This window comes from Symsagittifera roscoffensis, chromosome 4 (genome assembly GCF_963678635.1).
Source record: "Symsagittifera roscoffensis chromosome 4, txSymRosc1.1, whole genome shotgun sequence".
Lineage (NCBI taxonomy): Eukaryota > Metazoa > Xenacoelomorpha > Acoela > Convolutidae > Symsagittifera > Symsagittifera roscoffensis.
Genome location: NC_087065.1, coordinates 39108871 through 39180959, shown reverse-complemented (window position 1 = coordinate 39180959; position 72089 = coordinate 39108871). Strand labels below are relative to the sequence as shown.

The following is a 72089-nucleotide window of genomic DNA, read 5'->3' as shown; positions in this document are numbered from 1 at the left end:
AGACATTTTTAAGCCAAAAAAAAATCAGCACGACTTCAGACTTCTGAAAAGCTAATAAGTTAACCTCACCTTCAAACCACTGAAAAATTTTCTTGTGGTCGACAAATGAAACAATATTAGGCCACTATGCCGATATAAATTAGACCGAAACCTATTAAGCTCAGAAAGAAACATTAAGAAAAAAAATAAAAATAAAGAGTTTTTTTAGTCCCCTCAACCTCAAAACATCGAATTTCACACACAAAATTTTTTATCGATCGTCAAAAGACGCAATATGAGGCAAATACGCCAATATAATATAGACCGAAACCTATCAAAACGAACAAAGAAAGAAAAAAACGGAAAAAAAATGTCTTGAAAAAATTGAACTATTTTTCAATTAAGGTTTTTGGCATCTTGTACAATCCAGAGGTGAGCATAAAATTAAATTTCCGTTGAAACAACGCAAAATTTGATCATTAAGTCGAAAAAACAGGTCGAAATCATTTGAACAAAAAAAATAAACAAAAAAATATTCGAAATCAAGTGTAGTAAAATTACAAACAGCAGAGGTAAATCAGAACACTAAAAACATCTATTTTGAATGAAAAACTTTAAGCATTTATAAATTAAAAACGAATTTGTGATGAAAAAAGTCTACAATATGGCAACTTAGCCGACAAAACGTAAGCAGACAACAATAAGCCGACAATTTTTTTTTGAAACAGACTATTTCACGTTTGAAAAAAAAACAGGTTTTGTCAGATTCAATTTAAGGACCTTTGGCGCCCCAGGCGTATTCGTTACTTCCTGAACAAATGAGCCAAAGACGCCTAGAATGTTTAATTACTTATAAACCAAGATACCAATTGACTCGATGATTCTTAGTTGTTAACCTGAACCGTTCTTAATTTTTCTAATTTAGCCAATGTTGCCTTAAGAACGAACAAAACAAGTTGATTGACCCAGTCGTTCAATTGAACATAAGACGAAACCATTTTTATCGAAAAAAACCGATTCAAAACCAACATACGGCGAACCGCTGTTGTGCCCCTGTTTAAGAACTGCATGCAATTATTTTTTGGTTATTTTTCTGGGCTGGGTAGTGTTGCTTCACCCTCAAGCAACGAGCACGGATCATGGTGGGCCTCGAACATCCGACCTTTCGATTGAGAGGCGGAGACGTAACCACTTCACCACCGCTCCCCTAACCACTTCACCGCCGCTCCCCTGTAACCACTTCACCACCGCTCCCCTGTAACCACTTCACCGCCGCTCCCCTAATCACTAATTAAAGCTTCGCAAACTTTGTAAACAGACCCATTGAGACTCAAGAGATGATCACTCTTAATTTATGGTGGCAAGACCCAAATTGGCTTGTTCGGAACGAATTCATTTTACCACGCAACCAGAATTGTTAAGACGATAAATATCTACCTGCGGTTAAAAGAAATGCGTTTTGGAAACAAAATTCAACCGCGATCAATTGACGCGCTGTTTTTAAGGGATTGGTTAAATTAAACCATCAAACGGAAAAAAATTGAGTTTTTACATTTTGTTCTGGCAAAAAAAACCAAACTGCTAGAAAGGCTTTTAAAATTCGGAATTTTTAAGTAAGCCTTGTCTGGACACAAGACTCAAAGTATCATCAAGAAGAACTACTTTAAAAAACAGAAACTCTCATAAATATTTTGGGCGATCCAAAACCAGTGATAAAAAATGCTGTAAGCCATGGATATTATATTGAGTTTATTCAAATCCTGTGATGCTATCAGGATTCTAACGGTACGTCAGATTACCACATAAATAAAGATATGAAAACGGAATGAGGGAATCATGAGCATGATGTTTTGGGTGGCAGTTATTGCACTCAAAAAACTGTCCTGCGAAAGTGCTGATGCTCACATCAAACAAAAAATTGTTGAAAAACAGAAATCTTCCAGTCAAAGAAGAACTTTCAACATAGAGGCGAAGCTGAGCTTTGCACCTTTTGCGATACAAAAAAAATACAACCAAAATAGCAAGACACTGAAGAAATATCGCAGAAGATTTCGAAAGTTGTAACCCCTGAAGAAACAACTAGAAAAGCAAAAAGGAAAACAAGGAGTTCCAAAGTATTTTGAATTTGATGGTTCGAAAATTTAAATTTAGGGCCCAAGTCTTAACGATCTCATAAATATTATCCGAAATTTGTAAGAAAAAAAATAATAGCCAAAAAATCTACAGAAATAAAGCCAATTAGCTGAAAATCGACCGCCAAAAATGATCGGAAAAATTTTATTCAAAAATATACATGTGCTATTGCAAGATTAATCAGCCACACTTTATAAATATGGCCGGAAACTACCTGAAAATAATTTTTATAAGGAACAGTGAATTAATAAGACATAAACAAGGAATATCCTGCAATTTTTTTCATTCAACGAAAACTCGGAACGCGTTAGCTCAGCAATTGTAAATATACAAGTATTTTCAAGTCTTTTGGGTAAACTTTTTGATCTAATTATTTTTGTTTTATTGCTTTGTCTAAAAAGACTGGTAATTTTAAAGACGATTTGGATGTTAATTAGGAAAAAGATATTAAAACGCTTTTCGAATTAGGGATAGATGATTTAAGTTTCTTATCCCAAGTGACAATACCAAGAGTTGTACCTACAAACAACTTCAGGGAAATGAATCTTTGATTATTTTGTCACGCTTCGAAAAAGCCTATGGCTGTGCCGTCTAATCAAGAACTGAAGAAAAATAAGTTCGCAAATTAGGTTAACCCCAAATAAAATTGTTTCAATCCTAGATTAGAGCTTTGTTCGATAGTTTGATCGATGATCCGAAATGATTCTTTTTTAAACCTCTAATATTGTTACAATTTACAAAAAAAATTATTCAAAGATTCGTCTACTTTCGTCTACAAAAAAAAATTATTCAAAGATTCGGATTTATGGTGGCGTTATTTTTGAAGCAATTTTTATTCCTAAACAATCAAAATTGCTACAACGATTAACTTCTACCTGGGGATGAATTTTATGTGACGCCACATTATGCGTTTTTGCAACAAACTTCAACAACGAACAAGTTGGGCGAAAACAACAGCCAAACCTGCTAGGAAAATTTTCAAAATTCGGGTTTTCTAAATCAGCGTTGACCGAACACGTGAAAAAATGTATCGGCAAGCAGAACTAGACGAAAAACATGGAAATTACCATCAAAAATTTTGGCATTCCAAAGCCAGTGATGGAACGAAAAAAAATGGGGTATGAAAAGAGTCAGAAATGGAGTTTCTTCAAACTCCTATCATACCTTCAGGGTTGTAAGGATAGGTCATATTGAAGCAAGCATAAAAAAGAAAGTGAGAACCTCTTTATGGGGATGAGTTTTTCATGGGTAGTGATTATTTTGAAAAAAAAACTTCTGTTAGATTTCGTTTTGGATCAAACGAAATCTTTCAATCAGCCATTCTTGCTGAATTTAGCCCTACTGCTACTGAAAAACTAACTCTAGAATTTGAAGCAATATAAATCTACAAGGAACAAAAATTGTCTACTGAACTTTGGATGTATGAATTTGGAAAATAACAAACTGAAAGCATCCGCACTTATTTGCATGCAACAAATTGGGAAGCATAAAGCCACATCACGTAAAATTAAATTTATTTGAAAAAAATGCGAGATATATTAAGTATAAAAAAGATCTAAAATCGAGCTTTAATAGAGGCGAAGCGGAGTTTTGCATCAATTGCGATACAACGAAAGCATACCATTGTTAACGAAAGCATACACAAGCTACTAAGTGGTCAGTGAGATGGAAATAACTTAGTGGTAGAAAAACTGGAAATACCACAAATCCGATCACAGAAAAACAGACGAGAAACACAACCAGTAGAAATAACTACTTTTCTAGTACTTTCCGACCACCCACAAAGCCCACAACCCTTGGTTATGCACAAAAATGGCAAGGGAAATTGTCATAAAAATCATCAATTACTTTGGAAAAACGAAAAATTCAATCTCAGAAAAACAGACCACAAACATAACCAGTAGTAATCAGCACGCTTTTGGTAATTTCCGAGCGTTCATTAAGAACACAAAACGTGGTTAGGCGCCAGTTGATCCGAAAAAAAACACCAAAGGAAGTGGTTGTCATAAATTAATTTCAACATTTTGTTGGAACTATGAAAAATTCAATCTCACAAAAAACAGACGAGAAAAACCAAGCTTTTAGCATTTTCCAAGCGCCCAATAAAACAGCAACACGTGGTTAGACGCCATTTGATTTTAAAACAAAAATGCCAAACGAAATGGTTGTCTTACAAAATTTCAAATTTTTTTTGAAATACGAAAAAATCAAGATCTGAAAAAAAGACGAGAAACACAGCCACTAGCATTAAAAAAACTTTTAGTTTTTTTCAAGCGTTCACATAACCAAAAACTCATAGTTAGACGCCAATTAATCCCAAAACAAAAAAACTGAAAGAAAATTTTTCTCATAAAAATTTTGAGCGATTTTAAAGTTTGAACTTTTAACCTTTATACTACCAGCCAAGCTGAGTTTTTTAAAATATTCAAAATCACTTTTTATTCTTATACCGATACAAAATGAGTTCATGAAATGGACAAAACAAAAGCCAATATCATTTAGGCCAAAAAAAATTTCTAAGAGGAAAATTGTACGAGTCAGGTATAGTACTTTTAAGAAAACTACAGGAGGTAATCAAAGAAACTTGAGACTATAATGAAAACTGGTTACAGCGCAAGGTAATGTGTTAGCTAAGCCGACAAACTATAACCCGACATATAAAAATTTTTTCGCGGAAATAAAGTTTCAAGTTGAGACACTGAAAAAACCTCCGACCCTGACCCTTGATTTTCAAAGCACTTGCATTGCCTTGATTGTTGGCCTTGAAATTACTAAGGTTCGATAATAAAGCAACATCAATTTCAATTTCAAGAATGTAAGAAAAAATGTTTACGGAAAAAAGTCTGGTTCCCGATTAGAAACACTTGCTCTCACGGGTGTAAAAATAACAAAGTACATCAAAGAATCACAAGGCATTTTCAGTTACAAAAAATATCTCACACAAGAAAGCTTAAAAAATTGTGGCAACTAAGCCGGCAGAACATAAGCAGACAACCCATAGGCCGATCATGTTTTGATAATATATATCTTAGCTTTAAAAAGAAACAAGTGCTGACCGGATTTGAGCGCAGTCCCTTAGCCGTCTACTAGTATCTTTCCTACCCAGCAGTTAAATTTGAATTTGGAAGAAATTGAGCATGTTTGGTTGCTGCCGAATTGAATGCTGCAGAAATGCTCCAGTGGTTTTGTTGTTGTTAACCTGAAAAAAGTCTAATCGCAAGCGTAATAACTACAGTTCTTGCCGTTAACTTTTTCTCTTCTTGTAATTATTGTCGTAACTCTCCTCATGAGTCTTGTCGTCATAGGTCTTCCAATAATTATCTTTGAAAAAGTCTATTTGTTTTTTTTTACTTTGAAAGTCTGCGACCTTTGTTTTAAAGAATTTGAGGATTGCATTTAATCCGTTCAGTTTTTAAGTAACGGTCGACAGATTATATTTAGTTTTTGCAAGAAGCTGAATTTGAAGTCCAATCCTTCTGACTTTTTTGACTGATGTAAGCGTGTGTAGTTAAATCAAACTGAAATTCATCAAACTTGTTTTAAATTTTGCATTTTGTGCTCACATCTACTAACAAAATTTGAGTTTATTGGGCGATCTCGCAATCTCCTAAAAAGTCAAAAAATTGCAGAGTTTTTCCCTCAACACAAACTAACTGAAAACTTGATGAGTTATCTTTCGTCAAAATCAACATGAGAACTCTAAATATTTCAAAAAAATACATCGGATCAATCCAGTTTCCTTTGGATCTTTTTATGTTTGCAATTAGCAAAGGTGTTGCAATCGTTTACTAGACGTTTTCCCGTAAAAATTTGTATTCTCAGAACGATCAGTTTAATTTGAATGGTTAAATGCACGTCTGAGACGCTCGCTTTTTCGAAACTTTAAACAAAAAAAAACGATTAATTAAACGTTCATGAATTTATTTTCAGATTTGTGACTCTCGTGCTAGTTTCTGTCGGTTTTATTTCAGTTTTTTTTAAAATGCCATTTACGATGCTTCGTACGGTTTGTTTATCAACCTTTTCTCCAAAAATGGGCTACTTTCTATTTGAAAAAATTTTACCTTTATCGAAAAACCAATAATTAGTAAAGTTGCCTCGTCTGATGTTGAATAAATTTGTTTTTGTTTAGTTTTTTTCGATTATTCATTTTCGGCTTATGCTAAATCCTCTTAAACGACCTAATTTTTGTGATTACGAGGGCAAAGTATATCCTTATGCGATCAAGTGTTTCAGTACGGGTGGATCATAAATTTTTAAAAACCTGTTTTCGGTTCAACAGCGGTCGACCAAAAATTCTTCGTTTTTGCTGCTGCTCAATAAATGATTCTGAATATTTTTTCATCTTGTTATGATCAAACTCAGTTACAAAGATTAATTTTTGTGGTTATAGTTTTGGCTTTTTTCAAGCTATTTTTTCAAGTAAAGTAAATTTTCAATTTAATTTTTCAGAATTTTTTTTTACTTTTGTTTTTGTCCACTCACTATCTTGTAACGCAATGTTTTTCATCACAAGTGTTGCAAAACTCCTCTTTGCTTCTGAGTTAAAATTCAATTGTGTAATTTGGCGTTCTGTTAAAAAATAAAAGTTGAAAGATCAAAAGTTTTGGACCTTTTTGAAAAAAAAAACAGCTAATAACCCATACCAGACGCGAGAAAAATTTTTGGACGACTTGAAGCAAAAACAACTCCAAAGGGTCAGACTATGAAAAATCAGTGGCATCAAACATAATCAATAAAAAACCAGGACTTTACACGCATCTGTAAAAACAATTAGAGTCAACTTCCATACTGTCATTTACGAAGATACAGCACCACCTAACAATAAAATTCGTTCACATTTATCGAGAGAGCTCAAACTCGAAAAATCCATGGCAACTTAACAGACACAATTCAGTTTATTCCACAAAATAACTTCACATCAGCAGACAAGGCACCATATTCAACAACACCCTAAGCACAAAAAGAACACAACAGATAAAGTTTCATCAATTCATTGTGTGCTGAGCCCTCTTTTACAAACATACCAGTGCTGATCAGACAAACTCACTTCCTATCTGCACCAGAAGTCAACTCAAATAATAACTTGCAATTGAACACAAAGTTGCAGTTACCTCCAGTAACAGCATATGAAACCTAAGAGAAACCTTTTTCAATTCCGCATTTTTGACTTCTTCAAATGTCAAATTCAAAAGAACCAAAAACCAGATCACTTTAAAAAGATCACTTAAAGCTACAAGGAAGAACTACCATAACAAAATGATCATTAGAAAAACAAACTCATAAAAGGAGTGGAATAACGAAAACCGAGTAAAAATACTAAGAATACAAAATGATATAATCAACGAAACCCTTCCTTTCCACATACGCAAAACAAAAGATATCAGAAAAATTATACATAAGCAAAATAACAAACCCAACCAATCCCAGAAGATGAAACACCACTCCAATTACAACCAAATGCACCAGAAAGATAGATAAGAAACTTAGAATGGAGAAATCAACGACAGAGAATAACAAGAACGCTATACAACATAGAGCCCCCCCCCCCCAGGTCCAGTCATCTTGAAAATCTAGCAAAGATCTCGAAGATTATTGAAGATTTATCAAAGATAGCCAAGAAAAGTTAAAATAATTCCGGCTTTTTCCAAGGTATTGTGGTGTGGTGTATTTGTTAGGGTTTTTCCGTCGATGGTTTTATATTTTTTGTTCAGAAGTCTTTGGGTCCTTCACCTTTGTCGCGATGCGGATTGTTTTTTTTTACCTGTTCTATTCGTTTTTTGATGTTTTCACCTACCTTATCCTGCAATCCCTCAAATCTTATGTTTCACTTATCTTTGTCTAACGCTATTGCTCGTCTGGTTTTCACACCTGATGTCTGATGTTAATGTCTTGATGAAAACGTTGAGCGCGCAGGTTGTAGAGTAGGAGGTTGTGTCGGGCGTCGTTTTATTGCGATTTCGTCTTCCGACCATTGCTGAAATTCGTGCATAATTTCAGCTGGATTGATAAACGAGAGTTCACACGTAAGCGAGATAAAACAAATGAGTTATGAAACCATTTATTGTTGTCTGAGCTTTAGCTCGGATTCTTAACACTTAGCATCTTTACAAGCTCAACCGACCACGCAGAAAGGTTCTGTTGTGATTAGCATTTTATTTTGCTTTTATTGCAAACTTTACTTAAATTAATTAGTTAACAGGTCACTTACATATGACCTTTACTTGCCATTCTCTCCGGCGGAGAGAATGATCTCTTCACTTACTTTAATGTTTTAACTTTAGACTAATTCACTTTTATCCTTTTATTCTTTTTAATTGTATTAATTAGAATTAGCTATAACAAAGTAACATTTTATCATGGCGCAGTCAAATAACGAATCTAACGTGAGTGGAATACGTTTTCTCCATTTTAGCAAAACCATATCGTAGATCCCCCAATTCCATGGGAAGATTGGAGCGATCTGTTTCTTTTAGCTATCATCGCTAAAAAAAATATAGACATTGAAAACCTACTAAATCCTTCGGAGAGACATCATCCTCAGCCTCCAAATTTTGAAAATGCGTTAGATGGCGAAACGGAAAACCAAAGAAAGTCGAGAATGTACAGAAACGTTTAAGAACAGAGACGTTACGGCGAAGAGGAATCAGCTTTCATTAAAACAGAAACCAGGAAATTCAATGGAATGCGACAAGAGGAAGCAGATAAAAAAAACTACGATCAGTCTTATACCTGGCCTTAGGAAATGAAGGAAAAAGAATCTTTGGACAAAAATTTACAAAGGTAAAAATCTTGCAAATTTCATTTAAAGAATTTTGGGATTTCCTAGCAACCGCCTTTGTCAGAAAGACAAATGTCAAATTGAACGGCAGAAATTGTTAAATCAAAAACAACATGACAGAGAATCTCTCGAACAATTTTGGGGTGCCTTAGCAGAAATGGCTATAGCCGCGGGAGAAGAAGAATGGATTAGAGATTTTTTCATAAACAACATGAAAAACTACGACATCCAAAGGAAACTTTTAACAGAAATTCTTCCACCACGAGAAGCGCTAAACGTAGAACTCATCGATGAAAATAGCCGCGGGAGAAGAAGAATGGATTAGAGATTTTTTCATAAACAACATGAAAAACTACGACATCCAAAGGAAACTTTTAACAGAAATTCTTCCACCACGAGAAGCGCTAAACGTAGAACTCATCGATGAAAAGGGATTTTTAAACCACTTAAAACTTACAAACAATTTTAAATCCAACGGGTCATCTGTACATAAACCGCACAGCCGTTTTACTGTAAAAAGAGAGCCAACTCTCAATATAGAAAAGAGCAACACATGTATGAAGTGCAGCGGAACTTTCTCAAAAGGACACCTAGCAGTTTACCCAGCAAAGGATACTACCTGTACATCCAGTAAATAAAAAGGTCATTTTACCAGACTTTGTAAATCTCGTCGTAGAAATGTAAACATTGTAAATAATCTAATTGTAGATAATACAGATCTTAATCCGTCGGATACTCCGGATGTAAATACAGACCATATGAAAAGAGAATGTTGTGGCGTCATAAACGCATGGTCGGAATCTGGACAAAGTGAAAACGACGATTACTGTATTCCACATTGGAAATTCCACATTGGGTATTCCACTAACGAACTCGAACTGCTAGGAATTGTATGGGCTGTCAAACATTATAAAAATTACCTTTACGGATCGGAGTTTGAAGTAATCACAGACCACAAAGCATTATTTTCTGCCCTCTCACCTAATCAAGGAAATAAAACATATCATAGCAGATTAACAAGATGGGTGGATAGAGTATTACCTTTTAATTTTACAATTAAACATTTTTCCGGAAAAGATATGGGATTCACCGACCTAATTTCTAGAATTATATCTCGAAAAGCCCTTCCAATATCTCATTACAATGAAGAATTTGTAGTAGCAAATATTAATAAGATTAAGAAAACAATCAATCCGTCGGAGAAACAAAGAATTACCTGCTCAATCATTGGTTCAAATTTGGAAAATTTTGATTACGCAAAGCAACGTAAATACCTTATAGCGTCAGTACTAAAACTAATTAACTCGACTCTTCCAATTTGTTCATCTAATCACAATAGAACTGAATGTTGCACTTCAAATTGTATTCCAACGGATTATTAGAACACAAACCTAATAATTATTTCGATTTCTAGTTCCGCATTTTTTTAAATTTTAAATTCTTAATTGTAGATTAAATAACTCGCCTGCAGATAAAAAAAAATTGTAGATACTGTTATTATGAATAAGAAGAATATTGTAATTAATCCCACTACTTCCGGATTTTCATTAGCATTAGATTTCCCTTTATCGCCAGATCACGCTAATCTTGTAAAAAATACCGCGAAAACTTGAAGTTGCCCGATCGTCCCTTGGATTTAAGTATTCTCTTTAAAGCCAAGCTGGTTGCTCTCTTAATTGAAGATGACCTTATGTTGAGCCCTATCGTAAAGGCACTTCAAAACAAAGTGGAGACGACTAATGCAAACTCCCCTCACTTCAAACATTTTACCAGAGATTTACATGAATCCGACGGATTATTTTACATGGACGGTAAACTTGTTATACCTTTTACCCTGAAAAATACTTTGATGAAAAAAACCCATGAAACTCATCCTGGTCAATTTGGAATGAAGTACCAAGCCCAATACGTTTGGTGGCCTCATATTAACAGGCAAATTTATTTCCATGGCATAAACTGTTCAGAATGCACATTGGCGGCTAAGAATTTGAAAACTATTATCCCAAATTCACAAACCAGTGAACTTCCCCCATTTTTAGGAGCAAACGAAGAACTTAACTTAGACTTTGCTGGACCTTTAGATTCGTATTGGGGGTCAAACTATTATATTTTACTTTGCTTCGATCGATTTTCAAAATTTCCTTCGGCAAAAATTACCTCATCTACTTCTGCAAAAACAGTTATCAAATTTCTCAAAGACTACTTATTCTTACACGGTATACCTTATTCAATAAGAATAGACCACGCAATTTGCTTTACCAGCCAAGATTTTAAATTATTCTGCGATTCTAAAAATATTAAAATAATATTATGTACAGTAGGTGACCATCGTTCCAACGGATTAGTCAAAAAACTTGTACATACTGTAAAAATTAAACTGTTAGCTATATCACAAGAACATCAAAATTGTACACTTCAAAATGCCGTTTCAAAAATTATCTGGAACCTACGATCATCTTATCAACCTAAAATTAAATGTTCTCCCTTCGAAATCATTTTAATAGAAAACCAAATACTATTTGGAAACAAGTAGCCTCCGGTAAACCATCCATTGGAGTTTCAGACAAAGGGAAATCAAAACTATCGAAGGAAAGAGAAAAGGATTGGAACATGGACGATAGATTCGAAGATGGCTACAACGACGGTTTGATTTCGAAAAAGAATCAACCACCATCAGAGAAGGGTTGTGACACAGACGAAGCCACAACTTCGAAAACCCTTACTGATAGAGTACCTCTTCAAGGTCCCTTCAAAGGTAAAATCCTTCGGAAAACAAACGGAACCATCAACCGAGACCCTTTCTATAAGGAACTTAACAAAAGAATTATAATCTCGTCTACTTCGACAGTAGAATTGTCCGACGGGAAAATAATAAAAAAATCTGACATTACTATTCCTAAGACAAACTCGACTAAGATTAGACCTTTTAAAGGAAATATTTCATTCCCTTTCTTTCTTAACTCTAATGTTGAATTAGGTCAGAAACACGAGAGTTCAAGACGTAAATCTAAGCCCCGAAAGCCACAACCAAAAACTCGCAAACAGGTCGACCTAGGATCCTCAGGCAACTTGACAAGGACACGTGTGTCGGGATCCTCCTCTAAATCAGCTCAGAGACAAACTCGTCGGTCGAAGAAGTCGACAATCCCCCCAAGTTATCTTGCTTTGGATGAATCTATGTTTGTTACTTCGGATATATCAGATACTAGCGACTGGGAATGGATAGCGGGAGGTTTTCCTTGTAAAGATGTGGCTAGAGAGCGCTTTATTTCGGACTCTTGTAAAACCCATATTCAGAATGGAATCACCCGTAACTCTAGTTTACCCAAAAATAACATTAAAACTGAGATTTTAGAGGAGAACACCATTAAAGCCAGAGACCAACTCGGGGACCAATCAGTTGAATGCCCAATAAGCATCATTCCAGCAGGTCCAAATCCTACATCACGCGACCAGAGTGTTACACCCCAAACAGCAAGACACCCCAAACAGCAAGGACAACTCATCTACTCCGGTGGACAAGGACACACTGAGAGACTTCCCGGTTTATGAAATAGTCGACTCTGCAGACGATTCCACTCTGACTACCGTCCCTTCTAACAAACCTGGTAACGATCCTCCTACCATTCGACGCTCTAGTAGGAATGTAGGACCACCAAAATGTTACGGTAAAAGATACTTCATAGATGTTGTATATTTACCCCAAGAGATCTCTGGCTCTGCATCTAATCCAATTGTAATAGAAATCGACGATATCAATCAACAGGAAGTGAACAATAGTCAAACAATTGTCTCTGATTCCCCATCTCCAGATCAAATTTCTACCTCCTCAACCGATGAATCCCTAAGAATGGCGGTTGATAACTTTGGAGACCAATCAGAACTCGATAGTGAACTATTTAAAGCAGAAATCAAAAACTTTTTAGATAGTTACCGAAATTGTAAATGATAACTTACAACTTAATTTCATCTGAGTACTTTTCAACCCTTTTCTTGTTGCTATCTCATATCATGCTCGTATTCGTAATTTCAGAATACTTAGATTGTGTAATCTTATTTTAAGCATATTAATCCTTCGGATTAGATAACCAGTATTTTCACCTCTGCCCCTTTCCAAAATCCTTCGGAGTGCAGTTAACCCAATTTAGTTCTGTCATACACCTCACTCACCAATTTATGCTAATAAACGTTCCTCAGACGTTCGGTTGCCAATTGATTCATTCTGGGAGCATATCCGTCGGATACCGGATAACCCTTTTTATAATACTTTTGCATTACCTAGTGCCATTGTTAGTACGTAGTTTAGTTATTCAGCCGCTTTACACTTTTGGTGTAGTAAAATTTTTTTCTTTTCCCCAAAGTGAAAGAAAGGATTCGGTTAGTTTGTAATTACCTATTGGTGCTAGTTACAATTTTTCCTGCTTAGAGGAATGTTGTGATTTGCATTTTATCTTGCATTTATTGCAAACTTTACCTAACTTAATTAGTTAACAGGTCACTTACATATGAACTTCACTTGCCATTCTCTCCGGCGGAGAGAATGCTCTCTTCACTTATTTTAATGTTTTAACTTTAGACTAATTCATTTTTATCTTTTTGTTCTTTTTAATTGTATTAATTAGAATTAGCTACAACAAAGTGAGCTTATGTTAAAATATGATTACGTTTGTCAATCAGTGCCGGATGAAATTCCGCCCAGGGGAAAACTAAAACAGAAGGTTTTAAGTCCTAACTGGAATAGTAAAGTTTATAAATTCCTTAGGGGACTGGTTTGATTTTATAGTCCCTAAGCGACTCTCTCTTTCTCTTCGTCCTTCTTTGTTGATGCTGTTTTTTTCTCTTGCCTGTTAAATCTTCATGCCATGCTTGTTGTTGCTGTCTTCTTCCCCTTGTTTCTCGTATTTCTCATTCTGATTCGCCGCTTTTCCTGTCGATAAATAATATTTCCGTCTTGTCCTTAACTGGGCTTTCCACCGGGGAAATCAGATCGACGATCTCTGTCTTTTTTGCAATTTTGTCTTTGATCTTGGGGCTGATTGCCTCAAGGAACTTCATAAATGCCTGATACTCTGGTGTCTTGTCGGTGAACCCCAGTTCTTGTATCAAAGAAATCAAGCTTGGCTTTGTCGATGATGTTGTCTTATCTGGTGGCGAGTCGATGCTAAATTGTATCCTTTTCTTTGGCCTAGCTTTCAGGTTTTCGATTGTGTTGATTGGTACGGCATTTCCTAGAGCGTGAGGCAATGTTGACTGACGATTGCGTACTTTTTTCTGATCGATTCGGCGGTTGCTGGTGGAGAAGTGCATTTTTGATTTAGTCGCTTCGGCGACGGTGCCAAGTTTTCTAACGTTGTCGAAGACTGTTCGTCGTAGTCATTTCCGCTGGATGAGCTTTTTGGAGGGGTTCTGGGTGGTTTTGTGGTCAATTTTTCCGTTTGCAGGCTCATTCTTCTTGTGCCTTGCACTTTTTATGAGGGACGGTCGCCCATCCTTTTGCCTGCGGGCTCTGCCTGTTTTTTCGTTGGACTGCTCTCCTGTCCTGTGGCTAGCTTCTTTTTCGTTAGACACTTAGAGAGACCTGTTGATTCATCTTTCTTAAACATCGGATGCTGTGCGGTGTTGGGCTGCTCGATCTCTAAAAGACGTAGTCAAGGTCCAGATCTCCGCGCGGATTTGTACGCAACAAAATTACTTAGTGTTGAGGGCCTGAAAGGCCCGTATATTGTTGGATTAGAAACAAATGCTAACCCAATATTTCTTAGTAGTATGAGTTGTTTACCGAACATTTGAACCGGGTTTGTGGTGGGTTTTTCCGTCGATGATTTTATATTTTTTGTTCAAAAGTCTTTGGGTCCTTCACCTTTGTCGCAATGCGGTTTGTTTTTTTTTTCGTTACCTGTTCTATTCATTTTTTTGATGTTTTTATCTACCGCAACCTGCAATCCCTCATATTTTATGTTTAGTTTATCCTTATCTTACACTAATGCTTGTCTGGTTTTCACACCTGGTGTCTGATGTTGTTGTCTTGAACAAAATGTTGAGTCCGTAGGTTGTAGAGTTGGAGGTTGTGTCGGGCGTCGTTTTATCGCAACTTCGTCCTGCGACCAATGCTGCAGTTCGTGCATAACTTGAGAGGGGAGTTTTTGGTTTTCTACCCATGCGTGCTTCAATTGGTGAAATTTTCTTACCCCGTGCGGTGTGGTTCGTAGAGTTTTTATAATTTCAGCTACGTCTGAGGCTTATGTATCCGTGCAATTTCGGCAGTTCTGTGCCATCTAAACTGAAGCGATATATGTGCGGAAACCACACATGGTGGCAGAAATCCAATATAGCTGCTGGTCCGGGTGCGATAAATGTATGCTGTCTAGCACTGTTTGTCGTAGTTGCGTCGGGATGACGATTCTTTCAACGATCAGTAAACAAACTTCTCGCGCATGTAGTCTGTTCCGGATGTTGAATCAGCATTGCACGTATGAGGTTTTGATGGCCTCCCAGTCTTATTTCCTGACGAAATTGATTAGTGGTCGCATGTCTCAATCTTTCTTGGTGGCGGCGGTAATGAATCGCAATCGAGAACTTCTGTAATTTGCTGCGAAACAGGGGCGTGTCTTCTCCCAATTCGATGTTTGTGACCTGTTTGACTGGGGTGACGATACCTTCTATGATCAGATTGTGGCTGACCTCTAATTGTGTTATTTGCGTGTTTGTCATGGTGGGAGGTTCGATATTTGGTATGAATTACTCTTGGCTGCATTGTGTTGGATCCACCCGGCTTACACAGTACTCGTACGTTTCCTGTACTTCCTGTAGTTCCTAGGGTCTTCTGTTTGGGATGATTGCGTAGTCATTTTCCCAAATGATGATATCGATTGAGCTGTGGTGTCCGGTGAATCGTTGCTGGAAACAATCTTAGGTTGAGATGTGAGTAGCTCCCGCGCATTTTTGACTTCCGCGCATCTTAGTCGGAGGCGTAGTTGCTGATTGTGCTTTCGTTGCTGTTGATTTCGTCCGGGTCTCGTATGCGGATGTTTTTTTGTGCCAACGTGGGTCGAACAAGCTCTTCTCCCGATCTGATGCGACCTGCCATTATTTTTTGCTCCTGCTTCTTATTTCGAGTGTGGCTATGTCTTTAAACGCCTTGAAATTCTTTCGGCGTCTCATTATGTTTTGATTATCTTGAAACAAGTGGATAAATTTTTAGAGTGATGTTTGCAATTTGTGTTTGACTGAGTTTGAGATGGTTCAGAGCGGAATTGATTTGATGTGATTGTTCGAGAATGACTGCTTCTGGAATGTGAGGAATGTTTGATTGTTATTTGTTATTTGAGATTTTAATTTTTCAATAGCCTCTGTTTTCTTTATGACTTTTTTAGTTATTTCACTGTTAATGTTGTAGCCTAACCTTTCGACATATTTTCATGCAAACTTACGTTTGTCCGGAGATACTGCGAGATTTTCTTCATCTTTTTTTTCTCAGAACTGTCTGTAAGTTTTCTTTATATAACTCGAGTGATCCTTTCGTTGTTATCAATTTGTCGTCCAAATAAGCGTACCTATTTGTACAGTTCAGGAGGGTGAGGTCAATTGCCTTGGGAAGTTCGGCCCTTATGTCTGTAATTGGTAATCCGGTCTGCAATTAGTAAGTCCTGGTGGCGTTGCCGCCGATGAGGCTAAAGTTGCATTTTTCTCTGGTTTGTTTTTTCCAACGGGATATGTGAATAAGCGTACCGCCGATCGAGCTTTGCAAATAGTGTTTGCTGAGTTTTATCTGGTTTTACCACTTGTGCAATATTGTCCAAAAGAAGATATATGTTTGGTATTTGGTTTTTTTTGTGGAGAGATTTTTTTGATCTTTTTAGAATCTAGTGCCAACTGTTTTATCTTTTTACGGTTATGACTATTCGGCTGATAAACTTTCGATCCAAATATTTGCTCTATTTGATTATGTGATTTTGATCAATTAGCTTGTTGAGTTCATTCTCAACCCGCTGATGCAAATTTATTGGAATTCGGCGCAGTTTTTGTGGAACCGGGGTTGCGTCTTTACTGAATTGCGTTCGCTTTTTTATGATTTTCTGTTTTCTGATTCGTTTGCACAATTGTTTGAAATTGTCTTTCAACCACTGTTTCAGCTCAGTGTGTTATTTTTCTTTCGTTTCTTGAATACTCAACGTTTGATATCGATTTGACTTTTCATGAATCAATTTGACTCCGATTTGTGGTAATAGGTTTCTACCTATTATATTTGCTTTTTGATCATCTATGATAATGAGTGGTGCGAAGTGTGTTGTCTAGCCTCCGAACTCTATTGCAATAATGAGTCTTTCTTTGGGAATGATGTTTTTACCGTTACAACATGCTAAATATCCTGCGGCGTCTTCCGGTGGAATATATTCCAATATTGTCAATTTGTCATTTTCCTGCAGTCGAAGAGCCGTTTTTTTGTTTGAAAATGACATCGGAGTTCCCGAGTCGGCGAAAGCGTACATGGCCTCGGTTCTTGTTTTCAATTTTCTGATGTGGCCGTTGAGGTCATCTTCAGTCAAATTGGCTGAGTTCTAAACTTCTGATGTTGGGATAACTGAAAGTTTATTCAATTGGAATTCTTCCCATCCATGCGTGGATGTGAACTCCGCAACCGCAACTGGGTCTTTTTTTTGTCATTTCGTTGTCATTTTCCACTTCCTCTTGCTGTTCATCGTTCCTATTCTCCAGATAGTTGACGTTCGTAGATCTGCATACTTTTTCAAAATGGCACCGTTTTAAGCAATGTTTTTCTTTTGTTTGGCGCAATTGTAAGTGGTTTGGACCGAACTGTCAGTTGCGCTTATAACATTGCTTTTGTTGCGGTTTATAGTGAGTTTGTGGTTGTTGACCTCTTGTGTTTTGTGTTCCACGTGTGCCATATGCCCTGTCACGGAATCCGCCAGGGCCTCTTTGTGGATTTTCTATGTTTATTTATCGCGGGTTGATGTAATGTATCTCTTCTTGTTTTGTTGGTGTTGTTGATTTCGGCTAATAATTCTTCCGCGAATTTGTTCTTGTACATGAGGGCAGTAAACATGTCCCTTACCAACTCGTCGTCTCGATCTCTGCAATGGGCTCGCGAAGCCAATTCGACCAGGTCCGTGTGGAACTGCTCTAATTTTTCATTTTTCTTTTGTTTTCTACAGATAAAGTTGTACCTTGGCCTCTTTTGTTGAACCTCGCGCTGTCCCACCGCGCCGAGACATAGAAATAGCTAACTCTGAACTTTTGCATCGGTCTCGCCCCAAGAAAGAGAGTTACACAGAACGCCTTTTTCTCTGGCTTTTAAAACGCGGTTTTCGCAACCGACTCGCTTCTCTTGGTTACTTACGTCGCAATTTTTCTTCTATGCCTCCGTTTCACCAGTTATTTCGGCTTCATATATAGGTTCTTTGGGTTCGATTAGTATAAGCTTAAGTCTTAGCAAGTTTCGTACCTCGATTCGTACCTCATGTATTGCTGCCCATTTAGACCACTCAAATGGTGGTTCAGCTGACGCCGTCTCGCAAAATGGATTACTATTTAACGGGTTTTTCGAATATCCTGCCGACAGCGACATGTCATACACAAACACTTAGTCACGTTTCTCCGAAACTACATTAAAATACCAAAACAAGGTAAATTTCAGAGAAAAATAATTTAGATTTAATATTAATTTTATGGTTTTTGTGGACTTTTTGCAGATCATTTTCTATAAATTTGAGCATTGTAACTTTTTGAAGGCAAATTCAAAAAAACTCTACAAAAAGTTTCCTCTATGTTGATCAAAAGAAACACTTTATGTTGATCTAAAGAAAAGGTTTTTATTTGGTTTCCAAAAAATTTAACAAAAAAACTATAGATAATCATTACAAACCTAAAACAATGATAATAAAAATACATCTGCCATAATAATTGCAAAAACAAGAACTAGGAAGAAAAAAAAACACGAATCTTACTCATCTATTTTTAGTTTCAGATCCATTGCAAATGGCAATGGACGCATAGGTAACTTGATACGAGGAACATTAACGTACGGAAAATTACTTTGAGCTTACGTTAAACTTCCCTCTGAATTCTTTTTTTTATGTGGAAAACAGTTGAATTGAGTGAATACTTTGAAACAGGATGTCAGTTTTGGCAAACAAATCTAAAATAAATTAGAACTGAATTGGGATGAAAGTTGGACTGGTGGAAAAGCTTCGATGCTTCACCACATACGCTTGGCCCTTCACGAGTTTTCTTTGAGGAACTCAAAATGCATTCAAAAAAGTATCAGGGAATAGCTCTGATTGTTCCGACTACTTTTTAAGGTCTAATAGTATCAGGGCGAAGCCTTGATTGTTCCAACTGCATTTTAAGGTCTATGGAGCAGTAGTAACATGAAAAAAATCATAATACATATTTTTTCAGTTTAAGATTTTTTGTAAAAAGCATCCTACCACACGCCATATAAATTACAACGTAGATTTAGCTCCTGGTAACATATCAGTTATGGCGAATAAGCTTCCTTCAACCATTTTGGAACAATTTCTAAGACGGAATAAATCTCTGCTTAAACGTTAATAATGCGATATGCGATATCGCGCTTTAATTGTGCCACGTTGGCCAAAATGGCAATCTTTAAACCCCCATAACATTACAAAAAATGATCACCAGTGAAATATCTTTTCAATTTTAAGCTCATAACAACGATAATTACTGAATGATATGAAAAAAAAATTCCATCAATAATGGCTAGTTAAAAAGTCGAAATTTGTCTGAAGAAAAAATACCACTCCGAGCACAAACATTCCGTTACTTTGGTTACAAAAAGAGAAACAATAACAAAAAAAATAAAAGCTAGTTTGTTTGAATTTCAAGTCATCAAATTGATCTGAGAATTAGAAAAAAGCATCATCAATTGTTTCATCGCTAAAACTTTTTTTGAAACTTCTCCCAAAATTAGGTTGAAATGAGTGCAAAGCAATTCTACTTCCACTTCGAGTTTTGTTTGATTTAGTCAATATGCATAAGAAAAAAAAACACCTTACGCCACTGTGAAGTGATCAGAACAAAACACTTTAAAAAGTATTCACGGGTAATTACAATGCAAAGTTTTTTATACGAACGTTTTTCCTCACTATCTTATTGTTGTTCTTTAGTAACATGCGATTGCATTAGATAAAAACTACATCAATAAAATGCTATTTTATCTAGCGCAAAAAAAAAGATTGAAAAATGAATAGAAAAAACCTCCAACCCTATTGTTTTTTCCCGTTTCCTGAAATGGCCAGAATAAAAAATAGTATTCATGGGTATTTACAGGGCAAACTTTTTTCCACGTGTTTGCTTAAAATCTTTTTGATTTTGAAGAAAAAAGCGGTTGAAATAGATCGAAACTGAAAGAATTAAAATTAAATTTACCTCAAATAGCGCCATAATTTGATTTAGCACAAAATTGGGCTAACATATAGTGTCAAGTGATTGGTCTGAAAATTGAAAAAGTAATCACTTTTTTTTCGCTACAAACTTTTTCATTTTTTTTGGAATCCATAATACGGATCAAAAAGCTTCTGTGGTATTCTAAACCAGACCACTCATGGATATTTTTGAAATAGTCGAAACGCTTTACAAAAAAACATCCTACGACATGTTCCCTACAACTTACTAAATTGGGTGAAACAAAAAAGTTTCGATAAGGATTTAAGGATATTTATTTTGAAAACATTTTTCGTTCACTTTTTTCTTCGAGTCCTCCTGAATTTCTTAGTAAAAGGCTGAAAAAAAAGTAATCAGCTGAAATTTGCGAGATTGCGATGAAATTTTATCTAAAATAACGCCAAAAATTAAACTAGAACTAAATTGCGCTTAAACTCAATTTCATTAACTTGGCTTAGACAATGAAAAACGCATCCCAATTTCTCTCGAAAACCAGACATTTAATTTTCTTTTGGAATCCGCAATACGGCTGAAATAGCTTGCATGCGGTTTAACACTTCAGCAGCTAGGAGCTTTCTTTGAGGTATTCAAAATGCATTTGAAAAAAATCCCTTCGCCATAGTTCCCTCTCATTTCCAGAAGTGGTCGGAACAAAAACCTCGAATAGTATTTACATTTGAGGCTATTTAAAAAACAAACATGCCTTGAAAATGTCCATTGACTAGAATCTCCTACAGAATTGATGAAAAAACTCATAGAATTTAGTAGACAAAATTTTAACCGGAGCAAAATTTATTTTAACGCTTGCGAATATTTAGTTAAATATATTGCTTTACCTAATCATAATCATTTCATACTAAGCAAATGGACAATACAATGCGCATATGAGCAAAAAAAAAAAGCATTTTCTTAAACATTTACGAGCAAATGTCAAATTGAATGCGAGGTAAGCTCAGTCCGATGCCGCCTGCAGACTAACTATATTTTACTTACATACATACTGTGTGCGAGCCTAACAAATTTTTTGTCTTAAAAAAGTTGACGAACAATGCTTGGCGTCAGTTTCAATAAATTTTGCGTATAAACACCAGGCAATTTTACTCTGACGCATTTGAGCAGAAACCTGGCGGTAGCAAATGCGTTAAGCCAGTGTACACGATTACATCTAATTCATCTAAATTTATAACAAAGACAATTTTGAATGTTCTCGCTCAATTGAACTACTAGTTCAGATTGCTAGACAAAACAAAAAACGAATATCAAATTATCTGGCTTCTTTTTTTTTCTGATCGTATGGTTGCTTAAAACTGCTATGGGTCAATCTTCAAGTTCGGAGTCACATGAAAGTGGCCTTGACCTGCTCATTCAGATAAAAGCGAAAAACTCAACTAAACTTTTAGATTTAAATTTTCAAATGACCGATAAAATTTCCTCGGGTGCTTTTGGTTCGGTTTTTATTGCCAACGACCGAGAAACGAAAAAAATATACGCCGTCAAGATATTCCACACCAGTGCGAAAGCTGCGCCAAAAGACACCAGAGCTTTCCGGAATGAAGCCACAACACTGAAAGCTACTAAACATCCTAATATAATCAAGTACTTCGCCCATGGAACTTCAAACATCCTTGGCCGCAACAGACAATATCTGTTGACTGAATTTTGCGACCTCGGCAGCTTGAACTCGTTAATCAAATCATCTCGATCGAAAAACACTGGGAAACCAACGGACATGCAGTTCATCGACACATTCTGCCAGAACATATCACAAGCTATTTTTTATATCCACGATGAGCTACAAAAATTGCACCTGGACATAAAACCTGCAAATATTTTGCTTGCAACTCGGGGTCCTAAGTCACCAGAAGTAAACACGAGTCCCGGAGATTTTTCGGCCGACCGGGTGATTTTCAAACTGGGAGATTTTGGTTGCTGTCAGCGCATAAAGAACGCGACAAGTTTCCCATTCAGCCCACCACACTCGTCTCCAGAGGTCATCAAAGGAGAAGTGGGAATGATTTCTACAACTAGTGACGTTTTTTCGTTCGGTGCGACATTATTCGAGCTTTCTACACTACAAAACCCCAGTTAGTTCAATTCAATACATTTATAATATTTTAATCACCACTCCGGAAGTAATTATGCTTGTTACTTGAACAGTCCGGAAAAATGCATTTTTTCTGTTACAAATGATTTGCATTTTTTCGACCCGTAAAACACGAACTACTGTGCTCTTCCCGTTCTATATTACGAAAATCTTGGGGAATATGAAAATTTAAAACTGCCTAAATTGCTGTTGTGAATAGAATCAAAAACGTGAATCCTGTTTCAGTTGAGCCAGTGCAAGGTCCCCAAGGACATGAGGTAATTGTGCCCCGCGAGGTGCGTTTTGCACTGCCCCCCTCTCTCAACCCCAAACTGAGACGTCTGTGCCTTCTCTGCCTCAAAGACGACCCCTCTGGAAGACTGGACACCAAAGATCTTGTCAGTCACATCTCCACAATGCATCTGATTTGACTTGAGTCTCGAACTCAATTGACCAAAACTTCCAAGACTGCAAAAGACTACGATAGAAAAACTAGTTTTTTTTTTAATGTCAACGATTGGCTCCTTTTCATTTTCTATCCGCCTTTTACAAATATCGATTTATGTTCGAACCAATGGTTTGACAAGCTAGTGCATAAAGTCCAAATATGTTTGGAATTATGTAATTTCATAACAATCAGACAAGATCAACAAAAAAATAGTTGAAAAAAATAACAGATGGGTAGAAAAAAAGCCGAACGCTTGAATAATCGTATAAAATTGCCGATTTTGTAATAATTTAACTGTAGATTTATAATCGCAAACATTTTTGCTGATTTTTTGTCCAAGTGCGCCATGCCTGGTTTGGATTTACAGCTCGTCGCCCCTTCAGCGAAAGGCTCGAGGCATGGTTTGATAACAGTTTTGAGTTAAACTGGCTATACACAGGTTATCGTCACAGATGTTCCACAACGAAAATCAATGATCAAGGATTGAAAAACGCTGAGATAAATTCGAATATATCGAGAAAACGTTGAAAAGATAAAACATAGAATAATAAGAGCCTTGAAAACAATCGCCTTGAAACGAAAAACATCTGGCAAATACTGAATTCTAATCGGGATCTCCAAATTCCTAACCAAACTGCCCCCATCAGACGCCACTAAATCAGAAACACAAAGCAACTTTAAATGCGCGTTTACTGCGCTGATTTAAATTATCCGGACAAACAGAGTTCCGGAAAACAAAAACTGCATAAAATTTCACCAGAATTAATATGTTCAACCAAAATTTATGGTCAACGTCAACAAAAATTTAACCCCAAAAGCCTCTTATACAGCCCAACAAAAAAAAACTTCCAAAATATTGCTTAAATTTGTTTTTAAAGAAAACCTTTTGATTTTTACTTAGCAAGAATAAATTTTTTGGCTATCAACAAAAATAAATTCTCTTATTCAGGTTTTTGGTAGTTGTACCCTTCTGGAACTTTGTTGGACCTTGTAAGAGACTTATTTTGATACCTCAACCTCGTCAATTAACTAAGCAGTGTCAGCGAAATTTTAAATTGTTTTAAAAAACCAAAATGACCAATTTTTGGAAAAAATTTGGGTGAGAGTTTTGAACAAAAAATGCATCATTAATTCTGCCGAAATTTTGAGTTAATTTTTTTTTTCATTTTTGTCTAATCTTAACCCAATTTGAGAAAAATGATTTTGTAGTTCCGAATGAGGTTCGCGTTGTCCGGTTAATTGAAATCAGCACTGTATTGTGAAAGTTTATACTGGGCGACATTGAAACCGTATCATGCCAAATTGAGCAAATTATTTTTTGCTTAACAAAAATGGTTGCAAAAGAAGAGCAACTTGTCATATGAATACTCTTGAAGCATATTTTCTGCACCTAACTTGCATTCGATTCCCGTCTAATTTAAGTCTGACATCACAAAGCCAATCTGTGTTTTTTTTCCGACTTTCGTAACGAAAGTAGCGGAATAGTTGAGCTCGGGGTGGTTTTTTTTTCAGACAAATTTCGACTTTTTAACTAGCCATTTTTGACGGAATTTGTTTAAATATCATTCAAAAGGTATTAATGTCTTGAGCTTAAATTTGAAAAGATTTTTCACCTGTGATCATTTTTTGTAAAGTTATGGGGGTTTAAAGAATGCAATTTTGGCCAATTTGGGACAATTAACGCGCGATATATTTCGCGTTATTAACGCGTAAGCGGAGATTTTATCCATTTTAGAAATTAATTCAAATTGGTTGAAAGAAGCTGATTTGCCATAATTGAATTGTTACTAGCAGCAAAATCTATCACTCTGTACTTTGTATGGCATGTTGGGGGATGATTTTTACAAAGTCTCAAATTTAAAAAAAAAAAAATCAATTTATTTTTTTTATATTAACTTTTTTCATGTTATTACTGCTCCATAGACCTTAAAAGGCAGTCGGAACATTCAGGGTTTCGCCCGGATACGAGCTGTCTTGTTTCGATTTGTAAACGGAGTCCTCAATAAAACTGGACAAAGCTTTGTCGTGGAATCCGGAACAGTGCTAACTTTCTTTGATTTTTTTTTGTTGCTGTGAAATCTAGAGACAAATGGCTACAACATAGAAAATCTCCAAACCGCTTGCTCAAGCAGAAAATTTGGCGGAATCTAAATTAAACTGAACGATATCCATAAAAAAGTTAGACGTGTAGTCGCAGAAACTGCTTTTTGTATGTGGAATCCGCATTTTGTAAGCGAAATCCCCAGTTTGCGCATTACAACTGTTTTTTTTTTCAAATGCGGATTACGATAGCAAATGCGGAATCGGCAATAATTTGCTGTATTCACGAGTTGCGGATTTCAAATTTTGACATGTTTAAAGTTTCAGAGACACACACGCACCAAAAGAGAAAAGTTTACTGATGACTTATTGTTTAAATTTAGTTTAAATTCGAAATTTAGACCTAAAAACGCCAGTTTTTCCTGGGAGAATGACTGACACAAGGTAGAAAACATAATTGTATAATACAATATTTTAATTTTTTCTCAAAATTTTATTATAATGCTAACCGAGAAATTGCTTTCTAGCTTTACGCCAGGGCCGAAGATCAAAATAAATTGCTTTGTCAGAGAAACCATGTGGATTTGAGGAATTCCCAAAAACAACAAAAATGTGGGTAAGATTGCCTAAGATACACTAAGCTGATGAACGCAATTCTAAAATTTAACTCATCTATTAATATCAATAATGGGCATTCATAGTGAAAAGAAGTAAAGATGTTTCATGGCAGAAGCTCCCCTGCTGCAAAATAGCAAGTTATAACAATCAGAAAAAGAAAAAAAGGATAAATATGTAAAATATATTATTTATTTCGATTAGGTTTTGATAAAGTTTCAATAAATTCTGCTCCTTCTAAGAATTTTTACATAACATTTCTGGACAAGAAAACTGTTTTATTTGAGCCATGGTTCAAAATTAAGAAGGATCCATCAAATTTGGGTTAATTTTGATTAAAACTATAATAAAATCAAGCATTAAATTGTCTTGAAAAAAAAATGGTATGAATTTTTCCTATTTTATCGCAGAAATTATATTCTGTCTTTGCAAAAGCATGTTTTCAGTTTTTGAGCTTAGAAAAGCATACACTTTTTATTATGATAGGTATAAATTTTGTGGTATAAAAATTTCGGTAGAGTCAAATTAGATCCATCTCTCCCTTAGTTTGAAGAGATCGAGATTTTTGGCGGGTAATTTCCTGAGAGAAATGAACATGTACTCTGGGCGACCCCAACATTTACATAATACAGGGCGTTGCTTACTAAAAGCGGATTTCCGACAATCAGTTAAATTTAGCCGGTTGAGATCCAAGTAGCACTTAATTTTCCGACGCCAAAACTTGAAATGAATCAATTCATAAGCTTTAAATTCAAAAAAATAGTCTTCATCCGTTGTTCTTTTTTCAGATAAAAAGGCCATTGAAGTGGTTAGTAACTAGCGAAAAAAGTTAAATATTAAAAAAAAACTATAGATCGTATATTAAAAAAAACTATAGATGGACTACCGTTTACGGTAGTCTGAAAACGTTTACGGTAGTCTGAAAATGTTTACGGTAGTCTGAAAAACGTTTTTCTCCACACTGAAACGACTTTTGATGCTAGTGGAATTCGGATTGCAATCAATGGAGTTTTTATAGTAAACCGCAATTTTTGAGAAACATAAAATTGGACAAAATATTGATCTTACGCCACAGTTCCTTTTTGCCGTTTTCAGTGACGTGGTCACAACAATGGGGGAAAACCCTAATTCCCGAAAAAAAAAATTGATTTGAAGCAAACCCAACTACTTTACGAACTTCAGTGTTCCGACTATTGAAAGTTGGGAAGCCTTTGTATTCAGACGTTTTTGAGTTTTCTTCTACTTTTTTGTTTTCTACGCAAAATCAGGCTCAGTCACGTGACATAGAAGTTAATACTTTTAATTTTCAAGCAATGAAAAAATGTATATCTTTTTCTCGTTTCTGCTATTTGCTCTACAACTACTAGATTCACGGTTGATACTTTGCCATGGGGTAGATGAAGCTCGTTATTCAACAGCTGTTTACGGAGATTTTTTGGCACTAGGAACACCTCTTTGACGCCCTCTACTTAAACGGCCAACCGACACTTTCAAAACAAACTTTTAGTTTTTTTATCCAGCTATAACCTGATGAACAATTTCATATAACCCACGTCAAAAGTTCAACCGTGAATCTATAATAGTTTTTGAGAAATCGGCAGAAACCCGAAAAAATTGCCGTGCATTTCATCGCTTGAAAATCAAAAGTTTGAACTTCTATGTTTCGTGACTGTACCATAAATAATGTACCCAATCAAAAAATCTCTGCAGGTCGAGGAAAACGGATTTACAATTTCTGGACTAACTTTGAGCTAATAAATCAAGCGAGCAACCTTATAAAACGCAAATCAACGGGTTTAGGAAAACTGGTTTGAAATTTCTGGTCTAACTTTGAGCTAATAAAGCGAGCGAACAGGCTTTTAGTACGCAAATTCGCTGAGGAAAACGGTTTTGAAATTTCCGGTCTAAAGTTAAGCTAATAAAACGAGCGAGCAGGCTAGTACGCAAACCAGACGTATAAACTTACCCCAGGAAAATTTAATTGTGAAACCTCTAGCGCTTTATTGAAAACGGAAAAAAATCTTTTTGAAAAAAACATTCTGCAAAAACATTGAAAAAAAATTTACTTATACCATTTTTGCTTTTGAATTATTTAATTAAACACAAATTGTTTTCAGATATGCCTATTCTGCTCTTATTATCGAAAATATTTATTTTATAGGCTTTCGTTTAGATCAGCTTCCGCTAGAACCAAAAAAATTTATGCAAAAAAATATATGTTTATTCTGTTGTGGTCGGGTCTTTTTGTGCTACTTGCTCAGCACCCGACTATCCTGGTTGAAGATGTGTTTTTTGAGGAGTGAATAAAGACTATTGGATAAAATAAGGAATTTAAAAACACCACTTATGGCAAAAATCATGGTTCAAATTGTCGGATCAAACTTTAGCACATTACGTCATCTCTAATCGTAGTACACATAACAGCCAACAGAAGGATAGAAAATTATCAATGAATTCAAGAAAACCAAAAAAAAAAGATTTTTACCACGTTTTCAAAGTTTCGAATTTCGGATTGAAAAATACATGTCAATGCTCCTTGAACTTCACGCTTTTGTCGAAATAAAAACTGATTTTTTTTTATAAATCAAAACCAATGAGAAACAATTGGATTGAATGGTATCGATTTTTTCGCTGATATTTCTGATAATTAAATACCATTTTAACCATAATTCGATCTTCTGTTACTCATAAGCGCTCGATTTGCCTTCATCGCAAAAAATCAAATTTGAGCGCGAAAAAAATCAACGTGACTTAAATAAGTGGTGAAAACTTTCGTCATTATCACTTAAAAATGACAGCTTACAATCGTTTGGAGGCTACACCGATAGCAGCTCACTCTAACTCACTTATGCAAAAAAAATTTTTTGACCTCTTATTGATAACTAACAAAAAACCGATAACTAGTGAGAAAAATATCAATGTAACATGAAAATGAGCCTCCACCAGTATTAGAACCCATCACCGTAGAGCATTGCTGTTAAATTATCCTAAAAGCAACATCACTATAAAGCAAGGTACTTCCAGTCAGTCAGTGAATTTGTTGAACTATTTTACAGGCAAAAAGAAGTACAAGAGTTAGTAACATTAACTTAAACTTAATTTTAATGATGCCGTTGTCCGAACTATGATCGTAGATGGCCTATATTCAGCTCAATCAAATTAACCTTCATAGATTAAATTAATGCGGTTTAAAAAGTTATAATGGAAACAAAATCGTAACACTTCATCAAACAATGAGAGCCTATGGCCTAGGGTGTATTTTTAGACGGATTTTCACATAAAATTTGTAGAGGTCAAATATGGTATCATGACAGCCGCGATTTGCGACTAGGGTTTCAAAAATTACTCTCGAATCTAGTTAGAAGCTCTTTATCTTGGTTCAGACTTGAACTCAATTTGTTTCGTATGAATCCTATTTTTTCTAAAAATGACTCGGAGCAAAACACTAAAACTTTTAGGTGCTGGATCTGATACGCACATTTTTACGGTCAACGATTTTGAAAATTGCTTGAAAAAGTTATTTTTCAAAAATGGCCAGCCAGGCGGGAAGTTTTAGCAAAAAAAAAAAGCTTTTTGTTTTACGTCTCAAAGTTGTGCATTTTAAGCACATGACTTTTAAACGATTATACATTATAAGATTAAAGTTTTATACGATACTACATCGGAAAAATCTAGTTAATTTAAGTGATCTTTTCTAGCCAGTTGCCATGAAAAAGGCCTTCAACCATGTTTTACTTTTCAACTTTCAGAAACATCATTTGGAGGCTTAATTTTTATGAAAACGCCAATAATTAGTGAAGAAATATCATGAAATTCAAAAATTCTTCAAAAAGTTTTCAAATTAATCAAATTTCACGACTTTATAAGGAACTATTCGAATTGAAGTCCCTTATTTTACGATTCGGCTTGAAGTCCCGTCGGCTTGATGTCCGGCACCCAATGAAAGGATATCTTTAAATTTGATTTAATTTTTAATACGTAAGGGTATTCATTACTAGGTACTAGGGACAAAATAGTATGGGAGATCCAAATGATATCTGTTTGCACTTTATAAAAAACCCTGTAGATTAATATGCTTCGGCTTTCGATGCTTTTTGACAAAACTCGGACATAAATTTGAAATTCTTGATCACAGCAATCATATCAAAACTTGCAATCTATTTTCAAATACTTCGGAACAAAACTAATCAAAGAACGAAACAACATTTAAAAGTCTTAAACAAATAAAACAAACACTAATAACCTCACTCAAAAGTTCCAATTCAGTCTTCCTATGCAACTTTAGTCCACGACATATTTTAGACAGCAGAGTAATGTGATGTAATGCAGATTACATCTTTCCTTGAGGTGTTTTCTTTCCAATGAGTGACTTGTGAATATGAGGAATAACACCACCGCCTGCAATTGTAGCCTTAATAAGCGAATCGAGCTCTTCGTCTCCGCGAATTGCCAGTTGTAAATGCCTGGGAGTAATTCTCTTCACTCGCAAATCCTTGCTCGCATTTCCAGCAAGTTCCAGAACCTCCGCCGTCAGGTACTCCAGAATTGCGGCACTGTAAACAGCAGCAGTTGCTCCGACTCTTCCGTGCGAGGTGGTCCTGGACTTGAGGAAACGGTGGATTCTACCGACCGGAAACTGGAGGCCTGCTCTTTGAGACCTGGACACTGCCGACCTCTTGGCCTTTCCCGAATCTTTTCCTGATTTTCCTCCTGCCATATTGAGTGTATTTCGTGATATAAAGATACCTTTGTAGGCTTATTGAGATTTAAAACAGCGCAACTGAATTTATTCTAATTGCTATTGAGATACTAACTAACGTGGTCGCATGAACTAATCTAAAATACGTCAAAATAATTATCATTTATTAGTCATTGAAAATTACATTGTAAAGCAATATTTTCCACTTAAATTCGTTCATTCAAATGAGTTAGCAGTAATTAGCACCTTAATATAGCCATGCATAATCGCATCTCGACATTTTATATTACAATCAAGAAATACAGCTTCGATTACATGCAAGTTCATTACTTTACTCTTGACTACGTTAAACAGGCCTCCCTCAGTATATATTAGACCAAAAGTTCCTTTCATTAAGTTACCAATATAAATTACCAAAGTATACCGCGAACAACGCTCTAAGCTAAAACGAAACGAAACAATGTTATTGGTTTACATGTACTTACACAAATTTGAAAACCAAAAGGTAAAATTACGAGACAATGATATGGTAAAGCTAACGATGATCTCTGAAATAAATAATCCAGCCAATGGGTTTAATTTTCGTGTTTCAAAAACTGAATCTAAACCCAAGACTGCTCGTGACTTGTTTTGAGAAAAAAAACTTCAACTTTCGAATTTTAAGAAAAACTATGTCCTTAAACCTCTTTGAATTTCAAGAACAATTCATGACTAAAACTTTTTTCGATAAAATAAACCTAATTGAGAGAACTGGATCAAAAAAAATTTAATTCCACTGGGAGAGTTTGCTTTCCTTGTAGCAATGGAAATTAACTGAACTTAAAAAGACATCAAAAGACATTTTATACAAACTTTTTGCTTCCGCAACTTTTAATTGTGCTCCTACGCGTAGCCAAAAGGCCATGTACGTTAAAATCATGCCGCTCATCTTTATATATATTTTTAAAAAAATGACCACCTTAGCTTTCTAGTAATAATTCTTTCTCCGCTCTGAGGTAACGTGCGGATCGCAGGTGCAACGACTTGATCAAAAGAAAATCAGAAATTTAAATTTATATTAATTTTTTTCCAGTTTGTATAAATCCCGAATACTGACCACGAATTAAACATCACAAGCCTGAGTTCAACTCCAGTCACTATTGAAACAACCGCATAATTCTTTGATTGAAAAACAAAGCATTTGAAATTGGTAGTGAAATTCCGAGCAGTCAAACTACAAAAGCAAAATTCAGCGCTAGGGACTATAATTTAATAAATTTGTATCAAAAATTATAGCATGAGTGGATGACTTTGCTGTATAAAATTCTATTACACGATTTCACGCTTGATTCAGTAGTTAGTGTTAGTTTTTTTTCACAAAACGGGCATTCGAATTGATAAATTGAGTTTCTTTGACCAATAGATTGAACTCCGAAGATTGAAATTATGCGTAAAATTATAGTGTTTACAATGTTAATAATTCATGTATCGCTTACACTATGCCTCCATCGTCTTCATCATCATCATCATCATCGTCGTCGTCATCATCATCGTCGTCTTCATCGTCATCTTCGTTGTTTGAGTCGTCTTCACCTCCAATTGAGGGATCTTCGTTTCCAGCATTGGAGCTTTCATCGTCCCTGGCTACAGATCCAGTTCCTCCAGCAGTATCGTCCTCCATCATGTTCGTTAGCTCGTCAGTAAGATCCACAGAGATTGGTCGCCTGGGATCTGGTATTCCTAGACGTTCCCATCTCGGAACCATGTCCTTCATTCGTTCTTTGTACGACTCAGGCTTAGCAGTAACTGCTTGCTCGGCTTCTTTCTGCTCGACTTCAACCATTTTCTCCAGGATCTGTTTCATCTGCTCCTTTTTCCTTTCCATTTGAGCACTAGCCTTAGGATCTTTTTCAGAGACTTCAGGCTGTCGCGCAGAGTCATCAAAATCGCCGCGTCTTATTTTCCGGCTGATTTCTACATTCCGCTGTATAGCCGCCGTTGCTGAGTTTCTAGGTCCAGGGGCATCGAAATTATGACCAAACTTAATCAAAGTCTTATTGGCCTGCAACATATCGGCTAGTTTCATTTCTACTGCTTGACCTGCTTTTGTGAACTGATTTGCAATTCTCAGTTCTTTCAGAGTAGTGTTTTTCTCAACAGCCTCACAAAGTCGCAAAACACCTCCACTTCCAGAGAGGAAATTACTTTCAACGTTCAGCACCTCGATGACATCATTGTTTTCAATTATATCGGCCAGTGCAAAAGCTACACAGTCTTCCATTCGCGTGTTTGCCAACTGTATTTTCTTAGCTGTGCGGTTGTTTTTTAGTGCATTGAACAAACGCACGAATTTCTCCTTGGAGATATTCTTGATGTTGTTCAAGTTAATCTCAGTCAAGCTCTGATCATTGTCTGATGCTCTTTTTACCACATCATTCACGTCCACGGTATTAATCTCACTTCCAATCTTCAGAGGTATATCCATTTTAATTGTCCCACCTTTAACTTTGGACGGAGTTAGAGTCTCCATCTTCCCAGTTGATTTCAAGGCAACATTCTCTTCAAGGCCACTAGTATTCTTGCCATCTTTATTTCCAAATCTCTCTTTTTTATCCTCCTCCAGTATCATCTGAGCAGCCTGGTACTGGTCTTGATTAACCAAATGGCCCAGGCCAAGTAGAGCAGCCATATCTGCTATATCCTCTTCGCTGGCAGCGTCAATCATCATTTCCCAGTCTTCGGCAGTTGGGACTTTATCAGCTTGATCACCTCGAACTTCGTATTTTCGCACCTCTTTCTTGGCTCGGTAAGGCTTGCCTTTCTTTTCACCTGTATACGGCTCATAGTGGCCTTTGGGTTGATACTGAGCGGCTTGCTTGTCCAAAAAGTTCAATAACTTGTTTCGATCGAATCCGTCCGATGCGCTTTTATCCGAGTGGTAAGCAGTTCGCTCACTTGGTGGAACACTTTCTCCAGTACCTAGCACTGCTGAGTTCGTATCAAGATCGCTCAAGAAAATAGCCAGATCGTTGATATCTCGGTCACTCAGTCCATCCAATATTTCATCTGTTATGTTGGCTTTGGGTTCGACGGTCGTCATTTTTATCTGAAATTATGGAACAATTTTCAATACATACTTTACAATAGTCACTATTCACGGCAGCCTCTAGTTTAGTTTTTTAAACGAAGTCACTCGCGAATCTATGATTTTATCTAGGGTAGGCCAACTTTCCGAGCACTTTCTTAGCGCAATGCTTTTCAGTGTTTAGCACGTTTTTTAACTAATTTTAAGCTTTTTCGGCGCGCGCTCCTCTTCAAAATAAGTATATAATTGCGTCAAAGGTGTACGTTGGGGATATTTTACGAAATTCATTTTCGGCCGAACACACCTTAAGTTTTTCTGATGGCACCAAAGGGGTCGTGAAAAAAGTTAGGTTTCGTCTGCCGGAAATGGATTTCGTAAAATAATGCTAGAGCTTGATTCCAATGAACCGAGAAGCAATTTCGGTAGTAACTTTCTACTAGGCCTCAAGATTTATATCCATAGCCCGTATGCCAGGTTTCATTTTTAATCTAATATGGAGTGCATCTGAAAAAAATTTCGAAAATTTACTAATAAAAAAATGAACAATTAATTGCAAAATGATAAGCAATAACATGATGCAAGTGTAGGTCATGAAATTTAGCTCATGTTTAAAAAATATTTACAGGATAATAATGTAACAATAATAGTTTTGTCTTCCACGATGTTTTTCCGTAGGTTGTTTCCACGAGGTTGTTTCCACGATGTTTTTTCATAGGTTGCCATAGAGGGCTCTTCACAGAAAATAGATAGAACATAATTCTTAAATTCAAATTTCTTACATGTTAAGCTGCGGTTGGTAAGGTTTGCATTTGTGCTTTCAATTCGGTAACATATTACACAACTGATTTTCTGAAAAAAAAACAGGTTCTCGATATATTGACGGCTGAATCTTTCATGGTAGTTTCATTTTTTGGTTATCTTGTTCTAATCAATTTTGTTGTTCTCGTACTGGATTCTTGTATATGCTACTAGAAGGTTGTTTGATTTTCCAAAGCTAGCAGACTAATTTCCAATTGAGAAACAATGAAACTGGTAGTATATTGCAATTTAGATTAAGATCAGATGATGAATAGAATTTTTCTGTCAGAGCAGGTCTTACTTGCCCAGCTCAGTTGTTTTTCAATTGATTTTGTCGGACTATTTGTTGTACCGCTTAGGAGTACTACTGGGTAATGCAAATGGCTCATTAATAGAGCATTCATTTAAAGTAATCAATTTGGATTGTCAGCGTTCTTTTTGTTTATTGTAACATTTTGATTCCACGGGCCAATTTTCTCAAATAATTTCAACTTCACCTTGGAATGTAAAAAATTGAAAAAAAATTACCCCACATGCTTTACTTGGGGTTTTTCTTCTACTTTATTATAATATAAAATAAAAATGAGTTTTGTATTGTTGCTCCTAGCTTGATGTTTCTTGCTAATTTGATCAGTTCAATTATTCAGTATTGAGTTTCGAAAATTGTCTTTTAAAACACAGAGACAGTTTTTCACATTATTCCTGTAATAACTGTAAAGCATTATCAACATTATCAGCTTCACAAAACTTTACTGTATCGTCGGCATATTGCACTACTTCGAACTTTTCGGTTAAAACTTCATTGAAACCATTGATGCGTAGGTGGAAGATAAAGGGTCCAAAATTTGTATCTTGCGGCACCCTTTGGTGGAAAGAGATCAAATTGGATTCTGTGTTGCTTACTACAGTTTTATGTTGTCTGTTGCTCATGAAATTTTGAATCATGTTTATTGCTGGTGCAGAAATGATGTTGAATAAATGATGTTGAATAAATGAATGCTTCAGATAGATCTGATAGAGATACGGCACCAAAAGTATTTTATCCATTGATTTGCAGAAGAATACAATTCAAAAAAGATTCGCGTCACTTGTTGAATATGAGATTCTAAAACCATATTGAGTGTTACTGAGCTGAATCATAATCATTAGGAATTCATTGATCTGTTTGTATAATAACTTTTCAAAAATGTTTGAGAGTGCACCTGTTTTTGAAGTTGGTCTATAATTCTCAGTTCCTTCTTGGGCCCTCTTTTTGTGTATTGGTCCATATTTTTGTAAATTGACTTTTATGTATACTTTTGTAAAATGAATGTGAGGTTTGGTTTTTTTTCATTGCATCCATCTTTTAAAGCCCACGATGGTATGTCAGATGCCCCAGGTGGTTTGATTTGCATTGAGATTAATCAGTCTTTTCTTACACTCAACTTCACTAATAAAGTGTTAGAAAAAGTGCTGTTTGTCATGTTTAGTTGATATAGTGTTTCTGTTGATTACTTCATAATTATTGCTAACATTTTTTCTCCAAAAAAAATTCAAGAATCTTTTTGTTTAATGTATTAGCAGTTTAGCAATGTAAATTATTTTGCTGATTTTTTAGAGTTTCTAGTGTCATTTATAAGATTTCCTTTCGGTTGCTCAGTTGTTTTGGATTGAATAATTTTGTCTTTAAAGTTTTTTTTTGATTGGTCGTTTCAAATAAAAACAATTTTTGGTGGTGCGTTTTTCGAGCAATTAATTATACTGGAATTTATTATATTTTGAATATTTTTTCAGGGTTGTTTCGCCTGTAGAACGATTTCAATTAATGTTTGCTAAAGCAATTTTAAAGTTGTTCCCTGAATACTTTAATTTATGATTGATTTTACGCAAAAATTTATGATTTCATTTCAATTCATTTGCTAAAACTGTAGCTAGATGGTCAGTTTAAATTGGGAGAGCGAAAATGAAATTTTTGTTTTCCAATTCTACTGAGTGTAAACTGTAATAAAATAAACCATTAGTGTTTTGAACGCGTTGGTTTTGATTGATTGGCCACTTTTGTGTAAAAAAGCATTAAAACGGCCTACAAAGATTTTCTTTCTTCAGAGTTCAAATCAGTTCAAATTAAAGTCTCAAATTAAAACAATATTTGAATTATTCCGAAAATCTAACGATAAAGCAAGTTCTTCGATAAATTCTGTTTTGTTAGGTTTAGTTGGATTGTGAAATTTGTTTTTTAGTGCTGATCGTTCAATTATCTTTTCTAATGATATAAGTTCTGCCCAGATACTGTCATATTTCTTTTGGAGCAAGTTAAAGTCTGTGCGTGTTTTAAGATTCAATATCTTAGGAACGAGCATAATTACTCCTCCGCTTTTTGCCTTTTTGCTTATTACTGTTGATCTACCAGATCGGAAGCGACAAACTGATCAATGTCTAGTGTTCGTAAGTTAAAGTCATTCGAGTCCTTAAACCATGTATCAGTGAATCCATAAATTGTGTTCACTCCACAAGTGTTGACTAGTTTTTTAGGATTAGGCTTTTTTTCTATTTAAACTCCCGAAGTTTAGATGAAGAATTTTTCTTTTGTTTTTCTAAACTCCATGTTTCTCTGGTATGTCATAAAAGTTCAAGATTAGACCTGGATTTGGGTTACAATCTCCGTAGCCCAAAAGATTTCTTGCTAATAAAATATAATAAATAAAACTAGTAATAAGAATTGTAATGAAACTGTGTAAAAGTGCTCTTAAGTGGCGCTATAATCAGGATGAAAGTGCGAACCACCGAACGAGACCTAATGGAAAAAAATGCAATTTTACAAACTTCTTAATTTTAACAAATTTGCTTAATTCTTGAAATATAATAAGATCATCACAATTGGTAAAATTGAGTGCAAAGAAGCTAGTTAAGAAGTTAATTGATTTGATTGATATCATAATAGCGAAGCTTAAAATACCAAACTGTTTACTCGAAATCCTCCTAACTAGCTTGAGTGATATTAGCCTTGAACAGAGTTAGATAAGGCGGTTTGGGGCATGGCATGACTTTGACAGCTATTAATTTTTATGTGAACGCTGATATGGATAGATCCGATTAACGGAATTGTTATGCTTACGCTTATAGAAAAGTTGTACTTTTTTGGACGAGGAAGGTTGTTTGAGCATTGACTAATTAAGGATCTAAGGCAATTGTGCAAATACAGGACACCAAGCTCATCTGTTAGGTGTATATTGTTCCAATTAAAAAGCCCGAATTGTTGTTGTTTTTGATCAATATGTTTAATTTAGGCACCTGGTAACCAAATTTAAAACCGTATGAATAATTGACGTATTCTTTTTTGAGATCTATATTTGTTTTCCTTTTCCTGATGTAAAAAACAATGGTTTTTCAGAAGCTACAATTAACTCGGTTGTGAACAATTGTTTCCATCAGTTCCTCATATTTTGATGAGAATTCATTCAGTGTCCAAAACTTTTGTCTTTAAGATTGAGTTAATGTCATCGTTTTTATCACGCAATTCATTTCAGAACGCAGATGTCTACACAGAACTTTCAATTTTTCCTCCCTGTCGTTGGGCATGGTGTCGGTTCTAATTCACGCTGTGTTATTACAACTCATAACTACTACTTAAGCGTCCTCTGGAATTTTGGGCCGTTCAAATTCACGAATATTTGGGATTCTGCTGTTTTCGTTTAGACAGCTTGAACCCTAGGTCAATCCTTCAGTTGCACTTCATCGGCTCCCAGATTGGTTGATGACGTCGATGATTTTTCTGTATTCTGCTTCTGGTCTGCATAACTTTTAAAACGTGCAATTTAATTGTGTTTCTCAAATTCCTCAAAAATAAGTTTATGGCTAGACATAACTTTGGTTAAATGTGATGTTGTTATTCAATTATTTTAAAATAAATTATTTCAAAATCAGATGGAATACACTGTTAAAGAAATGATTGTAAAAATGCTGTATTTTCCGGAATTAACGAGCAGGATTTGATTTACATTTTTGATTTTCTTTCTGTTCTGGCACATTTGATCTTTTGATCAAATTAAACAAGTTTTCAGTACTTGAGGGAGTTGTTTTTTGAAATTCGGAATCAATCAGGAAAAAAGCAGGGAAAAGTCGAGCAAAGCGAGGAATGTTTCTAAAGGTCTTCTTTTTGTTTGGAAATTTTGAGCAGTTTAATTTTTTGGTTTCGAAATCTCGAATAGCGAAAGTTTCCTGGATTTTCCTAAGACTAGAGTTGATAAAAGATTGACTAAACTTTTGTTTCTATTTTGAATATTTTTTCTCTAATCATAAGATAATTAAAGATTAAGCTGTCATTGTATGGTTTTTAGATTGTTTTCATGAAAAAATCAAAAAAAAAGAAACCGACTATTTTCTGGCTTTGACCTTTGGGCTTGAAAAATGGACAATTTTTTTGCTTTGGCCACTGCGCTTTGACTGGTAACTTATAATACGCTTTCACTCTTAACTTAAACAGGAAAGCTCGTCAGTTAGTTTAATACCCAATAAGAATACTGTTTTTTGCAATTACCTTTTTTACCATAAAAGAGTACGTAATTTCTTGAAAGTTCCTAATTTGAGCCGAACAGGAGCAAAATTACAGCATCAGTGAGTTGTATTTATAAGCACTTTTTTAGACATTGAACTTGTGCCTCAGCAAAATGTTTCAATTATCGATCTTATTGCAATCTAAAAAAGAAACTGAAAAACGGTATGGCTTATTTTTCTCTGTCAGGCGCAAAAATCTTTATAGCGCTGCTATTGGTTTTAAAAATTGGTTAAGTTAGTTTTACGTTTCCTTTTCACTGCGTTATTGTTCTTCATATGGTATCCTAACCAAACTCGAATAACATGTATGGATACTTTGCTTTCATGTGTTACACAATGGGTTACAAATGGAGACTTAAATGAGAGAAGTATAAAATACAGATTCAAACAAAACATCGAGCTTTTTGGACTTCGGTTTTTCAATTCTCTCTCAGTCAAGAAGCAAGTTCTTTCAATCTAGAACTATCTACTTCTCCGTTATAACGCGGGTTAAATCTTCACAATTCTACTGAACCGAAATGTCAAGTTACCAAAACTCACAGATCCCAGAATGATCAATGAATTGTTAACAGTAAGTCAAATCTGACAAAAATTTCGTTCAAGCACGGATATCAGTTTAAATTACTAGCCCAATATGTTGAAACCGCAAATAGAGAAACACTTTTTCACTATAGTGTAAATAACTTACTTGGTTGTTAACTACTAATTTTGTGTTAAAACAGTTTATAACTTGTACTACTACTAATAATACTACTAATGAGGTCTTCTAGCCAACTTGCAAAGGTAACTTGTCAACTTCCTGAAAATTTCAGACTTTTTTCAATGGGTTTTTTTTTCGTTATTTGGGACGATTCTCGATTCTCAAAATCAATTCTGAAACTTTAAAATAATTTTGTTCTCTAATTGGGACTGTTTTTGATTCTGACATGTCATGTTCATGAATTTTAGCCATGCTATACAGGGACTTCAATTTTTGCCAATTTTTTTTGGCTTTTGAAACAATCGTGCGTGTTGATTTTCGACCTTTCCTTCAAAATATGCGAAACCTCTAGTTTGAGAAGCTTGTGAGTGTTGCCTGTTTGCTCTATAATCTCTGATTTCAGCTCAGCAGTACCACCTAACTCCTCACTACACCCCATCACTGCAACCTCGTCATTTTTTTGTTGTTCATTAATCCTCGTGGCTAAATGTCGCACTGTCTGGCCTACATAGGTGGAGATAAATCCACTGCAAGTAAGCTTATACACCACTCTTGATCTCAGTTCACGTTCAAAGGAACAATTGAGAGATGAAAAGCATGCTTTTAACCTTCTTTTTGTAAAAGTTATTTGTGCTCCGGATTTGTGGCGCCCTTTTGCAGTTATTAGTTGCAATGGATTGCCTCAATTTGCGTTGTTAAAAAAGGATGCGTCTTTCAATCCCATACCATTTTTCTCTTTTGTTACACGAATCTCTAAATTTTTCTTTTCCTCAATAATCTTGCAAAGAGTTTCAAACCAGATTTTACTCCAGTGCTTTGTAAAAATATACCCATTTTGAGTTACTTGCGAAAACGCCATGGACGGTCCCTTCAAAGACGTTTTTTTTTGTGCAGCAACGCTGCGCAGCCTCTGAAAATGAGATCGGTGACGGTATCATTGGGTTTTTGGTACCACCGACGTGTGACTTGTTTCTGTTTCGGATTCCAAATTACCGTTACTATCGAGGAACTCAATTACCGTCACTACCCAGTTAGTAGCGAGGACTATTCCAACTATCTTCATTTAGTAACGTCATTTTTGATATTTCTTTCATTAATGCAGGTTCGTCTTCTTTGAGCCACAAGTTGGTCAGTAATAATGCTAGGGAGACCCTCATTGCTAAACCGCCGTTTTGTACATACCACAAACCTTGCATTTAAAGTAAACCTTACTCACGACCAAACATAGTTGTTGTTTTTTTGCGAGATAATTCCAGAGGATCAGTTTTCTCATACAATCTCCTCTTGGCCTTTTCAACAGCTTCCTTGAGATAGACATTAGTGTCAAAACTTTTTTAATCACGGAAAAATATACCCTCATGAGAGTCCAATTAGTTTTTTTCAAAATCTTTCTGGCCATTTGAGTGTTTGGTTTTATTTTAATCGCCTCAACTTTATCATAATATATTGCCAATGTTTCATATTTAGGGTGTAATACAAGCTACCAGGTAAAGAAAAGAAACGACGTTGTGGTGCGCCTCGTTTGTGCACTCTCGCTAATCCATACAGTCTAGCCGACACCGCCCCGCTCGACACTAACCTAGTAAAAAGTGCTTCGCTGAAATCAATTTCATGAAAAGTAACTCTTTGTTTTTTTTTCATTTTTTATGACAACACAGTCTGTCAGGCTCTTCTTCGCATTAAGTGGATCTGCCTGCACTAAATCTATTAGTTTCTCAGACGGACCTATCACCTAAGTTTTCAAATAGTCTATCCTGTCTTTTTGAGAAATTTTCAAGTTTTTTCTTGTGTCGGCTTATCAGGTTGTTGATACTACACTTTGCTTAAAGAAAGTTTAGTTAGACTATCATCGAAGGCGAACGTCTGACCACCTCGCTTGTCTTAGCTAGGTTACCTCATGCTTGAGTCCTATCCGCTTTCGCCTGGCTTAACTCAAATCTCAAGAGTTTCAATTAAAAGCTGGGCACGGATTGATCAGACAAAAAACACCGTTATCAGGCCGCAAAAACTTTCGTTATCGAGACATATTCCCAGAAACTTACTTCTCAAGAAACTGCTATTTTTCTTAATAAAATCTTTTAGATAATTTAATGCATTTTTCATGTGAGGTTTCTTTTCAGGACCAAACTAGAAAATGGTGGTGGCAGCTTTTTGCGGTCATCTCTTTTTTGCAGGCCAAAAGCACAGAAACTCATATGGCTCTCAGTCGAAAAGAAACGAGCGCAACAGTCTCTTACCACTTATAGTCTCCTCCTGAAAATCCAGTGCCAACACCACAGCCCTTCGCGCCTTTGCGCGGCGGCGTCCATTCGACGGCTTCCTCATCTGGGCCCAGGTCTTTGAGAAAATTCCGGGATAGTGGTCTCAAAGGGATAGCACCACCCGTAGTAAGAATTCAGTTCTAATGAAAGGTACTCTCTGAGGATCGCAGGGTTCTGTTTCTTGCTTATGGAGATAAGACTACTTGTTGCCTCAAAGACGAAATCTTTGTCTTCCGCAGATCCTCAAAGATGTCGTGATTTCCGGTTCTCCAGCAAAAAATAATGACACTTATTTGTCTTCGCTTCGGCTGCAGATACGTAAGATGTTCATCAAGTGGGCAGGGTGTATAGTTTGTTGTGCGATGAGATGATAGGCTAATATTCAGCACATCGTGCCACAGGACAAAAGTTTACTGGCCAGAGGTTGCTGTTACAACAAAAGTAGCTAATTTTTTATCCCCTGGTCAAGGTATTGGGGTTCGAAAAAAGGTCAGGGACTGCTAAACCTACTGTTCAATATCTCGCCGATCGTATCGCTCAAGCTCTTTCAGGCTGTGAAAAAGGGTCCTGACAGCTACAGCAACCATCATTTTCACTCAAAAATCAGCATTTTTAATCTTAAATTCAGTGCATCTGGGAACATTTTCAAAAAGTTACCAAAATGATTCGTTGCATTTGTATTCTTAAATGTGGTGCTTCTGGAAAGTTTTTCAAAAATTTACAAAAAAGCTTCGACTCAAAATTAATATTAGGAAGACTCGTCACTTTTTTTTTCGCTATAAGAGGAATGTTTTGTACCACTACATTTATCATCTTAGTGCACCACTACATTTATCATCTTTTTTCTACTATAGGCCCAACAGGAGAAACAGTAGAGCACCAGTATGATGGTTGTACCGGCATTTCTATGGGCATTGTATGTTTGCCTCAACAAAATTTTGTAGATATCGATCTTATTGCCATCTAAACTGGAAGTTGGGCAACTGCTATGGCTTGTTTTTATCAATCAAATGCACACTTCTATATAGCGCTCCTGTTGGTGTTATTATATCTATATTTACAATTGTTCTTAATAGTGTTATTGTTCTCCCATAGGGTATACTATTCCAACTGAACAAACATGTATGTATAATTCGCTTACACGTGTCACAAAATGGGTTAAAAGTGGAGACTTAATTGAGAGAATTATTAAATACAACTTCAAGCAAATGAAATTGTTTTTAAGTTTTCGACTGAAATTTTTCCATTCTTTTTTATCTGGGAGGCAAATTTTTTCAATCTGCAAATGTGTGTTTCTGCACTTTGACTCGGGTTACACTTATGCATTTTTTACAAAAAGGGGAATCGCAAGTAACCAAGACTCACCCATCCTGTTATGATCAATGCTTTTTCACATATTAGTTATACGGTCGTGAACTTTTATGCAATTGTTTCCATCAGTTCCTCATACTTTGATGAGGATTCATTCAGTGTCCGACAATTCCTTTTTAAGATTGAGTTAATGTCATCCTTTTTTATCACGCAATTTAATTCAGAACGCAAATGTCTACACAGAACTTTCAATTTTTTCTTCCTGTCGTTGGGCATAGTGTCGGTTCTAATTCACGCTGTGTTATTACAATTCATAACTCTGGAATTTTAAGCCGTTCAAATTCACGAATATTTGGGATTCTGCTGTTGTCGTTTAGACTGCTTGAACCCTAGGTCGATCCTTCAGTTGCACTTCATCGGCCCCCAGATTGGTTGATGACGTCGATGATTTTCCTGTAGTCTGCTTCTGGTCTGCATAATTTTTAAAATGTGCAATTTAATTGAGTTTATCAATTTTCTCAAATATAAATTTATGGCTAGCCACAATTTTGGTTAAATGTGTTGTTGTTTTTCAGTTATTTTAAAATAAATTATTTCAAAATCAGATGGAATACACTGTTAATGGAATAATTGTAAAAATGCTGTGTTTTCCGGAATTAACGAGCAGGATTTGATTTTTTTTTTGGATTTTCTTTGTGTTCTGACAGAGTTGATCTTTTGATCAAATTAAACAAATTTTCAGTACTTGAGGGAGCTTTTTTAGAAATTCGGAATCAATCAGGAAAAAGTCAGAGAAAAGTCGAGCAAAGGGAGCAATAATTCTAAAGGTTTTGTTTTTGTTTGGAAGTTTTGAGCAATTTAATTTTTTGGTTTCAAAATTTCGAATAGCGGAAACTTCCAAAATTTTTCTAAGACTAGAGTTGATAAAGGATCGATTAAAATTTTGGTTCTATTTTGAATATTTTTTTCTAATCAAAAGATAATTAAGGAGTAAGCTGGCATTTTATGGTTTTTAGATTGTTTTCATGAAAAAATCAATTGAAAAAGAATAAAAGATACTCTTTGAGGATCGCAGGATTCTGTTTCTTGCTTATAGAGATAAGACTACTTGTTGCCTTAAAGACGATATCTCTGTCTTCCGCAGATCCTCAAAGATGTCGGGATTTCCGGTTCTCCTGCTAAAAAAAATGGCCCTTATTTGTCTTCGCTTCGGCTGTAGATACGTAAGATGTTCATCAAGTGTGCAGGGCGTATAGTTGTCTGTGCGATGAGATGATAGGCTGATTTTCAGCACATCGTGCAACAGGACAAAATGTTTACTGGCCAGAGGTTGCTGTTACAACAAAATTTGCCAATTTTTTATCCCCTGGTCAAGGTTTTGGGGTTCAAAAAAGGTCAGTTACTGCTATACCTACTGTTCAATCTCTCGCCGTTTGTCTCGCTCGAGCTCTTTCAGGCTATGAAAAAAGGATCCTGACAGCTACAGCAATCACTATTTTCACTCCAAAAACCAGTATTTTCACTCAAAAAAGATTGTACAAAATGGAAACAAAAACAGTTTGCCTTAAAATATCGGTTTGGTTAAATATCAGTTCGATTATAGCTTACCACTGCGGCAATTTCCTTTCAGCTAAGATTTCTCATTTTTCTGCTTTTCCCCAAAAGGTACCCCCTTATTAAACGGCAGTGCTAGAAGACCGCTATACTTCAAATATTTTCTGGTTGTTTGACTTTTTTTGTCAGGGGGCGTATATTTCACATCTCCCTTTGCAGCTGCTTCAATCTCGCATAGTGTTTCTACAGGCATACTTCTTAACATCAATTCAAAAAAAATTTCAGTTTCCACAAGGAAATGAATTTCGTTTCAGAACAATCAAAGATCTGGGAAAAATGAAAAACATGCCGAAGACATGCTCTAAAATATTCTGACCAATCGAAACTATACAGCTGTAATAACATAATAGGTACCTATGAAAACATATTTCTGTAAACTACTGAGATTTTTTACTGTTCTGCTTATAAAAAGTTATAAATTTTTGTTCTGAGATTTTGTTGATTCTGACATGTCAGTCTTATTAATTTTAAACATAATATAAATTGTAATTTTGTAATTTGATAAAGGTAATTTTGAAGATATACGTGGACTCCTCAGTGGGATAGTATTTGCCAGAAGGTCGATAAAAGGTAGGTGATACTGCTGAGCTGAAGTCACATCTTATCGACCAAACTCATGAGCTACTTAAACTAGAGGATTGGCATATTTAGAAGAAAAGGCCAAATATCAGTACGCTCGATAAATTCAGCGTCCTGGCTCTACAATTATATCGTTTCTTTGAAAATAATAATACCATCAAATGTGCCATGAACATTGTCAGCATTCGCAACCAGTATTGCGACGGAAATTTTCTGCATAAGAAAACTAGCTACCCTGGTTTCGTCGGTGCATCGGATCAATTTTTATCAAGATCTTTTTTAGAAGCAGCTGGGGCACCTAGCTGCTTCTTTTTTAGAAGCAACAAGCTACCCTGGTTTCTTCGGTGCATCGGCTCAATTTTTATCAAGATCTTTTTTAGAAGCAGCTGGCGTCACCCAGAACTTCAAAAGCGATTAGTTGGAAAACAATACCATCTTTTATTAGTTCTCCTTATTTGTTAATCAACATATGTCACCTAGAACGCAATCTTTACTAAAAAGACTCATCTAAACTGTAAAGTTTACAAAAATCTATGGCTGATTTTTCTCTATCAAACGCACAGTTCTGTAAGCGCTCCGATTGTATCAAACATTGGTTAGTTTAGATAGGAGTTCCATCTTCATGTGTTCTTGTTCTCCCAAATGGTATTCTAATAAAACTGAACTGACATGAATGGATACTTTGCTTTCATTTGTCAAAAAATGGGTTACAAGTGGATACCTTAATGATATAATTACAAAAAACAACTTCAAGACCTTAAAATAAATGTTTAAATTTTTGGACTTTTTTCTATTCTGTTCCAGTTGGGAGGCAAGATTTTAATACAAATTTTTGTATTTGTGCAATTTGACTCATGTTACAACTGACGCAGTTCTACGAAATCAGAACAACTTGTTTTCGACCAAAAAATCTTGAGGCCAAGAAGCAACTTTGAGTCTAACCTACCACTAGGCCTTTATCTTTATATCCATAGCCCGGATCCCAAATTGCAATTTCTACCTAAAAAAAGCGCTCCTGAAACTTTTTAAAAAAATTGTTAATATGTTTTAGCTCATAACTAATTTCAGGAAGTCTCGTCAGTTTTACCCTGTAGGAAATTTTTTTTAAATTATGTTCCTTACCACGTTAGAGTATGTTTTTTACTACTATGAGCCCAACAGGATCGAAAGAACAGCACCAGTAAGTTGGAACTATTAGCATTTTTATGGGCATTGTTTATATGATTCAGCAGAATGTTTCAGATATCGATCTTTTTGCCTGAGATTAATGCCTTTGAAGCAATAAAAGATGGGATATGAATCGTTCAAATAATTAATTAAAAAATCGAACGGACAACTATTGCTCTGAGTATAGAAAAATTTAAAAACCGTCAAATATTTCGTCGTGTCCTGCAAGTCTCTGCCAGAACAATCAAATCCAAATTAATAATTGCAACTTGCATTTGCCAATCTTATGTTGGATATCAAGTTCAGGAAAAATTACACTTTGGGATTTAAAAATAAGATAATGTAGTATTGACTATAGAAATTGACTATAGAAATCGACTATAGAAATCTAATTTCTGCTAGAGACTAGAAATTGACTATAGAAATCTAATTTCTGCTAGAGACTAGAGAGTCAACTTCTGGTACATTTGACAGACTCTGCATGAAAACTCTGCATGATGGACAAGCGTCAAGGCATCTATCCACTTCTGATCTGTCCTGTTGAGCGGTCGTGTCACAAAAACATGTATTGTGAGAGGAAGCGAAACTCTTCCTTTCAGGGGTTTTTGAGTTTAAGAACCTATGAAATCTCCGTGCACTTTGCACGCACAAAAAGCCATGCTGTCCATCTTCAGTTAAATCTTTTTCGGAAACGCATCTATGTTTTGGACCAATTTTTGTCACTATGCGGAGACACACAGCGATTCTAAACTGCCAATTTGTCAGTTTAAATTTCAAGTTTTTACATATTTTGTCTCTCAACCAATGTAGTATTAAACTATTTTTGTAAATTTTTCACATGGGAATGTTCTTGATTCACGAATTTCTATTTCAAGTGCTCAAAAAAATTTTTAGGAGGTTTTTTTTTTATCAAAAACGAGCTCCTTCTGGAGCTAGTTGACGTTTTTTTTTCGAATCAAACCGAAACATTTATGGTATGTTCATATTCGTACTGCAAACACAAAAAAAATTGCTTGAGGTAGCATTCGCTCCTCCTTTGAGTCTAACAAATTAGGTGGAGCTGAAAGACGAGCGGAAGCAACACCCAAGCGACTTTCCGCTTCCGGGGAAATGCTTTCAAAGAATTATTACCATTGAATTTTATATTAATTACCTTATATTGAAGTTCCATTTATTCAATCGTACCGTTTTGAAAAATCACTTCACAAAACACAGGGCCGTGTACGCAGAGTTTGATAATGCCAAATTAGGAGGGAATTTGACATCATTTCCAGGAGGTAAAACGCATAATGTGCATCCAGCTTAACAAAATTTTCACATATGGTTTTCCAGCTGAGCAAATTTTTGAATTAGCAGCTTTGCGACAGGTTTCGCCTCTAGGAGAGCCTCCGATTACCAATTCAGTCCCGGTTTTGATTTTCGATTTCGGACACAATTTTTGAAAATTGACATTTGATTGTATTCTACTGCGTATTTTTGGTCTTTCCTCGAAAACATAGCTCACAATTTGCGGTTTTTACATTCTAACTATAGTTTTTTTTACTGCAGTATAAAACTTAGATCTTGGAGGACTATCATGCAGTTGTCGACTGGATTTTCATCAAATAAATACTTAAAGTTTAATTTGAAGTCAAGTTTTTTACAAGCGTCTGTGTTGTTTCAGCAAACAAGGGTGGAGCAAAATGTTGTTCTCCGTCCTCTGCTGTAATGATGAAAGTTCTGTAAAAAGATAATTCCTTGAAATGTAGACTCAATGAGTATATTTGTACAACTCTGAGTGATTCGGAAAACGTCATTCCACAAAAGTTCACTTTTAGGCGAAGAAAATACATTACGTAATTGTATTTAAGAAACTGAGCACTTCGAGTTTTCATTACGCTCTATGAAGTTTCTGTCTTATCTCTTTCTGAGATTTGGAAAACATAATGCAGCGTCTTAAAAGTCTTAAAGGACCCTTTTGAATAGTGTAGTGGTCGAATTCCTGAAAGAGGGAGAGTCTTTTGTACACTTATTCTTGATAAGAAAACCTTGATAAAAAACCTTATTAACTGCTATTTTTTCAATACCTGCTGGAAACATTTTCGGAAAGAAAACTAATACTGTACTTCAAAGGCGAATGGAAGGGAGTACTCAATATGTCGCGTAGGTCTCTTAGAAAAAAAAACAATAGAGGGCGCAAGTAAATACCTTGAGATACACTGCTTTTTACATCGATAATTTTGCCTATCGTTTCTTGGTCTGTTGATTTCTCCTGTGCATTGCTAAAAATTATTTGAAATAGCTAGTCGACTTTTAAAAGATTTTGTATGACACACTTTAGCAAAATTATGCACGAGCTTATCTGATTTTTTCTAAGTTGCTTAATTCAATGGATGTTTTTATACAAGTTTCATCTAAAATTTTACCAAAATCTTCGAATTAACCAAAAATGTTTGATCAAAACGTTTACTTGATTTTTTTTCAGTGTCTAAAACGAACCAGTTAGCACTATTGTTGAAAGTATTTTCCTTGAGTGACAATCGTTTTGAAGAAATGGAGTTTTAAAAATTGAATATCTGATCAGAAACAATTCAAATGAAAAAATTGCAATGCGCAGTGTGACAACTATCTTCAATTCTGTCGTTTTTTAGAATTTCATATCATTAGCAATTTTTTTTTTCACTTCGTAAAATCTGGACTCTTTAGCCCTTGAAAAAACTAATAAAAGCTCTAAATCAAATTTTTTCAAATCGACAACGTATTCCATGTAATTTACTAAACCGGACTGTAATAACAGTATAACTTGGTGTATTAGTGTATAAATAAGAATATATAACAAAGATAATTGGAAAAACACCACAATTTTTCTTCAGATTATTTTTTCCCCGCAATTATACGTAATTTTTCAATGTTTTGACTTCAATTGTTTTCATGATAGAGCGAAAATTTTTAGTTGTGTGACTTAATAACAAATAAAAAACTTAGATGGTCAGTTTTTGACAGAGAAAAGATCACATCAATTGCTGTACATAAACTCTTGAAATGAATTGAAACTTTGCTCAAAAAAAGGAAAGCGTTTGAAGCACATTTGAAAGCTTTTAGCGAACGAAATTATGTGCCAATGTTTTTGTCTTGTCTCCACAATACCTAACTTTATAGACGTTTTTGAAGAGGCCAAAATTGAAAGGTTTGTTTCAGAAACCAAAGAAAAGTTGCACTAGAAAATAATATCGCTTCTAGTCTATGAAAATAATTTCTTGGTTAGTGGGCCCATTTGGTTCATGTAAAACGTTAAGAACAAAAATCGCGTCAAAGCTGGTTTTTCTCAATTTTAATCATTTATATTTTTTTTTCATATCAATTCTGAGGTTCCATCAATTCAAAATGTTTTGCTCTGTTTTTTTTCTTTCAATGAACTGATAACCCAAGGCATAAATTTTGCCAAACATTTTTAATATGCAATCTAAAATAAAGGGAATATTTTGGCTACGCTTGTTCTCAGTTTTGAAATTTTTGTTCCTGTCACTTATCTTGAATACTCAGAAGCTAACAGTGAAGCACTTTTTTTAAACACGTAAGAACTAAATGTGAGAAAACCTCTCGGAACGTCGACTGTTCTTGGGTGAGAATTGGGTGAGAGTTGATTTCCAACGAAAATTGTTTCTCATTTATTATTTTTTTCTTGACGTCAACAAAGATGCAAATGTTTTTCAACCTGTACTGAAAAAACGGAAAACAATTCGGTTATGCAAAAAAGATGAACTAGATTAAGCAACTACCCTAAGATTCTGAACAAATTTTCTTATCAGATTACTGTAATTAAGCAAAAGTTTTACGCAGTAAGTGATATGATTTCTTTTATTGGAAAAAATTGGTCATGAGTTTTTTTGTTGATTTTGAAACTCGAAAAAGATAAAAACAATGAAGCATCTACTTTAAAATTTTCAACAAATTGCATCATTGTTCACTGTAATTATGCAAAATTTTGATACAGTATGTAATTTGGTCAATCTTTTGGTATTTTTTTTGTTTAAATAAAAATATGATGAAATTATTGTGAAAGAGAACATTTTGGTAAATGAAGCAGACAATTGATCCTTTTTAGGAGTCTTTCAAAGCAAAACTCATTGCTTATAATGCCTAACTTTATGGACATATTTGAAAAATATTTACTTATAACTATTTCAAAATCTTTAAACAGGCCAAAATTGAATGGTTTTTACTACCCTCTCTAGAAGTATCAGTTTTTGATGTAAAGACCGTACCAATTTTTTCGGGGTCTGAAAAAAACAGTTTCTTATAATTTGTGAAAAAAATTTTCGAAGTGAAGACTTTTTTAATTTAAATTTTTTCAGATACAATTTTCTTCGCAATTGATCCAGTTGTTTACTTGAAATAGAGAACAAAGTTTTCTAGTTAAACTTCATAACATACAACAATTGTTATGGCTAAATGTTTCAGAACAAAAAACACTTTAGGTACGTTTTAAAATCCTTAGCATAAATACAGTAAACGTATGGATAAAAAAATTTCACAATAGTTGCTAAAAAGATTTAGTGAAGTGATTGCTTGAAAAATGATAACTACTATACCATACTAGCTGACAAATTTATACGCAAAGTTTTGAAAATCCCTAACTTCATGCACATCTCTGAGCAATTTTTATCTGAAACCTTACCAAAATCTTCAAATTGACCGAGTTTGAGTGATATAAACTGCCTTTTTGGAAGTCTTAGTTTTTTTTGAAAAACTCACCAATTTTGTCAACACAATTTTTCGAATAACTGAGTTCAAAAAATGAATAGGCGATGTGAAATTATGAACTGAAATTACTGAATTGCTATGTGTGACAAATTTCTCGTTTTTGCCAGTTCTATTATTTTCACAACAAAAGCAAAAATTTTCTCAAATTGTAAAATTAGTTTTTTGATAACCTGAAAAAACAGGTAAAGGCTTTAAATCAAAAATTAATTCCAAAACATGTTTTACGTATATTACTATTCGATTTATAACAAAATTCTAATTTGGTCCATTAGTGTTATCATAAAATTATAAAACTAAGATAGCTAAAAAAACAATACAATTGTTTTTCGGAAAAATTTTTCCACGCAATTTTTCCATAGTCTCTATTTTAATTTTCATTCACTTTTTTTGAGCGATGAGGAATGTCGAAAAAACACGCCAATGCTGATTTTTAAGAACTTACCGCGTTTTGAATTTAAATTTGTCCGCTCATCATTGGTTTTATTCATATCAAAAAAACAAAAGGAAAAACATGTTTTCGATGCATGCTGCTGATTTTTTGCCTCAAAGCAACATGCCTTTGCCAAAAAAACATTTTTTTGTTTGTTTATTTAATTGGAAACTGGTTGAATTTTCATTTCAAAATTGAGCAGGGTTTTAAGCATGGACTGATGAGAAACATTTTTTAGTTTAGTCATGAACGACAACGGTTATCTCCAAAAAGGAAAATTGAAACAAAACAGAATGAGTACTAACAAAACAAGATGGGTCTTTGGGGACAACCATTTGTTCAAAACAAAATTAGCCAATTGATGTGCGGGTTCCACAGATAGTTCTAAACTGATTAAAAAACTTTTCATATATTTCATTTTTGCGCCGATTTTTCCAGGTAATCTGATAAGATGAAAAACAAAACATAGAAACTTTGTAAACTAATCCGAGCCGACAAGAGATGTCTTCAAAAGTGAAGAAAAAACGAACAAACTTTTTTTAAAAGTCGACAAATTGGTGACGGTTCAATCAATGGCTTTTCATCTCATTAAATTTTCTCAATCAAAATTAGGCAAAAAACACAAACTACAAATCAGACAACTTTTGCGAATTATGAGACTACTGAAAAGTTTTAAACAATAATTTTGAATATTTCGCTCGAAATTAGACAAAAAACACGCCCGAAAGGAAAGGATCTCTCCAATTGCAGTGATCGGATCAAAAACAACTTTTCTCAGCTTGATACCCATCGGTTTACTTGACAACGCATATGTAGCTAACTCAATTTTTATCAGATGAAATACCTATTATTCCTATAAAAAGTGTAACAAACCTTAATTTAATGTAATCAATGAAGACTATCGTCGTTCGCTGGACGGGAAAGGACGAAAAAACTGCGACAATAATTAAAAAAAATTTGAAATTCTAAATTAGAAGTTTTTGAAAAAGCAAGTCGGTGTGTTTTTCTGCTTCCCTGCGTTAATTGACTCTTCTCCAACTGTCTCTTGGCTAGATAAGCCAATATGCCGTAATGATGCAGTGGTTTATGTTTTAAAAAGCTAATTAAATTAAAATTTTCAATTAAATTTCAATATATAATGTGAAATTATGAGCCCACTCAATTTAAATCGAGCAACTTACATTTAAAAAAAACTTAAATTGCTCGGGCCGTATTTGCTCCGACAACAAAGTACAGAGGTTACTCATGATAATTAATTTCACATTTCACATATCTCGGAAGCTGAACGCATTTAATCATTTGGAGGCGAGACTTAAAACCCTTGAGAGTACCATGACAGCACCGAACTATCGGGTTGGGAATTTTGAACTTATTGGCATAAACACTGAATTTAAACTGCAAAATCAAAAAAAAAATCTTACACAAAGGCGGAGTTACACTTCGCTTACACAAGCAAAATTATGACCCATAAAGCTACTGGGAAAAACTGAATGAGTAAAACTTTGAGTCTACCAAACTTCTCAAGTGACGCACGCCAATTATGACTCATTAGCAGTACCAGTCAGTTTGAAGAGAAAAATAAATTTACCAACTAACCCCCTCAATTTATAGAGCAGTCTATGGAGCAAAAATGACATGAAAAAAATAAATGTAATGAAAACAAAATGAATTTTTTTAAATTTGAGATTTTTTGTGAAAATCATCCCCCCACACGCCAAATAAAGTACTAAGTGATAAATTTCGCTCCCATTAACAATTCAGTTATGGCAAATAAGCTTCAACCAATTTGGAACGATTTCTAACTAAATTCCTGCTCGCGCGTTAATAGCGCGCGTTAATTGTCTCAAATTGGCCATAATGTAAACCTTTAAGCCCCCATAATTTTACGATGAAAGATCACAGGCGAAAGATCTTTTTAAATTTAAGCTTGAGCCAACAATACCTTTTTTGAATGATGAGAATAATTCCGTCAAAATGGCTGGTTAAAAAGTAGAAGTTTGTCTGAAAAAAAAATCACCCGAGCACAAATATTTGGTTACTTTCGTTAGGAAAGTCAAAGAAAAAACTCAATGCGCAACTTTAAAACAAAACCAGACTGCTAGTATTTCAAGATGAAGCCCTGAGTGTGTCGATTCAACTGTAAGGCAATGTAAAACATATTGTTTAAAAAATGATAAAAACAAAAAAGACAAAATTTTTTTCTAGATTCTCCCAGCACGCTATGTAATGTACAAAGGGGGTATTAAGAGTCTCTTATCCTAAAAACAAATAGACAAAAAACAGCTTCAAATCAAACTGAAACGAGACAATCCGCCGCTTACGCGTGTCAATATATATTATTTAACTCCGTTTGACTAAAGTAGCTGTTTTCAAATCACCATATCTTTTATAATAGAATGGTAGGTAATTTTTTTTACATCTGAGCTCCTGAAAACAATGTTTTTCAGATGGTTTACAAAAATTTTTCCTTAGAAAAAAGTCAAGTTAAAAACTCAAAAGTAGACCTGAATAAAAAACCTACTAAAAGTCTGCTTGTATCATGCGTTACCTTAAGTTTTCGCGGGCCAATTAACGTCTATTGACGTCTGCTGGACTCAAACAAAGACTAAACTTTCATTAATCCTTCTCAGCTATTATACTCAAAACAATGGACCCAAACAGACAGCAATAAAAAATTGGATTTTGAATCTGAGCTCAATAAAGGTTGATTTGCCTCAAAAAGTCGCCAATTATTTTTCGATATAAAAATCTCAGCAAGATATGTTTTGAACAGGTTGCGTCCGCACCCGCCTTTATCAAAGTAGTTGTATATAAATAATCGAAAAATAACAAACATACTATAGCGTATTTTTTTATTAGCTTGAATTGCAATTTTTTAAATATCGAAACTAAAGCACTACAGGATCAGGGTATGTCTTTGTAAGTAAGTTTGTATTTTACATTCATGTTTTGCTTTCAAAAGGAATACGTCAAATTTGGCAGCGTTAAAAAACGTTGTTGGACATCGATGAGCTTCTAGATTTAAGGCTTATAGTTGTTCAGCAGATCGAAACTAAAATTTGATCCTATCCAGTCACGAAAAAAAGTGACAATGAAAAAAGAATTGGCCCCTTTTTACATGTCGATCCATTTCACTCGACAAACTTTCATGAAATTCAAATCACGAAAAAAAGAACTTCTTATGGTGTATCACACGACAGTGCCTGACGTTTCGCTGTTTATAAAATCGTTGTTTCACAAACTTAAGCCGAAATGCACAAACGCGTCTAGACGCCACAAAACGTGCTTAATTTTCATACCACATAATGTACTCAATTTTGATAGGGACAAAACGTGCTCAATTAACCTCTACCTGCATGTGAAACCGAAAAACAAAAAAAACACCTGCTTTCTTAGGCAGTTTGAATGAGCTTTTTCGCAATTTTTTTTATCTCCAGACTGTAACACTGAAGTATCCAAGAGCGTTTTCTTCATGAATTGCGTGTTTATCGCTGTCATCGAGTTTTCTAAGAGGTTACAAGGAGCCACAACTGGGCAGGTGTAAACACTTTTCTTTGCATATCTCGATGAACTTTAAAATTCATCGCTTGCCGTAGATCCGTCCGGCTAAGTTGAGAGCGGTTGAACACGCTTATAAAAAGGCTACAATGGCTCCTCTATAGACCAATTTGTTCAATTTGTTGAAGGAAACTGTTTCCCTTTTAGCTGGTATAATTACATTTTGGAAAAACACGGAATTGGACAGCTAAGGGGTCGGTGAACTTAGCGGAAATTTGCGTCAGCTGCAGCCGCTTTACAGTGTCAATGAAATGACTGAAGACTTAAGTTTTAAAATTGAATTGAACCACTATCTGACTATCATCAAACTTCGCCGGCTGGAAATAAAATTTATTTCGAAAACCTGTTGTTACGGATAGACTTAGTCTGCGTAGCCTAAGTCCGTGGTGAAATTGGATATTCACAATATTTTCATTGGTAATATTAAGTAAGTCTTCGAGTAACTCAGAACAGTAAAATATTTTATTTTAGTTGATTGTAGTTGTGGTAGTTAACAGCTAATCTCAACCGCCCCCAATCAATCAGAAGGGAATTTATCTTGTCCTTGTCATTTTGGCGACTATTTATCTTTCGAAGTACCTATTCAAGGACTTTGCCGTAGCCTGAAATATCTTAAATAATTGAACTATTCCAGATTTACTATTATCACTTTTCACACTCAACCGTTTTTGGTATCAAATTAAAACGCAACCTCGTCCCTCCCGCGCGCTATAGTAAGCATATTTTTTAAAAATGCTGTAGTTAAATTAACTTTTTTTGATGCCTTGCTTTTTTGATTTAATACAAACCGGGTTCATAATCTGTCCCAATCAGGAGGTTGAAAATGTATGCTAAAATTAGTTTTTAATATAAAGCTTCATATTCGGTCAAGATCAATAATCTTATCTTTTCTTTTCTTTTCTTTTCTTTTCTTTTTTATTCAATATTCTCCTTCAATCGGACCAATATAACAAGCAATTCGATATCAGATCCGTTCGGATTAATTAGAGTACCATTTGTTTTATCGTATCCCCTTTTTGTCCAGCTTGACCTCTTTTTACACTTGACAGGTCAGATTTGGGAAATTTCTGAGGAATTTGATTAATTGAACCTAATTAGGTTTCCCCAGAGAGTTTAGCCAATTATAAAATCCATCATTTAAAACTTGTCAGAATTGTCAGAATATATTGATTCATTTAACCGTTTTTTCTTACCAATTAGTGCCATAACTGCGCGGCTTGTAAAAGAAAAACTAAAGAAACGTTTTTTATTCTTTTTATGCCGGGAGCAAGATTTTTTGATGTGTATTTATATTTTTCAAAGGAATCTGATTACCGATTATAACATTGCACAATAACTGTAAAAAAAACATTACTCTGCTTTTTGGAATCTGGTCTTTGTTAAATAGCTCCAGGAAAAAAATGAGATTATTCGAAGCGTGATTTTTGATAATCACGTATAATTTCTTTCTACTTGGATGGTTAGTAGTAGTATTTTATTTCGTTCTCTGACGTCAAAAACCCCTCTTATTTAGTACATCCTTCCTTACCTGTCAATACCAAACCGGATTATTACTCATTTTTACAGCATTATTCAAACCAAACACAATCCAAATTATTTATTTTCGGGCGGACGCGCAACTGAATTCGAGTTAAATTAATTTTTTTATCTATCTCCGAATAAATTACATCTAAAGTTGTTTTTAAAAAGATTTTCTTCAATTGTTTTCCTAATCTGAAAAGAAGCGAACACATGTATGTCCAGCAGAGGTGGTAAATATCTTTTGGGTGAAATAGAACCCAAGGCAGCGCGTGTGTTATGCTTCGGGGTCCGTGTTATTGACCTCAACAGGTAATGATTTTCCTTGCTTGTGGTGGATCTTTAGGGAATTCGATTGCAGATTGGTTGGTCTTTCTTCTGTATTTTCCTGCGGAACATCAGAAAACAGTCCCATCTAAGTTATTAAAGCGTAATTGGAAAAGAAAACAACTTGCCTGCAATTTTAAGGCAATTTCTCTTCAGAGCGAACGCCATTTACAGACATATATTACAGGATGAACGCACTTCGCTATTTTAATTTTGATGATAAATAAGAATGGAAAAAAGTGATATTGTGGTTGCATCCTTCTTCGATATAGTCAGCTAGAAAAAAACTTTTGGAAAGTTTACTTCAAGAAAATTATGGACGATCCGACCCAATTTATCAACTTGTTGGGCTTCGAAACTAAGAATCAGAACATGTCCAACTTTCAAGCTGATGTTACGTCCGAAAGCAGCCTCAAAAAGGCAATTTTCTGCCACATTGCCCAAAACTCTGGACTCTTGCAGCATAGTTGGAAATATTTCACTCTTTGTAAATCTATTCGAAACCATTCCATCAGTTACGAATCGTCCGTAAACGAATCCGATTCGCTGCAGGAAAGGATTTTAGCAACATCATGGACGCATTTTGTCATAATACTCCTGCTCGTAGGAGCTGCAATATCAAATTACACATTATACCGCAAAGAGAGATTGGTACAACGAAGAAACAAAGGCGCCAGATTGCTTTATTTGTCATCGATTATATTCGATGTTATGTACTGCGCCCAAGCTGTTTTTTACAGCTCTGTTGTTTTCACCAGAAGTATAATCAGAAAGGATCCCAGTTTAAATGAAGAATGCTTTTTGATGACTCTTAACGCGTTTAGCCTCAAGCTAGTGTTTTCGTCTAATTTAGTAATGGTTATAACAAGGTTCCTCGCAATATTTTTTCCTTTTTGGTTTGTTGTTAAAATTAACCTGCAAAGTGCCAAAAAAGTAATCATTATATTTTTCCTAATTGCAAGCGTAGAATCTTTTATCGTGATCGGTTACTGCATTTTTGATGCTGTTGAAATGCTGTCCAATTTATACTGGGCGGTAAGTACAGTTTCTGTGATTTTCTTCATCGTCTTGTGCAACGCCTGTCTGCTAATTTTCTCCCATTACATGTTCCGTCGACAGCGTCGAAAGATTTACAAGAGAAACGGGACGTATCGAATGTATCGAAATCTCACCCAGACGAAAGCCGCAATTCAGAGCATCGGAGTGTTGGCAATCAGTGTCGCGGGCATCCAAAGTGAAAATATAATCCAACTTGCTTCGCCTCAACGACAGCATGTGAAGATTCACTGCTTCAAAGAGCATGAAAATAAAAAACGAGTGAAGAAACTTCTGTTGTTAACGTCGCTTTCCTATTTAGTTATGGTGCTTCCTCATTTCACGGTGCAAATTCTGTCACATTTTCAGCTCTTCGGAAAAACTGTTGACTGGAAGTGGGCGTGGCGATGTAGCTTGCTGCTTCTGCAACTTCGATTTTTAATCAACCCCTGTCTATACTTGTTCAACAGGATGAGAGTGAAGAGAATCGAGAGCAAGAAACAGGCAATAACACGAAAGTTTTCAGTTACCAGAGTATAAACGCGACATGTTGAATTATTTAAGCATTTTAATTACTCAATTTTAAAATAAAATTAAAAAAAAACTGTGAATATAAAGTAATAACCCGCTTCTTTTACCTCAAAAAAATTTAACTTACAGTGAAATTTTTTGTTTTCCCATAAATATTATATAATTGTATATGATAGAGCTCGGTTAAGTCGGTCAGCAAAGACCTTCGTTTCGACTCCCAACCAAATTTGATTTTTATAACAACACCCATTTGTAAATAACATAACAATACGACATGCATTTGATATGGGCACTCGCTTGAGAACTGCTGATTATTTGTTTCCAGAAGTGGGACACCATTTTGAATGCCATTGGTCTCCAATTAATTATGACCAAATTAGACGAAATTGAGACCATTTGTACGCGCTCTTTTTTTGTTTACTTGGTTTCTCCATCCTTTTTTTAAGTGGGACCCTAAAACTGCGTGCATTCTTCTCTGCGAATCCAAAACAAAACAAAAAATAGGGGGACTAGCCCTAAATCCTGGGCTGAGGTGCTCGACTCATGATTTGTGGTGAGGTGTTCGACATAACTCACGAAACGGTTGAGTTATGTCCGTGTTTCGCCGCAAAATAGGACAGTCGAACGAAGGATATAGTCAAATAAGATCAAATCGTGGTTAGAACATGGTCGAAAAAGTCAAACAGGGTCAAATCATGGGTCGAGCAGGGTCGAATATTGGGTCGAACAGGGTCAAATCATGAGTCGAAATGGGTCGAATCATGAGTCGAGCAGGGTCGAATCATGAGTCAAACAGGGTCGAATCATGAGTCGTACAGGATCAAACCATGTGTCGAACAGGGTCGAATGATGAGTCAAACAAGGTCAGATCATGGGTCGAAATGGGTCGAATCATGAGTCGAGCAGGGTCGAATCATGAGTCAAACAGGGTCGAATCATGAGTCGTACAGGATAAAACCATCGGTCGAACAGGGTCGAATGATGAGTCAAACGGAGGTCAAATAATCAGATCATGAGTCGGACAGGGTCGAATCATGAGTCAAACAGGGTCGAATCATGAGTCGTACAGGATCAAACCATGTGTCGAACAGGGTCGAATGATGAGTCAAACAAGGTCAGATCATGGGTCGAAATGGGTCGAATCATGAGTCGAGCAGGGTCGAATCATGAGTCAAACAGGGTCGAATCATGAGTCGTACAGGATAAAACCATCGGTCGAACAGGGTCGAATGATGAGTTAATCAAGGTCAAATCATGGATCGAATTATGAGTCGAGCAGGGTCGAATCATGAGTCAAACGTGGTAGAAGTATGAGTCGAACCAAGTCGAATCATGAGTCGAACAGGGTCGAATGATTAGTCAAAAAAGGTCAAATCATTGGTCGTACAGGATCAAACCATGGGTCGAACAGGGTCGAATCGTGAATCAAACAGGGTCGAAACATGGGTCGAACAGGGTCGAGTTATGAGTCAAACGGAGGTCAAATAATCAGATCATGAGTCGGACAGGGTCGATAGAGTCGAACAGGGTGGAATCGTGGGTCAAACAGGGTCAAATCATGGGTCGAACAGGGTCGAATCATGAGTCGGACAGGGTCGATAAAGTCGAACAGGATCGAGTAATATGTCAAACGGGCTCGAATCATTAGTTGAACAGGATTGAATAATCGAATCATGAGTTGGACCGGGTCGACAAATCAAACTGGGTCGAGTCAAGGATCGGAGAGGGTCGAATCTTGAGGCATATGCGTGTCTAATTTGTGCTATCTGGTTTTCTCAATTCAGAGACGAAAACTTTACTTTTTGTTCCATTCTTACCAAGATTCGCTTTTCCATTTTTTATTAGAAGATTAATGCGACCAATTACTAGAAACTTGGGATATTCATTTTGTAAGCAAACAATTATGGAGACGAGAGTCTGAAAAAAAATTAGGACTTTTTTTGAGAAACCATTTAATAAAAACTGTGCTTTGGCTCATTTTTCTTTTTTTTACTTTTCACTTTGAATTGATTTTTTTCCTTTTAGAAGTTTTAAGTATCATTTTTCAGAGTATTTTTTATGCTTATCTTAGGTTTTATGTAAAGAGCATGAAATTAAAAAACGAGTGAAGAAACTTCTGTTGTTAACGTCGCTTTCCTATTTAGTTAAGGTGCTTCCTCATTTCACGGTGCAAATTCTGTCACATTTTCAGCTCTTCGGGAAAAGTGTTGACTGGAAGTAGGCGTGGCGATGTAGCTTGCTGCTTCTGCAACTTCGAGTTTTAATCAACAACAGTCTATACTTGATCAACAGGATGAGAGTGAAGAGAATCGAGAGCAAGAAACAGGAAATAACACGAAAGTTTTCAGTTACCAGAGTATAAACGCGACATGTTGAACTATTTAAGTTTTTTAATTACTCATATTTAAAAAAACTGTGAATATAAAGTAATGACCCGCTTCTTTTACCTCAAAAATATTAAATTTACAGTAAAATTTTTTGTTTACCCATAAATATTAAATATTTTTATACCTTAGTTAAGTTCGGTTAAGTTGGTCAGCAAAGACCTTCGTTTCGACTCCCAACCAAATTTGATTTTTTTAACAACACCCATTTGTGAATAACATAACAATACGACATGCATTTGATATGGGCACTCGCTTGAGAACTGCTGATTCTTTGTTTCCAGAGGTGGGACACCATTTTGAATGCCATTGGTCTCCAATTGATTACGACCAAATTAGACGAAATTGAGACCATTTGCACGTGCTGTTTTTGTTTACTTGGTTTCTCCATCCTTTTTTTTAAGTGGGACCCTAAAACTGCGTGCATTCTTCTCTCCGAACCCAAAAAAAAAACAAAAAATAGGGGGACTAGCCCTAAATCCTGGGCTGAGGTGCTCGACTCATGATTTGTGATGAGGTGCTCAACATAACTCACAAAACGGTTGAGTTATGTCCGTTTTTCGCAGCAAAATAAGACAGACCAACGAAGGATATAGTCAAATAAGATCAAATCGTGGGTAGAACATGGTCAAAAAAGTCAAACAGGGTCAAATCATGGGTCGAGCAGGGTCGAATATTGGGTCGAACAGGGTCAAATCATGAGTCGAAATGGGTCGAATCATGAGTCGAGCAGGATCAAACCATGTGTCGAACAGGGTCGAATGATGAGTCAAACAAGGTCAAATCATGGGTCGAAATGGGTCGAATCATGAGTCGAGCAGGGTTGAATCATGAGTCAAACAGGGTCGAATCATGAGTCGTACAGGATGAAACCATGGGTCGAACAGGGTCGAATGATGAGTCAAACAGGGTAGAAGTATGAGTCGAACCAAGTCGATTCATGAGTCGAACAGGGTCGAATGATGAGTCAAACAAGGTCAAGTCATAGGTCGAATTATGAGTAGAGCAGGCTCGAATCATGAGTCAAACAGGGTAGAAGTATGAGTCGAACCAAGTCGAATCATGAGTCGAACAGGGTCGAATGATGAGTCAAACAAGGTCAAATCATTGGTCGAAATGGGTCGAATCATGAGTCGAGCAGGGTCGAATCATGAATCAAACAGGGTCAAATCATGGGTCGAACAGGGTCGAATCATGAGTCGTACAGGGTCGATAAAGTCGAACAGGATCGAGTAATATGTCAAACGGGCTCGATTCATTAGTTGAACAGGTTTGAATCATCGAATCATGAGTCGGACCGGGTCGACAAGTCAAACAGGGTCGAGTCAAGGGTTGGACAGGGTCGAAACTAGAGGCATATGCGTGTCTAATTTGTGCTATCTGGTTTTCTCAATTCAGACACGAAAACTTTACTTTTTGTTCCTTTCTTACCAAGATTCGCTTTTCCATTTTTTATTAGAAGATTAATTCGACCAATTACGGGAAATTTGGGATTTTCATTTTGTAAGCAAACAATTATGGAGACGTGAGTCTGAAAAAAAATTAGGACTTTTTTTGAGAAACTATTTGATAAAAACTGGGCTTTGGCTCATCTTTCTTTTTTTACCTTTCACTTTGAATTGATTTTTTTTATTTTTAGAAGTTTTAAGTATTATTTTTCAGAGTATTTTTTTAAAGCTTTTCTTAGGTTTTCTGTATTTTCAGACGCATCAGCATACTCATTCATACCCGTTGGCAGTCGTAGCATCAAATTGTGTAATAGGTGTGTCACTAAATGCCAATACAACCTTAAAGAAGATCAGAGTATTAACTTTCATGACCAAGCCATCAGGAGATGAAGTACATGAGTTTTAGCCTATTAAAACTTCCGATGAAAATTAGAATAAAACTAGCCAGCTTAATTTTTAAACCTTTCCAACAGATAACAGTTATCGCTCATACATGGGCGAAGTAAAGGTGCTAAGAATTTATGAGTATCATCATTCAAGATCGAGCATAAACTTTGTTATGGACTAAATTCGATAATTCAATCATGCAACATAAAAATACATAGAAGGACTTGAAAAATTGCCATGAGCATATCTACTTGACTAAAATTTTTCAAATTTCGATAAAATGCTGCAAACGTTTTCATTGACAAAACAAATGATAAGTTCAATATTAATTACATTAAAAAACGCTGCAAACATTCTCATAGACTAAATTGATAAAAAATTTCGAGCCAACATCCGTTTCAATGACAAGAACGGATAAAAGTTTATGAAACAGTTTAGAATGTTCAATTAACAATTAAGATACGAGGTTTATTAGTGAGTTACAATCCATGCTGCTGAATAAAAAATGTTCTTTTCAGTTGAATTTTGTTCATTTCTTATTGTGGCCAGTCAATCAGCAGAATGGTCTAAGAGCGGAAAGGGTCCAAGAGCAGAAAAACTGAAACTAATCGGTAAATTAATTAGCAGAAATGTCAATAATACCAGAGCAACGAACATTTTATGCATAATTCGAGTAATTTAATCAAGATGTAAAAAAAAATCTCATCAAAAAACGTAATGAAATTATTCAATTCATGTATCATTTATTCATTTTCTTGGTATTTTTTGACGATTCTAATAATTATTATTTTATCAATTAGCCCGTATAAACCAACTCAAGTAATTATTTTTCTGTTTTTCTGCTTTTGGACCCATTCTGCTCTTAGACCATTCTGCTTTTTGATCCGCCTGCATTTCTTATCTTTGCCATTATTCAAACAATTTGTTGCGCAGGCAAACCAACTTAAAAGTTCTACTTTCGGATAAAATTTTCGAAAGCCTCCGTCCTTTTCAATAATGAGCAGAGTCGAATCATGAGTCAATCAGGGTCGAATTATGAGTCGAACCGGGTCGAATCATGAGTCGAACAGGGTCGAATCAGGAGTAGAACACGGTCGAATCATGAGTTGAACACGGTCGAATCATGGGTCGAATCATGAGTCCATTTAGGTGTGTCACTAAATGCCAATACAACCTTAAAGAATATCAGAGTATTAATTTTCATGACCAAGCCATCAGGAGATGAAGTAGATGAGTTTTAGCCTATTAAAATTCCGATGAAAATCAGAATAAAACTAGCCAGCTTATTTTTTAAACCTTTCCAACAGATAGCAGTTATCGCTCATACATGGGCGAAGTAAAGGTGCTAAGAATTTATGAGTATCATCATTCAAGATCGAGCATAAACTTTGTTATGGACTAAATTCGATAATTCAATCATGCAACATAAAAATACATAGAAGGACTAGAAAAAATTCCGATGAAGATATCTTTTTGACTAAAATTTTTCAAATTTCGATAAAATGCTGCAAACGTTTTCATTGACAAAACAAATGATAAGTTCAATATTAATTACATTAAAAAACGCTGCAAACATTCTCATAGACTAAATTGATAAAAAATTTCGAGACAACATCCGTTTCAATGACAAGAACGGATAAAAGTTTATGAAACAGTTTAGAATGTTCAATTAACAATTAAGATACGAGGTTTATTAGTGAGTTACAATCCATGCTGCTGAATAAAAAATGTTCTTTTCAGTTGAATTTTGTTCATTTCTTATTGTGGCCAGTCAATCAGCAGAATGGTCTAAGATCGGAAAGGGTCCAAGAGCAGAAAAACTGAAACTAATCGGTAAATTAATTAGCATAAATGTCAATAATACCAGAGCAACGAACATTTTATGCATAATTCGAGTAATTTAATCAAGATTTTTAAAAAAAATTTAACCAAAAAATTTATTGAAAAAATTCAATTCATGCATCACTTATTCATTTTCTTGGTTTTTTTGACGATTCTAATAATTGTTTTATCAATTAGGCCGTATAAACCAACTTAAGTCATCATTTTTCTGTTTTTCTGCTCTTGGACCCATTCTGCTCTTAGACCATTCTGCTTTTCGATCTGCCTCCATTTCTTATGCTTGCCATTATTCAAACAATTTGTTGCGCAGGCAAACCAACTTAAAAGTTCCACTTTCGGATAAAATTTTCGAAAGCCTCCGTCCTTTTCAATCAATTTTGCAGGTAAAACTCAGTACGAAATGAAAAACTCTTCAAATTGAAAAAAAAAAGAGCAACCAGTTGTCAAGTATCTAGGAGATTTATCCGGGTCTTATGCGTTAAACGGCCCAAAATTAGGAAAATAGTCAGAAATTTTACTTCAAATTGAAAACACGTAATCAACATACAATTACTTCAGTTATTACATATTATACGAAGAAAGTTTATGGCTGATATTAGCCAATCGGATCAGTTTCAGTTTTAGTTTTCATTTTGCTTCAATTTTAATTTTTGGGCCCTTTAACGCATAAGACCCGTTTATCCTATCGAACATTAAACTATCAACTAGAAATGGAAAAAAACCATATGGTGTTAAAACGTTGCAATACTCCAAAAACCGATGAAATATCAGGTTGCTGCTAAGGAACGCCTTTATCTAGAGCCACTTACGAATTCGGCTATTTCAGTCAATACATTAAAAAATAACTAAGTTTTTTCATTTGAAAAAAAAACTAGGTAAAAGTTTGCTGTAGCAGTATCATCTACAAATGTTTTTTAAATTTGGAAATGAAAATTCAAGAAACGATGGTTCAGGTTTCTCAGACTGGAAAACTGTGATGCTATTCCTTAAAGTTTCTAAAGAATTTGAAGTCAGCTTTTATCATTTTCGGTTGTCCAAATAATCATTTAAGCGAACCTTGCCGTACGAAAAAAAATTGTCATCAAACAACAACCTTATACAAGCTTTTTTGGACCAAGTTAACATCCTCCCCCCTAAACACGTTTAGGGGGAGGATGTTAACTTGGTTCTAAGTTGGGAATTTTCAGCCAATCAGAATCGGGCATTTTACATGCAGCGCTTAGCAAATTTAATTTAATTTAAGCGCTGGGGTGGAGAAACTGAACTTGGTGTTAACTTGATCCGCTTTTTTTATTGTACCATTTTGAAACCACATAAAAAAACTTATAAAACTTTAATTTAATTTAGAGCTGAAATTCTTCACATAAGCTTGAACTTGCAATGAAAAAATTGAAACAGTCAAAAAATACAAAAAAGCAAAACTAAAGTTTTGCTATACCTAGCATCATCAAGTAAAAATTAAACTTGGAAAAATATAAATTAATGAGGACAAGTTATTAGAAATTTCGTTTTTTGAGAGTTTAATCTCCATTTCACGTCCATTTTCTCAAATTTATGAACAATTCAAGCGTTAGGAAACTGAATTATCTCTTTGAAGTATAGTCAGTTTGTGATTTCAAATGAGATAAATTAAACTTTATATCGCGCTAGCATGCACAATGTTGAAGAAACAAATTTTTTTGCACTTGTTAAAGCCTTACTTGATTCTGAGATTTACTTGAAAAAACTTACTTGATTCTGAGATTCACTGCGATTTGTTACATGCCAGGTTGAAGTTTCAATTCAACAAACTTGAAGAGTATTAGCTAGGAAAAAAACCCAAAATTTTCCTTACTTGGAAAACTTGTTTTTTTTTCTTTTTTTTGAGAAAAACAACACAAGTTTTAACATGTCTGATCTGCAAGGAGATTTTTTCATCAGACTCCTACAGCAACATTTCAGTTCACAAATTATCTTGCAGTCAAACTACGCAAGCGACTCCACAATTCAAACTGTTAAAAAATTTAATCTGCCAAAGTTGAACTTCTACAGTTCAACGAATTCAACCGCAGAAGACGTAAAAAAGGAATTGATTTGAAAAAAGAGGTTTTCGTATTCTCATCATCTCAAGAAAAAAAGTAAAGATCCGGCGAAAAACAAATAATCATTACAGAAGAAAACCGAAGTGTTGTCTGAACTGAAGTGCTTATTTTCACGTTTGATATTGCTTTGTAGCCTCGATTTGAGCAATTCAACGTTTATATAATTTTTCTGAGGAGACCAAATTAAAACTGAAGGAACATTTTATGTTAAACGATCCCAAAGATTTTGCATACATACTATTCGTTTTACTACCGGAAATACCTAGCTTTTTGAAAGCATTTGAGTGCAATAAATGCTTCGAAACGCCACGAACGCGAGTTTGTGTTTTCTATAGAATTCAACATCCTTGTTCCTATAGAACCCAATTTTCATCGTTCTCTTACATACTGAAAAATTTTGGAAAACAACCTAAATTTTAACTTTTCCTGTGTTTTGCTTTGATTTCAAACTTCCATCAACATTTCAAAACAATTCATTGAAATTTTGATACAAAACATTGAATAAAATTTCATTTTTTTTTAAAAATAAACAGATGCTGTAGCAATTGTTGAACATGGTCTAGCATTTATGCATGTTATTTTGTTCTCCTTTGTCTTTTGAAGCAAGAAGTGAAAAGAAGCAATTTACTGTCAGGTTCACTTATTTTTTTTGTAAATTTTGTCAACCAAAAAAAAAAACGTTCTGAAAAGAATTCGAGATGTTCTTTTCTAAGAACCATTACAAATTTATCGATGCACCTAAACCCTAAATTTTAACAAATCCAGCTAGAACTGTATCAAGTAAATTCAGGCTCACTCAAATTGAACTCCAAGTGTCGCATATAAAAAAAGACTCGTTATATTTCTTTGAATAAAATGTCGCAGAAAACTGAATAGCGCTAATAACAAATAAAGTAATAGCAACCAAATTATTTGGCGATGGGTTTTAGGGGACCTTATAATAGGGAGATATGTGCTTCTCTGTCAAGAAAACTTCTAGAGCTAACCAAAAACTTCGCATAATTGAGCAAAAATTTAACCAGATCACTTGACAACTTTAAAAGTATTGTAAATTGACCGATACTTTTATCCAGAAGAAACTTTTTGGCCATTGATCCAAATGCCGGACAGCAGTTAAATTGAACTCCTACTAGCCACTTGAACAAGTTATCTGAAAGGAATAAACTATGTTTCAGCATGATATGATAGTTCAACGACACTCAATCACCGACAAATTGCAAATCTCCTTAAAAACAATGGAAAGGATCTACTTTCTAGAGAGTTAACAGCTACTACTCCTTAGTCAACACTAACAACCTCAAATAATTGGAAAATTTTCGGAATTTCAGTAACCTCTTTAGCCAATAAATCACTTATTAGTTGCATCGGAAAAACAAGCATCGCCTGTTAAATGAAAACCAAATTAAAACCTTGAAGAGTCTTACCTCCTACAAATCATGCTAAAGTTCATGAAAAAAACTTTTGAATTGGAGTCCTCATTCGTTTTTTCAAAAGATAACATCCAGAAAGTGTCTCAAATGCATCAACTCTAAATAATGAGCAGTTTCACCCCACAGGTCAGGAAAACATAGAATTTAATATGCCTTAACTGTTTTCCCAGTAAACTAGTACTCGTTTTTGCAAAATAACTCAAACGAGCAGTTTAGGGGCAAGTTGTATTTGAACATGCAAGAATGTGATACTCATGAAAAATTGTGCGTCATTTACCTTCGCATCGTCATTCTGAACAAGTGATTTACAAACCGTTTTTTTTTTCAAACAGTGAACAAAATAGATATCGCTCCTTAAAGGTATTCCAATCATTCTAACTACACCATTCGCAACCCATTTCAACTGTTCCACATCATTTAATTCTACCAGTGCAAAAATATCCAAAAAGAACAGAGTATTATTTATAGAAAAAACTGAATCACATATGTCAAAGATTTAAAAGGTTTCTGAACATTGGGTTTTAAACTTTTCTGTTCAAAGTTTGCAGCCATAGCTGACGTTGTTACGCTCTCTCATACCTACTCTCTTCAAGTTTTTGAAAAAAAAGATGGCCCATTACGCGAAATACAAACTCGATTAGGCGTACAATTGCAGGAGTATATCATCAAACCACTGCTCCCATCCAAATGAACAAACATACCCTTCGGGAAATGTATTCCACGCTACAGGAAAATCAAAAAATCAAACGAACATGATGCGCAACCTTTGGAATTTTTCATTCTGCAGACCCATCAAACTGAAGAAACAGTACTCAAAGAAGCACAAAAATAAAGTGAACCCTGTGAACAATCTTGTGGCGATTCGAATAGTTTAAAGCGCAAAAACATACAAAGGTGGGAAGTTCAAAATTGCTTTGTTGTGGAAAACAGAGATCAAACTGCAAAACAATTACTACATAGTACCCAATCAGTCAAAATCACCTAATCACTGCCTAGCTAAAGATAATTATCTACAAAATTTATACAAAGCTACCCTTCTTGAAGGATATTGATAAGAAATTCTTTGATCGGCAGAAATGAAGCGAATGCAATCCTAACAAACTCATTTTTTGTTACATCACTAGGTACAAAACAAAAAGTCATAAAATAATTGGCAATACCTCAATCTTAAAAGGATTCTATTGCGCTTCCATAAACTTTCTATCGATCCTCTTGCCGATACTGAAAGGACGTTCATGCATGTAAGTGTTCATGAAAGAAAATAACCAGCTTCGTGTTTTCTCTGGAACTATAGTGGAGAACAAAAGTGTACCAAAGATGAATTGCACACTCGGTGCCATGTGGTCCCTATTCTGTGCAGTTTATGCATTACAAAATTGAGCTTTGATAACAAAATTTTTGAGTCATTTGCGACCTTGAACCAAGAACAATCACTTTCAGCAGATAGAAGGAAGTCATTAAAACAAGATGGATTTTGACTCACTTACTTATTTTCGAACATCATGTTTGCCTAGAAAAATTCCCTCGTAAAACTACGATCAACGCAAATTTTCATTACCTTTCCTGAACACATTTGCAAATTGACGGTGATGATTTTTTTACTCATCCCCTGCAAAATTTTCCTATTCTGGTTATACACAAAGAAATACTTTAACTTGGTGTTGTCCATTTCATACCCAGTAAAATTTAGGAGCATTGATTTATTGGCTGTAGTCTCTATTTCCTATTTCAACAGATTTGAAAAATAAATTTAAATTAAGAGTTTGAGACACCAGACAATCAACACTGTTATTCACATATGGTCCTCGATTCCTTCCTGAAAATGGATAAGATGACTCTTCTTCTGACTTTTCTTCTTTTTCAAAATTCTAACTTAAAAAAGATGCATTCAAAATGAATAGCTGATTGCAATGGGCACAATTGTCTTCTTGTAAATGCTTGGTTCCAATGAGATGACCATTAGAAGTAGTTTTTACTTTGCAAGAGCAAAATTTGATTTTTTACCTAAAATTAAAGTTACCTAAAATTGGCTGAGAAGCGGCAACAGTTGGTGTAGGTCTTTTCTCTTTTGCTTCCGAGGAGCTTCATTTCAATGAAACATTTTTTAAATGTATTTAACAGACAGTATAGTATTAATTGACTGGATAAAAACAAAGAAAATTGTTTTTTAAAAAGAAAACATTTGTTGCTGGTAGATTAACTGAAAACTCTATGATAGAGTCATCGATGTAAGCAAGAACAGCTCATCTACAGTCTTGTCCAGTTTCAAACACTGATATCTTTCTCAAAACACCTGCCGGTCATATAACAAAAAAAGATACAACTCGAAACATATACTGTGAGAAGGAAAAATTTTTTGTGGAGCGAACAATGACCTTAAGAAAAGCCTGCAGGGACTGTACAAAAAAAATCCAAAACCAAAAACCAAAGAGGCAAACAATGAAATCAAATGTAATTTCAACCCACCACACGGTCTTCATTTTGATGAAAGCTGGGACTTACCAATCCAGATTGAAAAAAGCATGATCTCGATTATTATTTTATCGAAAAACATACGTTGGAATTTTTTTAATAGTAATCCCACTGAAACACAATCGAAATCAGCTTCCAGGCTTATAACAAACATTGCTGAATGCACAGACCTTGAAAGACCGTTTAAGCCGAATAATTTTTCAATCCAAGGTTCCTTCAGCATTTTTAACCAGAATTTTTGGCAATCGACTATTACTCCGCTTCAAAATTACCTGACCACACCGTGAAGTAAATAAAAGGGAGCTTCGCAGAACAACCGGAACAGATGGAGGTGTAGTTTGAATCTTCAACGATTTGACGACGAGTGCAAAATTACCCTTAGGAAATTTCATAGCAGAACTTTTTGGACGTGATGGAACACTCTAACGGTGAAAGTAAGAAAGGCGCACCCGAGCGTACGTAGGATAACAATTTCAGTTTCGCCAGCACTTTTGGCTAGTCTTAAAATTTTCATTGACTTGTGCCGAACTCGTTGCATGTTACTGGAGCAATTGTCGCGCTATTTGCTAAATCATTCGATAAATCAGAATTGATTTTGTCAGTCACTGTGACTTGTAACATACGAATGAGAAAACTCAATTCAGCAATCTTGTATTGTGCTTGAAATGAAGGAATAATAATTTATACTTTGAAAAGATTTGCTGGCTACTGGAGCTTCTCTTGTGGTCAGTACAGGCAATTTGTGGCAAAAGGATTACGCAACCGCATTAAAAAAGGTAGTTCGACAGTTAAGCAATCCAATAAAAGACCAAAATGGCGTCTTCCCTCCAGGCTAACCTCAGGAGAAAAAGGAGTAGATTGCAAAGCTGGCTTGAACTGGTATCGCGTGAATTATTGATGTTTACCAAAATCAGAATATGCAAACATTTCAGACGCAGTCTGTTTTTGCAAAGACTGGAAAGGGACCAATCAGAAGTGGGTGTTAAAGTTTTCCTAAAGTATGTTGTTGATATTGTGAGAACGATGAACAGGCAAATTTTTTCGTTTCCTGTTTTTGCTTGATAGGTTTCGGCCTTTATTAAATAGTCTTAATGGCCTCATATTGTCTCTCAAACTTTGTTCGCATGTGCGTGTGTATCTTTTGAGGGCAAGGGTCTTCTTAATAACAATTTTTTATTAGTTTTAAATTTGTTTGGATTTTTTCGGCTTTGTTTTTTTTCTTTTTCAGCTATATAGATATCGGCCTATATTATATTGTCAGAGTGGCTTCATTTGGGGAGAAAACGAAGTTTTGTGTATGTGTGTGCTTTGAGGGCGAAGGAAATTTTAAGTTTTTTACAAGTCTTATGTATTAAGTCTTACGAGTCTCGCAGAACAACCGAAACAGATGGAGGTGTAGTTTGAATCTTCAACAATTTGACGACGATTGCAAAATTACCCTTAGGAAATTTCATAGCAGAAAATTTTGGGCGTGATGGAACACTCTAACGGTGAAAGTAAGAAAGGCGCTCCCAAGCGTACGTAGGATAACAATTTCAGTTTCGCCAGCTATTTTGGCTAGTCTTAAAATTTTCATTGACTTGAGCCGAACTCGTTGCATGTTACTGGAGCAATTGTCGCGCTATTTGCTAAATCATTCGATAAATCAGAATTGATTTTGTCAGTCACTGT

General features: G+C 35.3%; 3 protein-coding genes across 3 annotated transcripts; 1 reads left to right on the top strand and 2 right to left on the bottom strand.

Annotated features, from left to right (window-relative positions):
* Nucleotides 1-21453: 21453 nt before the first annotated feature.
* LOC134845136 (uncharacterized) lies at nt 21454-22990 on the top strand. The gene is made up of 2 exons (XM_063862014.1): nt 21454-22404; nt 22650-22990. The coding sequence occupies exons 1-2, from the start codon at nt 21633-21635 to the stop codon at nt 22832-22834; spliced, it is 957 nt and encodes a 318-aa protein (XP_063718084.1). The 5' UTR covers nt 21454-21632; the 3' UTR covers nt 22835-22990.
* Nucleotides 22991-29836: 6846 nt separating this feature from the next.
* Nucleotides 29837-30223, bottom strand: LOC134844875 (histone H2A.Z-like). Its single transcript, XM_063861693.1, has one exon. The coding sequence runs from the start codon at nt 30221-30223 to the stop codon at nt 29837-29839; it is 387 nt and encodes a 128-aa protein (XP_063717763.1).
* A 1015-nt stretch (nt 30224-31238) lies between these two features.
* Nucleotides 31239-33287, bottom strand: LOC134843736 (tropomodulin-2-like). Its single transcript, XM_063859990.1, has one exon. The coding sequence runs from the start codon at nt 33282-33284 to the stop codon at nt 31677-31679; it is 1608 nt and encodes a 535-aa protein (XP_063716060.1). The 5' UTR covers nt 33285-33287; the 3' UTR covers nt 31239-31676.
* Nucleotides 33288-72089: the final 38802 nt, after the last annotated feature.

Coding starts and splice junctions, on each gene's coding strand:
- LOC134845136 (XM_063862014.1), top strand. CDS start 21,633: ATGGGTCAATCTTCAAGTTCGGAGTCACATGAAAGTGGCCTTGACCTG. Junction 22,405..22,649: donor TTCTACACTACAAAACCCCA/GTTAGTTCAATT, acceptor ATCCTGTTTCAG/TTGAGCCAGTGCAAGGTCCC.
- LOC134844875 (XM_063861693.1), bottom strand. CDS start 30,223: ATGGCAGGAGGAAAATCAGGAAAAGATTCGGGAAAGGCCAAGAGGTCG.
- LOC134843736 (XM_063859990.1), bottom strand. CDS start 33,284: ATGACGACCGTCGAACCCAAAGCCAACATAACAGATGAAATATTGGAT.